Source organism: Hippoglossus stenolepis, chromosome 8 (genome assembly GCF_022539355.2).
Source record: "Hippoglossus stenolepis isolate QCI-W04-F060 chromosome 8, HSTE1.2, whole genome shotgun sequence".
Lineage (NCBI taxonomy): Eukaryota > Metazoa > Chordata > Actinopteri > Pleuronectiformes > Pleuronectidae > Hippoglossus > Hippoglossus stenolepis.
The window spans coordinates 89,804-161,892 of NC_061490.1; the positions used below are offsets into that span (position 1 = coordinate 89,804).

At 40.8% G+C, this 72,089-nt stretch overlaps 2 protein-coding genes across 4 annotated transcripts in view; both read right to left on the bottom strand.

Annotated features, from left to right (window-relative positions):
• Nucleotides 1–17,811: 17,811 nt before the first annotated feature.
• ppp1r35 (protein phosphatase 1, regulatory subunit 35) lies at nt 17,812–43,880 on the bottom strand. 2 transcript variants are annotated; one of them, XM_035163754.2, is made up of 6 exons: nt 43,664–43,880; nt 42,707–42,830; nt 31,775–31,832; nt 21,556–21,671; nt 21,386–21,476; nt 17,812–18,237 (listed from the first exon to the last, which is right to left on the bottom strand). In XM_035163754.2, the coding sequence occupies exons 2-6, from the start codon at nt 42,752–42,754 to the stop codon at nt 17,939–17,941; spliced, it is 612 nt and encodes a 203-aa protein (XP_035019645.1). In that variant the 5' UTR covers nt 42,755–42,830; nt 43,664–43,880; the 3' UTR covers nt 17,812–17,938. The 2 variants fall into 2 exon arrangements, with proteins under 2 accessions (XP_035019645.1, XP_035019644.1); XM_035163753.2 differs by having other exon boundaries at nt 42,707–42,887; nt 43,664–43,873.
• Nucleotides 43,881–65,694: 21,814 nt separating this feature from the next.
• The window catches only part of kiaa1143 (KIAA1143 ortholog), a 19,858-nt gene continuing 13,463 nt past the window's right edge, over nt 65,695–72,089 (bottom strand). For both annotated transcript variants that reach the window (XM_035163804.2, XM_035163805.1), the window contains one exon: nt 65,695–67,409. In XM_035163804.2, the coding sequence (XP_035019695.1) occupies nt 67,204–67,409 (206 nt within the window). In that variant the 3' untranslated portion in view covers nt 65,695–67,203. The remainder of the gene's footprint in view (nt 67,410–72,089) is intronic.

Genomic DNA, 72,089 nt, shown 5'->3' on the forward strand with positions numbered 1-72,089 from the left:
GTCGGCATCTGATCATGAGGTGCTCCAGGTCCGGAGAACAGTCCGAAGAAATAATCTCCACATCTGAGCACCACAGATTGTTCACCATGCAGCAGACACCTCCTCCCTTGCTCTTCCCCGAGTTTGTTGTCCGGTCCTGGCGGTGAATGGAGACCCCCTCGGGAACAATGGCGGAGTCCGGGATCGAGGGGTCGAGCCAGGTCTCCGTGAAAACCATCACGTTACAAAACTTAATGTCCCGTTGAAAAGCCATCCAGCTCCGAAGTTCGTCCAGCTTGTTGTCCAGAGACTGAACATTAGCCAGAAGAATACTTGGTAGTGGAGGCCGGTTCTCACGTTTCCTCAGCCGGACTAGGACGCCGGCCCGCGACCCTCGTTTCCTTCGTCGCCTCCGTGCTCCAGGTACGACAGGTAAACAGCGCCATGGGTAATCTCCTTTGTTTGCTGGTGGCGGTGAAAAAGTGTTTTTCACAAATCAACCCGATGAGCAGAAGTTGTTCTCTATCATATAGTATGATAGGGCTCGCTTTGTCAGAGTGCACAATGCAAAATAAAGTAGAATAAATAACAAAAAAACAGATAAAAGAGAAAAAGGAGCAGAGCTGTCGTCTTCAGCACTGCAGCCAGGCTGACAGAGAGTCCCACCTCCACCGAACCCAGTATTCCTTGATCCCTGAATAGCAATATCCTTATGACCTTCTTTAATGATAAAATTCTAACTATTAGAAATCAAATCAAACATCTCCTGCCGTCAGTTGGCACTAATACCCCATCAAGAACAGAAATCTCAGAAACAGCTGAGAATCTTACCAATTATTTAGACAGCTTCTCTCTGATCACTCTTGATCAGCTAACCAAAATAATCTCATTTTCTAAACCCACAACTTGTATCTTAGATCCCATTCCTACAAAATTACTTTAAGAAATTCTGCCCCTAATTAATAGTACTTTATTGAATACAATCAATCTATCTCATTATCATCAGGATATGTACCACAGTCATTTAAACTAGCTGTAATCAAACCCCTTCTCAAAAAACCCACCCTGGACCCTGAGGTTTTAGCCAACTACAGACCTAATGTCTCTAAAAGCAGAGTAGGAGCCAGAGCCTTAACGCTATCAAGCTCCTCTCCTGTGGAATCATCTCCCAGTTTCAGTTTGGGAGGCAGACACCCTCTCTACATTTAAGAATAGGCTTAAAACCTTTCTTTAGGATAAAGCTTATAGTTAGAGCTGGTCCAGGCTTGTCTTGGACCTGCTCTTAGTTTTGTTGCTATAGGTGTAGAATGTCGGGGGACACATGACACATGGAGCCTCTCTTTCCTCTTCTCCCTCCTTATCACATAAAGGAAATTAATGTCTCATCAGTACATGTTACTGACTTAACTTCTTCCCCGGAGTCCCTATGCCTTATCGTTTGCAGATCCAGGGCCGCAGCTGCGGCCACATCGTGGATTATGATGGTGGACTGCGAATCAGAGATCGTGGTCTTTATGGCGGATCCTGTATCGTGCTGGCTGATCATGATATTAATGGTGGATCCTGTATTGTGCTGGCTGATTGTAATCATATTGGTGCATCCTGTATCGTGTTGGCATCTGATCGTGATAGTGGTGATAGACCATGATCCTTTTGGCAGCTGACCCTGTGGATCCTGAAAGTGTATCATGACGATGGATTGTGGACTATGGTGGTAGAAGAGGAGAAGAATTGGGTAGAGATGTGCTGTAAGCTGTGAGCTGCTGCCAAGAAGCTAAATAAAAGGTTAAACAGTTCGTCGTCTCCTGTGCCTGACTCATCAACATTACAAATTGGCGACGAGGATGAGCGATTCAGTACCGAGTCCATCACCTTTCCTTCCTCATGTTGGTGAGCCGCCTATGCCGTTTGGAACGTGGCGAAAGGTTTCGACAACTACATGCTGGTGATATACACTATGGGAGATGCATGACCAGATGCAAGAAAGGCGCCACATTGCTTGGGCTCGGAGGGACAATGGCTAATCTACACTCTACCGGAGCAGGGAACAACTTATGAGGACACCATGGCTGTGCTTGTAAATCACTTTGTCCCAAAAGTGTGTGTTAGCATGCAAACACACATTCAGACGACGTCTGCAGAGAGCTGATGAGACTGTAACACAGTATGCGGCGGGTTTGTGAGCTTTGGCTCCGCCGTGTGGTTTTGGACAGATGGAAAGTGAGATGATCAGCTCATTGCTATGGCTTATCTCAGTGCTGTAAAGGACAAGCTACTATTAGAAGAGGATCTCACGCTGGACAAAGCCCTGACCATTGCATGCCAAGTGGAGGCCACGCAGTTTTCTTTCACCAGCGCGGTCCCGATGGCGCCAGTACAGACTGTTGGTGCTGCAAACAGACAATTTGGGGTGAAAAGAGGAGCACAACCAGCAAAAACATCACCATCTTACCGTCGCAAACAGGCAAGTGGTAATCAGAACCAACGTAAATGCTTCAGATGTGGCAGTAACAAGCACTTGGCTATTGATAAAAACTGTCCAGCTGCAACAGTGAACTGCAATAACTGTGGAAAAAAGGGATATTTCGCAAAGATGTGCAAATCATCAGTGAGTGAAGTGAGAGAAGTTGAAGTCCCAGAGCTAGCTGTGCTTTGTGTGGATGATATCAAGTCTGCGGCTGCAACTCTTCATAAAATAACCTGTAATGTCAACATTCAAGTGCCACAAGGAAATTCTCAAGTCCTTGAGCTCATTGTAGACACTGGAGCTGCTGTGTCTATTCTACCAGAGACAATTTACAACCAGCATTTTGCGGGTAATCCACTCACTGCACCTAAAGTGAAACTAGTCACGTATGCAAAAGGTGACTTACCAGTCTTGGTTGCCTATCAGCAGCAGAGGCTATTGCAAATCTAGCCGTCTTCTACATAGTGAAAGCTGGATCAACACTACTGGGCCTGGACCTGATTAAAGCACTCAAGATCAGTGTCGTCGATGGAAAAGCGAGCTACACCAAGGATGATGCAAACACACTTGCTCCCAACACACAAACATCCACGGTGCTCAACATTGATTCTGCTTAAGATCACCACCTTGGATGTGTTTAAGGGTTAATTCATGAAGTGCAAGTTACCGCCACAGTGAAAGCACTATGCCAAAAGTTGAGACATCTACCACTAAGTATACGCAGGGAGGTGTCAGCTGAGCTCAACCGCTTACTCAAAGCAGGCATCATAGAACCAGTGGATGCATCTGAATGGGTGAGTCCCCTTGTGGTGGCACGAAAACGCAAAGAGGCATTAGGCTTTGTGTTGACCTTCGTGAACCTAATAAAAGTGTGATCATGGACTGCTATCCACTCCCTCATATGGAGGACTTGTTCGCTGAACTGTCAGGTGCTACACACTTCAGCCAGATTGACTTAAACTCAGGCTACCACCAACTACCTCTTCACCCTAAGAGCTGCAGTTTGACTGCTGTCATAACTCACGATGGACTCTTTTGTTTCACACAAGTTCCTTTAGGCCTGGCTTCAGCAACATCTGCGTTTACAGAAAATGATGCAGACAATCCTGAAAGATTAACCTGAGACTTGGTCACAGAGATAGCCGAGATTTCCCCTTTACTGACTTCACTGCCGCTCGCAGATTTCAAAGCTGAATGTGAGGACTGCTCACATTCATTCAGGGTGGCCAAAGGTGAAAAAGTCACTTCCCGCAGAGATACAGCCATACTTCCTGGTACGTTATGAGCTTGCTGTTGAGGCACCGCTGGTCTTCCGTGGAAACCGCCTGGTTGTTCCCAAGTCTGTACGAGAGAGATCAATACACCTGGCTCACGAAGGACAGCGCCTCAGAGAGCTGTACTGGTGGCCACACATGGATGATCTTGTCCACACAGTTCTGTCTTCATGCGCAACCTGTCAAGCATGTGACAAGACAGGAAAAACATATGCTGCCCCACTGCAACCTGTTGAGTTTCCTGGGGGTCCATTTCAACATGTGGTTCTCGACATTGTAGGTTCGTTTGAACGTGGAGCCTATGACTGCAGATTTGCCATTACCCTCACTGACTACTTCAGCAAGTGGCCTGTGATCGCTTTCACTCCCACTGCGACTTCTGCCAAAGTCATGACATTTCTGCCTTCTGTCTTTGCACATGAAGGTAACCCATGTCTCATCACAACGGATAATGGGCCACAGTTTACATCTTCTGTCGCTGGTTTTCTGAGAGAAAGAGGCATCAAGCACATCAGAACGAGCGTGTACTACCATCTGGCCAACGGGTGTGTTGAACACTTTAACAGGGTGCTCAAAGACAGTATTCAAACAGCACAAGCAAAACAACAGCCCTGGAAGCCTGTGGTCACTGAGATGCTTCACAGTTATCGTGCATGCCACAACTGGTGAGGCCACATTCCTGCTTCTGAGGGGGAGACCAAGGCGGACAAAACTCAATGTACTGCCACCTCCCGAGGAAAAAAGACAGTATGATAATGTCAGACCAAGAGTTGTCTTTCAGCAAGCCAAGAGTAAACAATACACAGATGCAAAAAGAGGAGCTCGTCCTCCCAAAGTCGCTGTTGGTTCCGCAGTTAGAGTGCACAAGCCCTTCCATGTGGGAAAAGGAGAAATACTGTTCAGTGGTCCTTTGACTGTGCAACAACAGACCGGCATGAGCTCTTTCAGCCTCAGTGATGGAAAAAGATGGAATGCAGCAAGACTATCTCTCTACCCAGAGGGATCTCAGGAAGCACCGCGGGCTGACAAAGACGAGGAAAGGTGCAGCCAAACAGAGATTAAAACTGTGCTTCACAGAGAGAGACAACCACCAGCTTGGACTAAAGACTATGTGATGAAGTAGATCTGCGTCCAAGAGAAGAAGTGTAATGGTTGTATCCTTAAGAACAAATGAACAGTATTAATGTGAATTTGAGTTAGTGACGTAATCGGATTGTCAATTATTACAGTATTCCCTGCATCGTTTTTGTTTTGTAGAGAAACTCAGGTAAAAGTATTGATGCACTTACTAGGTAAGACTAAAAGTAATCAGGTTGAATCTTTTAAGTTGAAATCGCAGGATGATATATTTTCTATTTTGTCATACTACTGACATTGTCTTTATTCTGCCTAAAAGAGAACTTCATAATAGCACTGCCTATGGGCCTGGTTAAGTGCAATAATCACCATACCTAAATGTTACATGCAGAGTAAATGGTTCCAGTTACATAAAAAAATGTGAGTTATGTGGTAATAAGATACCTACATACTTGATCTTTGAGAAACAAGTTACCTGGTAATGTTATGTTTCCCTGTACTTTTTATGCTAATTTAGTTCGACTTTGTACAAGTAATTTCCTTGGGTAACATGGGAGATGGGAGACACATTTATGCTGTGTTGCTGTTGCAGTAGTTACTCCTCCCCACCACTAGGAGGCAAAGGGAGACAGTGAACAGGTAGAAGAGGAGAAGAAGTGGGTAGATGTACCCTGCGAGCTGTTGCTAAGAAGCTAAATAAAAGGTTAAACAGTTCATCAACATAACAATATAAAAATAAAATTTGATTTGATTTGATTTGATAATGTACTGCCATATCTACATCTCTTTTCCTTGTTGTTCCTTTTCCGTACTTATCAGCCAGTTCGTTTCCTTCCACCACGATGTGTACAGGAATCCAAACTTCATTTCAATACCTATTCTCTTTATTACTAATACAGTGCTATCTCTAAAATGATGTCCTGTCTTGTGTCTGAGTGACTATTTTTGATGCTTTCAAGGGCACTGCTGGAATCTATCATTACTTTTATATCATTACTTTACTTGTTTTTTCTTTCTCAATCTCAATTTACAGCTAACAGAATGATGAATGCTATTCCAACTTTATTGTTCTGTGTTTTTGATGCATCAGTATATATTTTGGTGCATTCTGGATACCTTCCTTCTAAGTACCTACCTACTTGGTTTTGGCCTATTCCTTCTCCTTTATCCTTATTTGTTAATAAGTGTAAATCAACTTCTCCTTGTTTCAAAGTCCAAGGTGGGATTGCAGAAAGTGTCACTTTGGGGCTTAATTTCTTGTCCACTATTCCCATGTCCTGCACCCTCTTCTCAATTGCCCTGACATAATTCCAGTATGCTCTTAGCTGGATGAGTACTGTTATGTCCCCTCAAGTTTACCCAGTATGTTATTGTAAGTTGTGATCTTTTCATTACAAGAGGCATTTCTCCCATTTCCACATGTAAGGCTGACACTGGAGTGGTCTTCATGACCCCACAACATATCCTTAGAGACCAATGCTAAATAGTGTCCGACTTTTTTAACAAGGTCTTAGCTGCTGACTCATATTAGACACATCCATAATCAAGAGCTGATCTAACCAGTGCAATATAAATACTTTCAAAGCATTCCTATTTGCTCCCCACTCTCTCCCCCTCAGACACCTGATAATGTTTAGGATCTTTTTACATTACTTACATTTGTCTTCTATGTTCTATGTAAGCCTCTTAACAAACCACACACCAAGATACTTGAATCACTTCACTCTTTCTAATTTTTCTCCGTACAACTTAAGAGTGATTTGACTATCGATTTTCTTATTCGTAAAAAAACGACTTGTGTTTTACCCACTGAAGATCTAAAACCCCATTCCTGTGCCCACACTTCTACCTTCTCAATAGCTTGTTGCATCTTTTAAAAAATAAAATCAACATTTTGTCCCCTTTTCCAGTAACCCTAACCCTAATGGAAATAGTGCCACCCCAAATAGACCTGTATACCTTACATGCAGTAAGATCTTTTCCTACTCTAACTGAAACCATCCTCCAAACTCTTAATAGGGGTGTAGTTCGATCTAATGAGTCACAGTATTATTGGCAATACTCCCTTTTAATCTTCTTTATTTTTCTTTTACAATCAATCAAATTTTGAAAACAGTATTTTTTCAAGACCTTTAAAGTCTTATTTTTATTCTGTTTTGCTTTGGCGCATTCTTGAGTCCACGATAGAACAATTATTTTCCTTGTTTTGCCACTGGTTTTGGGCAGTGGTGGGAAGTAACGAAGTACAAATACTTTGTTACTGTACTCAAGTAGATTTTTCACATATCTGTACTTTACTTTACTATTTATTTTCCTGACGACTTTTTACTTTTACTCGATACATTTGAACACAAATTTCTGTACTTTCTACTTCTTATATTATGAAAACTGGCTCGTTACTTGAGCAGCGGAGGTTGGTGCAACGCGCACCTTTACGCACGGCGCACCTCTCTCTCGCTCACTCGCGTGCCCCCTGCCTCGGGAGATGCGCAGGCCGGAGGTTGGTCGGGCTGCCTTGGTCGACCGGGGTCGAGCAGGCTGTACCGGTAATGATCCCTCCGCAGGTTCACCTTCACCTTTGTTACAACTTCCTCTAGTCCAGTTTGATCGTCTTTTCGGCGCTCCGCCAGGGCCGTGACCAACTCTGGCAGGGCCGATCCGAGGACCTCACTAAACCATCCAATGGGTAGTAGCGATGTGTGTACAAAGGGCAGGGACTTAATCAACGCGAGCACATTCCCCATCCATTTATTCCCTTTAGAATTATCCAGGTGCTCATGCAGGAGCTCGGTTCAGTTCAGTCTGTATTATTCTGTCTGAAATTTGGCATGCAGCAGAACTAGACTCTGTCCAGTGATTTTTTCTTCTCTGTACTAGCACTGTCCAGGTTGTTACAAAAGAGGAAAACTATCATATTTTGTGTGCCTAGGACTTGTTTCCTTTTGCTGAGTTATCATAAGGGGCATTGTGTGTCATTCCTGCTACTGATTAGAAAGTGAAAGGTCCATGTTTAGTGATATTTACAGAATTTTGTAGTGGTTATACTGTGGTCTATTAGTGTTCTTAGGCAGACACAAGAGGCACTTGTTTATTCTGTTGTGTTGGTTCTCTGTTATGTATATTTTTGTCAGTTGAAATAAATCCTGAAGAGAACAATTTGGGGTTGTTTTGTGTCTGTATAGACCTACTATAAAAAGCATTTTGCATCTTTAATTTTGGTACTTGTACTTTTACTTTTGATACTTAAGTACTTTTCAACACCAGATACTTTTGATACTTTTTGATACTTTGCCCGCGATTCTGCTTTCTCTGCTTGTTGTTGTACCCGTTGAATGTCGGGGTTCGGGGGTAAATGATGGTCTTCATAGCCCCCCCCCCACCCCTCTCTTTCTCTCTCTGTCTGTCTGCTTGTGTGCTTGTAGTGGATGGGCAGAGGGGGACATTTAATTATGTGATTGGGAAAATTAAAACTCCAGGACAACAGAAGGGGAATGCAAAGTACGGGATGCATATTTGATAATTTATATCATATAAAATATGTAATTTATATCGTTTAAAATCATGGGGGGAGAGGGGGGAGGGGGGAGGGGGGAGCTGGCTCACTAGCATTTAAAGGAACAGGCACTCAAAACAGGTCACTCTGTGGAGGGCTGTTTTAGACAGGGTAAAAAGGGTGCTGTTTTAAATGATCCTTGTGGTATTTTGACCAAAGTATGTTGCAGACATTTCATTAAGACCCCAAGGAACCATATCAACTTGTGGTAAAATGGGCATACGATGTCCCCTTTAAGACTTTGACTCAACTCATTTTCTTACGGGTGACTTTTACTTTTACCGGAGTAACTTTCAGGTAAGATATCTGTACTTTTACTCAAGTATGACTTTCAAGTACTTTATACACCACTGGTTTGGGGTATATAGTCTTTTTCTGTATCTATTATGATTTGACTAGTTTCAGGATTTATTTCCCCTTATCAACATCTATCAGTTTTCCCTCACTTATTATTTTGAATTTGACCCAATCTGCCTCCTCAAATTTCCATGTCCCTCCTCTTATATCTTGTTCAATTTGGCTTTCTATTCCTGTGTCAACTAATATTGGGTAGTGGTCGCTCCTTACAGTGTCTTCTTGTAAAACCTTCCAATCATTTACCCACCCAAAGCTTTGAGACCAATGTGAGATCGATTACAGATTCTGTACCCTTCACCAGATTCACCCTTGTCCCTGACCCATCATTTAGACACACCAACCCCTTCTCATCCATTATATCCTTTATGATTTCTCCATCTGAGTCATCCTGACAGTGTACTGAAGGCTCCACATAGGATTACATTCCTTCACCAGTGTTCCTCTTGTGCCTCTAACTTTCCTTTCTCTAATTGTTTTCATGGATTATAGAAATTAATTATTTAATATTTATATTATTTATATTTATATTATATTCATTTAGTAATGATTTGTTCATGATCCTTTCGTTTGTAAATGACGCAAATACATAGTAAAAATAGTACTTATCAATCATCTCGAAATGTATAATTAATGTTTTGTAAATGATTAGTTCATCATTATCTAAAGACTTGAAGATGACTTAATTTGATGCCCAGATTTGGACAGAAATCTCGAAATATCTTTCGGTTTCGGGTCAGGCCAAATAATTACTCATCAGCTAACTTGAAATCTGCATGTAGTAAAACAATTTACCAATAAACAATGCCTTTTGATGGTAATTTACAAGGTGCTTATGCATTTGTAACTAGGGTTAACAGACTAGCTTTGAGTGTAACTACCCCACCTAGTCCCGATGGGTCAGGCCAGGTTCAGAATGAAAGAAAAAAATGCCTGTCGTATTGGTTAGTACTTTCTAAAGATGCTGGAAGGTGCTGGTCTAGGTCTTGTGTAAATAAGGCCATGAATTCTGCCAAGTGCAGCTTTTCTGCTGTTGCCTGACAGAGACTCTGCTGTGAGTGACAGCCACGCCACAGGAGAAACAGACGCATCCATATGTTTGGCTAAAACAGTGAATAATCTCTTTAACTTTAACACTTTTTTAACTACTCAGTTATATACAGACTGCAGTAAAATACCTGAAAACAGTGGATAAAGGCTATGTTGAGATTATACTTTAAGCGTGACACCATTAAATGGTCAATGGTGTCAATTAATATCAATATTAATTATATTAATATTAAATAATAACCTGGATTACATTTAAGTTACATCGGGGCGCCACCCTTCAACGGTAGGGAAAAGATAGCCAATTGATTGATTAAGTCTCATGAAAGTACTAACTACAAATTTGGAACTAATAATTCAATTAATAACTTTAACCAAAATGACCACGTCAGTAGTTAGCAAAGTTGAAGGATATGGAGTTCTTGGCAGTGTAGAGGTTGGTAAAATTCACACTTATGCAATATTAATAAAGACAACATGTGTGTTACAGAAAAGCATTTATTATGAAAATAATAAAAGTAAAACACTATATACAGATGTGCATATGTGTATGTGAGTTTGCGTGTGTCTGTGTGTGAGTGTGTGAATGTGTGATTGTATTTTCAAAATGGCGGCTGGCCACTATGAAGACAAAAACACCCCCTGAAGTGGTGGGGCCATGTGGCTGAGATCACATGTATGTGTTAAGTTTGGGAGATGAGTGTGTGAGATGTTGGTGCCAGGTCAGAGAAAGTAGTGAGTTGCATGGAAAGAAAGACCCTGAATCTGTGAATAGCATAACATAACTAACATTAGCTTTCAATTAATTATTACCAAATATCACAACAACACAAATCAAACTTAGAAACATCACACGAAATAGAATTTAACAGTCCTTTGCTTAGCTAAGTTTAACTTGTAACTGGTTGTGTCCTTTTTGATGTGCTGTTTGAAGTCCAGTGAAGTGGTCTTGCTGGTTTGTGGCTCCTGTTGTTGTGGTTCTGCTGGCAGGACGTCACGTCAAAGCAGCTCGTGCGAACCCCACTCATTGCGAACAGTGAGTTGCGGGGTGGGCGGAGGGGGGGCAACCCCCGACCGAAATCCACTTGCCTTTAGGAAGAGATAATGTAGTGATCACGATTCCAAACTCTCTTTCTACTTACTCCTGTAAGAGAAAAACTGTATGGAAAGAAACAGCGTGAGATAAACAACGCTTACCTGAAGCTGCAAGCAAGAGTAGTTAGTACCAGGTGCAACAAATTAAGCTGCCTGAAACAAAGAGCAGAGTTTAACACATGCAGTGTAACCCTCTGCCTCGCTATTAGAAAAGGGGGAAACCACATACAATCCTCAGGGACACAAGGCGCCTGCACAAAAGTGTCGGATTGATAAAAGTGGAGTCCCAAAATATACATCACTTAACTGCCGGTCTCGGATGAGGCGACTGAAGTAAAGAGGAGGTGGCGTGCTCACCGGGGAGCTTTATGGCCGGCGAGCCCAGCCCCCGAAGGTCAGTCACATGACTTTGTTGATATATGGTCTCGAGGATAGGGAGATGAGGGCATCATTCAAGGTAAAGACCGTGGTGATGGTCATCGTTCGGTTCCATAGATCCATAGTTATAGTCATGACTTACGTTATTAATGATGATGTCGGATCATGACTCCGGATCCTTCCATCACTTTAACCCTGATGTCCTGTCTGTGCGTCACGTTACGTCTCGAGTTGTGGAGCAAGTTTAAACATGTGTCGAATCAAACAAACACAAAGTAAACATGAGTCCTGTATGTGTCCTAATAACTTGTGATCAGTGCCGGTGTTTATTGTTAAAGTGTAAAGTGAGCGCAGGTCAGAGGGGGCTGAGGAGGAAACATACCCCGACAAAGTCTCTGACACAGGACGACCTTTAATGTGCGTCTGTCCTGATCCTGGAGCAGCGGTGTTATAATTATTCAGCGGAGTCCACGTCCGCGGGATGCATCTAGGAGAAATGTCCACAGCTCTAGTGCTCAGCTCTGCGCAGGACACAGCATTCAGCGCCTCAGTTATTACAGCCCAGGCTTCTTTCTTTTTAAACATCGTCACTCCGGAGGACACGCTACAGAAAAGTGGGTTTTGGTGTCTTCCAGCTCCCACGCCTTCAATTTCTGCTGTTGTGAGATTCTTGTGTTTTTTCCCTTTTGGGGGCATTTCTTATTACTTCAACTGTTCAGCACACCGCTCTCTTCATGACAAACGGATGTCCTTATATGGAGAAATAGAGGTGTGGCAGTATGCTAATTGCAGAGAGCGGACACGCGCCTGTCAATTTAGAATGATTCTGATTCACAAACATACACATGGTGGTGAGAACTAAATCGGCTGGTGCGCACGTATCATGAATCCTGCGGCGATTTTGCGCACAGACTTATTTTCTGCGGAGAGTAAGAACATTTCTGTGCAAATGTTAGTAAATGAGGCCCCTTGTCCTTCGACCTTTGGCTACCAAAATCAAGTGGGTTTATCCTTGAGTCCAATTGAATGTTTGTGCTAAATGTGAAAGGATTCCTTGATAACCTTCCGGAGATATCACATTCACAAGGCAGATATGTGCTCTGTAAGGTCACCGTGAGCTTTACCTTTGACCACCAAAATCAAATCAGTTCATCCTTGAGTACATGTGAATATTTGTACCAAATTTTAGGAAATTCTCGAGATTTCATGTTCACAGGAATGGGACGGACATACGTACGGACAACTCAATCGGTAACATAAAAAACATAAAACATAAAAAAGGGAGGAGGGAGGATGGTGGTAGTAGGGATTTCCTAGCCCCCTGAAGGGCAAGGCAACTTTGTTTTTTTCTCTCTCTTCTCCTCAGTTTTAATTTCTTTTCTATTTTTATTTCTGATTCTAACCACTCCCCCTTATTGCTCCCCAACACACTCAAACCCACACACACACACACACAGGATTATCTGACACACAAACACACTGCCATGCAATCTCTCTATAATAGTGCCTACTCCCTAGTTTCTCCCCAGTATTATTTACACATTGTCTGTAATCAGTTTTGTATATGCTCCCTCCTCGTCTCAATCCTGAATGTCTAATCATGTCTTGTTCAGTAATATCTAACTTGTTCTCCTGTTTTGTTTTGTCTTGCTTTACAACAATAAAAAAAGAAGGCTGTTTCCACAACATCTTTAAATCTGCGACACGTTAGCGAGAGAGTCAATATAGCTTGGTCCCCATCCTGTATCGACCATTCCAGTAATACTTTGTGCAGAACCTCATTTGGAAGCTCTAAGATGCCCAAATATGATTTCTCGATTGGCAGAAGGCTAACTAAAACACTGTAATTATTAAGCAGAGTTTTTATTTTAATTCAAAGATTTTACTGTAAATAATAACATAAGCCGCTATTAGTTTTGTCTCTTTACAAATTTAGTAGCCCCCCCCAACAATCCCTGAGCATTGATTTATTTTCCTGATTTGATATAAATTATGTTATATTATGCCTGTAAAAACATGATTTTTGATGACTTGTTCACAAATGCTCTATTTCTGTAAACATGCCTACTTGGATCTTAAAGATGGGCATTTCTAGGACCACTTTCTCAGTCTGCAGCGTTGGCTATTAAAAAGTATAAATCTGCCTATAACACTGATGACTTAACTGGACTGAAGACAGTTATATTGTAAGTGCCCCTCATATTTGACCAGACAGTGAAATCTTAAAATTCTGATAACTGGACAATATATGGGCTATGGTGTCCTCCAGGTCATGTCACTGTAATTGTGGCAATACACTCTCAGGGGTCACATCATGACATTCCAACAACATTTTTTGATAAAATGAAAATGGAAATTTCCATCTTGGGGAATGTTTTGACAGCTACCCAGTGTATACTATGGTAGTAGTGTAGTTTGTAAAATAGAATATTTTATATTAAATGATTTTGTTTGTTTTTTTCAAATAAAGTACTCCAAATAAATTTTTAGCAGATTTGTTGTAACTAAGTAGTAGTGTAGTGTTGTAGTTACCATCCCAGACCTCCTTCATGATGTTGTCATGTAGTTTCTTTTCCACATTTCGTTTCTGTACCTCACTCCAGTCAGTGGAGACAGAGCCTCCTCTGCTGCTAGAGACCATTTCATATCCAGGTATGATATGTGTTGTGGGTTGGACAGATCTCAGTGAAGCACAGAATGGACACATTATTAACACAGCCACAGCTAACAGAAGGCTAACCACAACGGACAGAGCTTCTTCTCTGTCACTTGTATCTGAAAGGAATTTTAGAGTCTCTTTTTGTCTGAACAGAATGTTGTAGTTTAACTAATGTTAACTGTGACCACAAACACGTGGACACAAGACAATGTTCATGACAGGTAATAACTCTGGTCATAGGTGACTCCATCAATAACTTGCTGCTGTCCCTGGTGCGACTGTCCATGATATTGAGGTTAAGGCCATTGAGATCCTGGCCAACGAACCGGACATTTGTACGGTCATTGTTCATGTGTGAGATTTTGAAAAGTGACTTTCTGCATCTATTGAGCTCACTAAAACGATTCAGCCGTCCCCTGTCTCTTCACCCTTGGCTCTCAATAGCCCGTGCTGATCACAGTGTCTCCTTCATCGACAACTTCAACCTCTTTTGGGAATGCAGGGAATTGTTCAGAGACTATGGTATTCATCCTAACTGGTTGGGGGCAAAACTATTGTCAGCAAATATTTCTTTCTCTGTCTTCCACCCAGTTGCCCCGTTAACAGGTAGCCACAACCGCAACACGTTGTCCACTCCCTCTGACCAGTCCCACCACTATTGGCCTTCCTCTGGGTCCTAGCACAAGCATGGTTGTTTCCCCATGCCTCTGTTCTGTCGTGGCAATTTCTGCAATCCCACCTTAACAACGAGGAACGAGACACAATTCTCTTACAGTATTGTCACACTTTAATGCTCAGAGCATGGTGCATACGACAAAGGTTAGTTTGTAATATGCACACCGATGGGAAGCAGTTCTTTGTCTTTATACATTTGGCTCATCCCTCCCACTCTGGTTGGGGTTGTTACAAAGTCAAAGGTCAGGATCTTCTGATGACATGAAAACAACAATGCCTTAGTTAAAGCAATCAGGCCAAGATTCATTCAGTTGTACAGGATACAGCATGATCAAGGTTACATTGTATGAGATTCAATCATGATCAATCAAAGGGGAAATTAACATGATCATATTGTGGTCAAAATGTTACATTTCCCTTACAGTTCCGTTGCTTATAATGAGCCAGGACCCAACATTTCCAATTATAGTCTATTTTCTGCCCATACCATTCCCATTATTTTTAAATCCGACCATCCTCATAGGCACAGAAGTCGGCCTCAATGTGTCTCTGCAGTAAATTTGACTATTAGCATTAATTCCTCTGAGTGATTTCATTTTTGCAACAAGTCTCTACGCAGCAAACCTCAAAATGATGACCAAAGGTATTGCTTATTCCGGCTTTGTAGGCATAGGATGGCCCCTCACATAAAAAAATGCTGCCCATAAGGTTAGTGAATGGGTAAAAGACATAACTGTACTGTAAAGTGCTTTGAGTGGTCATCAAGACTAGAAAAGCGCTATATAAATACTGACAAATTACCATAAAGTCCTAAAATGTACATCTTTGCATGTTGGCAATTTTATGTCATTTTAAGTACTTTCATTCACTATTTCCCACCTGCTGTCTTTTCGCCTTACTATATCTCCCTCCCAAATCTGAAGGTGTTTTCGTGACTGAATTTGCTCACCTTCTTTCCATCACAACACTAATTATGATAAAGTTGTACATCGACAACCAGAATGACAATTTTGCCTCTGACTTTCTTGATCTTATTCATAATATTGACTGTACTCAGCATGTCTCTGGTCCAACTCATCAACACGGTCATACTCTTGATCTAATTACTACTTATGGCTTTAACTCAGTAAATCTCCAGACTATAAGCATGCATATGTTTGGACTGTCGTGAGTTGTGTCGCTTTCAGGGATCTAACTAGACCGGCTGCCCTCAGAGATGAGGCTTTCCCGCTGGTGACGGCACGTTCATTAATCTGCTGCCTGTGGCAATCACAGACCTCTTTGACTATGTTCCACGAGCATGTTAGCAAGAGCGTGTTATTTTTCTAAGTCCTCATCTCTAGTGCCGGAGTTTGGCATCTCCAGCTCGAATCACGTATCCGTTGGAGTCTGTGGCAGACTGTCGGAGTCTTCCGAGACAGCTGTATTTATACTGTTCTGCGCTGAAACCGGAACAGCCTGTGTTAAAACCGGAACATTTTTCCTCTAAGAGGCTCCTCCCACAGGGGTACGTTAGGGGAACTCCAGTTAGAGAACTGGTTAGATCTGGCTCTCAGTCACAGAGCATATGACCTATGTACACACTTCTTTTTAAACTCTAGATGCACTTTACTCACAATGAGCCCCCACCCTTTCCTATGCTGCTGCAGCTGAGAGGTAACAGTTTTTTCATGGGCCTTAAGTATAACTGTGAGGGACTTTATCAGTAAAGACTCTTTGACACCCTTCTTACAACATAAACATTTGTAAATAATAATACAAATTTGCAATACAACTATAAAAATAAATAAATAACAATAAAAACAATTATGATCAAATAAATGAGATGGTGAAACATATTCAAAATAAAACAAATGATTAAGTGATTAAATGAATGATTAATAAATGAGCTAATACTTCATCTAGATAAAGAATAAATATATCCTTCTCCTGTGACAAACTTTCTCTGTCATGATTAATTAATTAATTAATTAATTAATACCACTGGTGTCTTAACTTAAGGATGGAAACCTTCATCAATTCCAGGATTTTCAAACAAACACATGATTATGCACTCTAATATTATCTTAACACAAGAATAAAAATAACTAAAAACACACTTTCAGTCTTAATCATATTTGGATACTTATATATGATAATAATATAAGAAAGCGCAATATAAGAAGTTGATTGCAAATTAATGCATTTCATCCTTCTTTGGTCAGACAATTTCTTGTCAGTGCTGCTTTGGAGATTTTCCTCCTTTAGTTTTTGGTCTTTCTATCTTTGTTTTCTATTCATATGAATGAAGACGTAATCGCCTGTCATACGATAAATTCTATTCATATGAGCGAAGACGTAACCGCCTCTCATACAATAAATAGGTTACGGTCCTGAGACCAACCCACTATATTTAATAAAAGTAAAGTGACAAAGCAAATGAAATAGTTGCATATAATCCTATTCTTCCAACAGGACCTCAATCACACAGGGATGCGGTAAATAAGTCCTTAGTGTCCCAGGGTCTACAGTGCAGTCATGAGGCCAGAAACCTGAATGAAGTCTTTGATTCAGACCTGAATTCCTCAAAACATTTTAGCAATATCATCAAATCAGCTATTGGTCGCCTCAAGTGTATTGACAAAATTAGATCATTTATCACATTCAGTGATGCACAAACTGTTATTCATGCTTTTGCATCACCCCCATTCTCGCCTCATTGCACTGGCTACCTGTCACGCTCAGAATAGACAATTTTATTGATAGTTTTTAAATCTCTTACCGGCATTGCTCCCTCTTATATCACTGACCTTCTAATCCCGTTCATACCTGCTTGTGATCTCAGATCTGCACATCAACTGTTCCTTTCGGTTCCCAGGGTAAGGCGTGAAAGTGAGGGCAGTAGAGCGTTTTAAGTAAGGGCTCCACGACTATGGAATAACATTCCACTCAGAATCAGACAAGCGACCTCATTGTCCTCTTTTAAATCTTATTTAAAGACAAATTTTTATCATGTGACTTTTAACTAGATTTCTTATGTCTTTATGTATGTCATTTTTCTGTTTCTATGTTTGTTAAGCATGTTGTAAACTTGTTTTTGAAAAGTGCTATATAGATAAAGTTTTATTATTATTATTATTATGGTCTGATTGTCAGTAGTTATTCCTCTGTCCACTTCAACTGAGTTACACTTTCATATTTTGGTCCACATCTACACAAAAACCTTTTCATTGCATGACCTGTAGCACAGCACATCGAAGAATGAAGGTGTGAGTGATGGTAAAAAGTTTTATTGCACAGAACTTAACTCAAATCAAACAGATTTAAGTAATTTTAATACTCATTAGAAAATCACAACAGTAAGAACTTCACTATCCCCAGCTGATCAGAGCTCTCCTTAGTCAGGGCATGGCTTCCCATTGTCTCTGTCTTCTGCAGAGGTCAAAGGGTGAGTGGATGGATCTTGATGATAGGTTGGGCTTCAATTTTACATTGTCCTCCTCTGGTGGGAAGGGCTTCTGTCTGAGCAAGTCAGAGGACATGAAGAGGAAGCGGGAGGGACCATCTGCTGCTGTGTTGTCATGGCAGAGGGGACGGGTGGCCAGCCTGTCCTGAAGCACCAGGCTGATCAGCTGATCCTTCTGAACGTTGACACTAACCAGAGAGGTGAAGAGAGGCTGAGATCGAGAGACATTTACCACTAGAGAGAGGGAAAGAGAGACAGAGAGATTAGAAACTTAAATGCAGAATGTACATGGACTCAGGAAATCCCAGAGTGAATACAAAGAAGTTGTAAAGCTATAATTTTGATTAGTGTTCAAAATTATATCTGATGAGGAACTGTCAGAAGAGTCAAAGCAGAAATCTCACCCTGTCCTCAAATAAGATATTATTTTTTAATGAATTTTAGATTGTGTTCATCACCAAATTGTGTCATAGACAGAAATTGCTATTATTTTTCTTTTTTCAGTGCTGCTGAAGTTCATTGTGTGCCATAGCCAGTTGTTGTCCTTGTTTACCATTTGCCTGGTCTGTTGTGGAGAAACCTAAAGAAACATGGAAAAGCAGGAACTTAAATAAAAATTAATTAAGTAAGAGGATGTTTGTGAATTCTATTGTTTGAAAATTAGTTTTTCTTTTTTACATTTTATACTTAAAGGGCCCATATTTTACACCTTTCTGGGATTTAATTTGAGGTATTGGTACGCCTAAGATGATATATCAGTGGTTTAAAGTCGAAAAAACTGCTGCAATGTGTATTTCCATGTCCTCTCTTCTGCCTCTCTCTGGAGCTGCAGACAGAACAGGCTGTTTTTGCCTGCCACTTGAGCCCCTCCTCTGATTGGCTGACTGCACTTTGAGTGACACGCGACCAGACCTATCACCGGTCTAGTTCTGGCGCATTCTCTCTGGTAAACACAGCGGAAAGTCACGTTTTTCTGTTTGGATACAGCTATAGAAGACCAGCCACATATTTACAGTCGGTTACAACAGGATGTTTCTGAACGGTAAGTTACACTGTCCTCATGTCTGTTTTAGCAGGACAGTCGGCCAGGGGCGGCTCCTGGCATAGGCGACATAGGCGGTTGCCTAAGGCAGCGAAGCGCCGGGAAGCGCCGGGAAACACCGCGGCCAGGTCGTGATCTGCGGCCGGCTCGCGATCTGCAGCAATGGTTTCGGGGTCTGTTCTATTTTGTCTGCTCGCCGCGAGCGAATCGGGCCAGAGAACACACTGAAAATCGTTATTAAATGATATAAGTGATATATTATATAAATTATCAAATATACACTACCGTTCAAAAGTTTGGGGTCACTTATTTTTCAAAGAAAAGCACTGTTTTTTTCAATGAAGATAACATTAATCAGAAATACACTCTATACATTGTTAATGTGGTAAATGACTATTCTAGGTGGAAACGTCTGGTTTTTAATGAAATATCTCCATAGGTGTATAGAGGCCCATTTCCAGCAACTATCACTCCAGTGTTCTAATGGTACATTGTGTTTGCTAATCGCCTTAGAAGACTAATGGATGATTAGAAAACCCTTGAAAACCCTTGTGCAATGATGTTAGCAAAGCTGAAAACTGTTTTGCTGGTGAGAGAAGCTATAAAACTGGCCTTCCTTTGAGCTAGTTGAGTATCTGGAGCATCACATTTGTGTGTTCGATTATACTCTCAAAATGGCCAGAAAAAGAGAACTTTCATGTGAAACTCGCCAGTCTATTCTTGTTCTTAGAAATGAAGGCTATTCCATGCGAGAAATTGCGAAGAAACTGAAAATTTCCTACAACGGTGTGTACTACTCCCTTCAGAGAACAGCACAAACGGGCTCTAACCAGAGTAGAAAGAGAAGTGGGAGGCCCCGGTGCACAACTCAGCAAGAAGACAAGTATATTAGAGTCTCTAGTTTGAGAAATAGACGCCTCACAGGTCCTCAACTGGCAGCTTCTTTAAATGGTACCCGCAAACGCCAGTGTCAACGTCTACAGTGAAGAGGCGACTCCGGGATGCTGGCCTTCTAGGCAGAGTGGCAAAGAAAAAGCCATATCTGAGACTGGCCAATAAAAAGAAAAGATTGATATGGGCAAAAGAACACAGACATTGGACAGAGGAAGATTGGAGAAAAGTGTTATGGACAGACAAATCAAAGTTTGAGGTGTTTGGATCACACAGAAGAACATTTGTGAGACGCAGAACAGGTGAAAAGATGCTGGAAGAGTGCCTGACGCCATCTGTCAAGCATGGTGGAGGTAATGTGATGGTCTGGGGCTGCTTTGGTGCTGGTAAAGTGGGAGATTTGTACAAGGTAAAAGGGATTTTAAATAAGGAAGGATATCACTCCATTTTGCAACGCCATGCCATACCCTGTGGACAGCGCTTGATTGGAGCCAATTTCCTCCTACAACAGGACAATGACCCAAAGCACACCTCCAAATTATGCAAGAACTATTTAGGGAAGAAGCAGGCAGCTGGTATGCTGTCTGTAATGGAGTGGCCAGCGCAGTCACCAGATCTCAACCCCATTGAGCTGTTGTGGGAGCAGCTTGACCGTATGGTATGCAAGAAGTGCCCATCAAGCCAATCCAACTTGTGGGAGGTGCTTCAGGAAGCGTGGGGTGAAATTTCTACAGATTACCTCAACAAATTAACAGCTAGAATGCCAAAGGTCTGCAATGCTGTAATTGCTGCAAATGGAGCATTCTTTGACGAAAGCAAAGTTTGAAGAACAAAATTAATATTTCAAATAAAAATCATTATTTCTAACCTTGTCAATGTCTTGACTATATTTTCTATTCATTTTGCAACTCATTTGATAAAAAAAAGTGTGAGTTTTCAGGTTTGGTGAAAAGCGATTGCGGATTTCGCACTTCGTCGGGTAGCAGTCTTTGAATTTCTGGTGGTTGGTGTTGTGGTCCCGCTCCAGATTTCCTCTTTTAGACAGTGCTTGTGTTTGATGGCACAACATACATATGCACTTGTCTTTCACCAAGGTAAAAATAAATTCCTCTTCTTATTCTGAATGGGAATTGTATGTTTTCACCTTCTTTCATGGAGCCTCAGCCATGCTAGCTAACTGTTAGCTACCTATCACCGGTGAGTGCCATATATTGCGATAGTTAACATACCGGCACTCATCTCTTATCTCATTGGTCAAGGCAGCACCTGTTACTCTGAAAAAATATACAGCAGCAGGAGCCGGGGCATAAAATAATCATTCATTAATCGTAATCGAGGTAAAAGTTTGAAATAATCATGATATTGATCTGAAGTCACATTGCCCAGCCCTACAAGAAGACATGAAATAAGGCAAATGAGAAGCATCCTGTGTGTGGTCATGTGTATTACCTTTAGTAGCTCTTGCGTTGATCAAGTTCTTAGTCCTCTCTGACTTATACAGAGTCTCTTGGATGGCGTTCTGGAAATTAAACTCCACAGCCTGCAGGTCAAGAAACATGTTACTATAGTAACAACATGTTAATGATCTCAGTGATGATTTAGTGATAAACAGTGTTGACCTGCAGTGACTGAAACTCTGCTTTCAGAGCCAGAGTCGTGTTTAACTCCACCATCTCCAGACAGTCAAGATCTTGATTTGATGTTTCAGCGGGAGGCTCCGCTGACTGCCAAAGGGCTTTATACCAAGCAGAAGAGAGGAAGAAAAACTTTTATTCATTGTTCAATTATTCAATGACCACATAAACAATCTGTCTGATGCGGAGGAAAAAATACAAATAAATAGAATACATTCTCCAGGAGAAGACAAAAAGCCCAACTTAATAGAAAAATCTTTACCTTACTTCCATATAGAGGACCATTTTTTCTGACTTCAGAGGATGAATAATTTTAACCATGAAATTATCTAAATTATGATTAATATGAGCTTAAGATAGTCTGTCTGTCATTATTTAAGGATATATATTGGAAAATCTGCTTTTTCGAACATACTTTTGTATGTTCAAATGGTAACCTGGAGATAACAATTAATAATCCCACCAAATTCCCATCAACAAACTGGAAAAGCTGGAAAGATCAGTGCACATGTGAAACTGTGGCTTGGACGTCCGAAGTGCCTGAGTCCTGACGGGCTGTATGGAAGCGGCAAATTGGAATTACCTTTTGCAAGTATTGTGGAAGAATTTTAATGCACCAAAGCTTTTAATGAGCCGCAGCGTGCCCCTGGTGGCAACTGGCAGGAAGTAGATTCCTTCTGAAACTGTTCAGAGAGTCAAGTCTGCTTTTCACTTCAGGATGTGGTCTACTAAGTCCAAAATGGCAGAGCTGGTCTTAGGCTTGTCCCAAAAACTCCACAATGGCACAAGGCAACAGCTGTGCTGAAGGAGGTGGTGGAGGAGGTGAGAAGACAGAAGGAGGTAAAGCGACACACCAAGGCTGTCTTAATGGCCTAGCAGGACCAGTTGATTAACTGGGAGAGCCTGGAGAAGAGAATGGAGATGGAGGGATCTCGGATTTGCTTTATCATCAGAGCCACTTGTCAACAGGATGCACTATGAGCCAAGCCCAAGCGCATTACACTTGGAGGCACAACCATGTTCTAAGACAGTTGGCAGCAATATTGGAACAGAGACAAACCACCACAAATTCTTTCCCAAAAACATCGTCAGGGAATATAATAATATATGCACTTCACACAATTTGTACCAGAGCATCACATTATATCAAAGGATGCTAGCATTCTGAAGTCTGCTAGAGATGGGAAGATTGAGGTGGACTTGGAAATAAGCTTGTGTTCCCTCAAGACATTATGGTTACAACACTCTGACCAGACATGGTTGTATGGTCCACAACAGCCAAGCTGGCATATATTGTGGAATTGACAGTAACATGGTAAGATTGTCTCGAGGTAGCCTATGAGAGAAAAAAAATCCAAGTATTCAGAATGAGCAACTAAAGCTGCACAGAATGGCTGGAACACCCATATTTTCCCTGTAGAAGTGGAATGCAGGGGACTTGTGGCTACATCAATAATCAGCCTACTGAAATGGGTGTGAGGGCCCCTCACACCCACCTCGCCCCCTCCATCAAGCAATCAGATCCTTGTGAAACCAGAAAAAAGCAGCAATTGGCTTTGGATCAGATGGAACCACAACAACTGGGCTGCAAGATGAATACAGGAGGGTACCCAACTGACGGGTGTGTACCTGGGATGCCAGGTATCCCTGTTGAGCCCTCCTGAGATGTTGTGGGCTCATCAACGAAACATCTATGAAGCAGGGTGCCCACCTGATGACCCAAATGATGTACCTGCCCTTCCATTTTCACCTCTCCATTCCAGCTGCCAACATCAAGAGTTCCGAATTACCACAGGGATTGAAAAATCAAGTCCTATCAGCCATACTTACTTGATATGAGAAAAGAGCATTTACTTTTATTACAGTACTTGTTTAAAAAAAGTACCGCCTCCAGTTCAAAATGAAAACAGATTATTGCATTATACATTTTTGGATTTAACAGATTTATCCTTCAGAGCTTTGCTTGGGGACATTTTTTCTAAGTAGAATTTTAATCGAATACCTCAAGTATAGCACAACTACTCTGCTAAAAAATTAAGGGAACTTAATCGTCACAGTATAACACCAAGTCAGTTAAACTTCAGGGACCTCATATTTTCATTTAGGAAGCACAAGTGATTGTGAATCAATTTCACCTGCTTTGGTGCAAATGAAAGTGACAATGTAGAGGCAAAAGCAAGACAACCCCTAAAAAGGGAATGTTTGGCATGTGGTGGCCACAGACAATAGCTATCTCCTTATCCTTTCTGACTGATTCTTCTCTAGTTTTGTGTTCTGTTAGTGTCCTTGTCACTACCGGTAGCACGAGGCGATACCTGCAGCCCAATCAGGTTGCACAGGTAGTCCGGCACTCCAGGATGAAATACTCAGAGCAAATGTGAGATCTGGGTTTCTCCTGGTGCAGGACACATGTGGCCAGAGTGTGTAGGCAGTTCCTGGATGATGAAGGCATTGATGCCAATTGGCATTGATGCCAGATTATGAGTTGCCGTTAGGAATTTCATGCAAATTAGACCACATTGTGATTTTAATTTTTAATTTTGTTTTCTGTGTGGTTTTGAATCCAGTCCTCAATCGGCTGATGATTTTGGTTTCCATTGAACGTTGTTTCATCATTTTGTTCTCAACAATTTATACAATGTGCATCAGTAAAGATTTTCAACTTGAACAATTCAATAATTGATTTAAGAGTTCCCTTTATTTTTTTGAGCAGTGTAGTTGAAGCATATAGCTAATGGATGTACTGCTACTCATATAAATGTGTGCTCTGTGTCTAATTATTCTTATGTAGTTCTACTTTTATTTATTTTCATTTTAAGTTACTTCTTATTCTACTATTATTTCACCTATGCTCATTTTCATATCATGTACATTATCACTATTTCATCTGAACCATTTCATTACTTTTACTGGTGTATAGATAGTAATGTGACTAGTAGTGGCTACTACTATTTTGTGGCTCATTGTCTTGTGGTTTAGGTTATGCCTTGCTGCAATACTCTTGAATTAGAAGTCCAAACATCCACAATTGACTACATCGAAAGGGAAGCTGTTGTACAAACTAGTCTTTCCAAAAGCCAAAAATGGAGGTCACACCATGAAACCAGTAAAGGAGGGGCAAACGTAGAATATTTATTTCAAACAATAATACAAAAAAAGAAAGCAAAGGACTAAATAAATTTTTTTTTTAAATTTCACAGGCTTTGTCCTCAACCGGACAGCATGTGTGCTTGATGAGGTTTTCCACATGACAGAGCTAACATGGAGCAAGCCATTGCTTGGCATCAAGCAGCAACATAGTGTGAAACAGTGAAAACTAAACTTGTCTGCTACATTCAGTTTTCACATCGTATATCTTAAGCAGAGCTTATTGAATCCGTCATTCATGTGTTAAATACGTGAACATGCAAAATTACGTTTTTTTGTTGCATCGAAATAAATAATAGGAAGTGTAACTTTACTAAAAGACAGAGAGAATCTGAGGCTGATGTTCACCTATTTCCTAAGCTGAAGTGATTATGATCTGATGAACTTTGAAGTAATAAACTTTTATTTTTAGCATGTAAAGGTCTGTAGAGGAGTTAAACCGACACAAGTATGACTTTACATATTTACACTTAGGTCCGGAAATATTTGGACAGTGACGCACATTTCATAATTTTGGCCCTGTATGATACCACAATGGATTTGAAATGCAATAATCAAGATGCTATTGAAGTGCAGACTTTCAGTTTTAATTTGATGATATTTATATCAAAATTGGAGAAAGGGTTTAGGAATTGCAACAATTTTCATACATAGTCCCCTCCTTTCAAGGGACCTAAAGTAATTGACTCAAAAGCTGTTTCATGAGCAGGTGTGGGCTATTCCCTTGTTATTGCATCATCAATTAAGCAGGTAAAAGGTCTGGAGTTGATTTTAGGTGTGGCATTTTCATTTGGAAGCTGTTGCTGCGAATCCACAACATGCGGTCAAAGGAGCTCTCAATGCAATTGAAACAGGCCATCCTTAGGCTGCGAAAAAAGAAAAAAATTAGGGATGCACCGATATGGAAATTCTTGGCCGATACCGATATTTAAAACAACAATCTAGCCGATACCGATATTTGTTTATTAATTGAATAATATGAAAAACAGAAAAAGTGACAAGTGTAACTTTAGATGCCATGGATGGACATAGACACCTATTCAGCCAAACATTTAACAGTATCACCAGGCCTACTCAAGACATCATCTCAACTGTAAACAGATGCTTGCAATGCAGCCTTACAAAACACTAGCATAAACCCTTAGGGAATGCCATATAAATTCAAGTCAAGATGCAGTGCTACTACTAGCCTGCTGTGCAACACAACACAATAGGAGGCTCTGATTACAACAAATAAAACAAAAATATTTTTCGATGAAAACTGCCTGCCATACAACTACCTACTCAATGACAAAAATGTTACTTTCTGTACTTACAGTAACAGAGTAGACCAATACAAATATTATATTTGTTAAATTAAATAACAGCCCAATAAAAATATTTTGTTAAACAAATTAAATTAAATAATTTAAAAGTGACTAGAAAAGCAACATAAAATTAAATAAGTATAAAAAATAAAATAAATACAAAGTCAAATAGGGCTATCTTTCACAGTTTCACCTCTTGTATTTTTCATACACAATACACCTTCTTGTGTATCCATTGCAGTAGGCTGGCGGAGTTGAACATGGGCCTCAGTCTTTAACAAAACTAAATAGACACAAAAAAAAGCCTTCCCTTATAGTGGGCCTCTACTTCCTAGTAAGATGCATGTTTTTCTTTACAAAGACGAGCATCTCTGCCTTGTCAGGGGCCAGTCTATTTCTCTTCTCATCCAAAATGTGAGCCACAGTGCTGAAGAGTCCGCTCACTGTCCACGCTTGTGCATGGGGCACACAGGTATTCGCGGGCGAAATTAAAACTCCAGGACAACAGAAGGGGAATACAAAGTATGGGATGCATATTTGATCATTTATATCATATAAAATATGTAATTTATATAGTTTTAAATCATTTTTCAGTCTGTTTCCTGGCGTGATACGCTCGCTCGCACGCCGAAACCATCGGTGAAGGGCGCTGGCGTGGCGTGGCGCATCGCAGCCCATGTGACCGCACAAAGGTTTAACAGGGGGGTGGATGGGAGGTGCCTGGCTTTCCTTGGCGCTGCGCTGCGCGGCGCTTCAGTGCCCGGTGTAAACCCGACGTCAGTGTACCATAATCTGGATGCCAGATTGGCAGGCTGCAGAAAACATACCAATGAACATCGGCCAATGTTATCGTGAAAGTCGTTTATTACCGATACGCCGATGGCAGTAAACGAGGCGAATATCGGCCGCTACTGATATACGGCCGATACATCGGTGCACCACTAAAAAAAATCCATCAGAAAGATAGCAGAAACATTCGGAGTGGCCAAATCAACAGTTTGGTACATTCTGAGAAAAAAGGAACGCACTCGTCAGCTCAGCAACACAAAAGGCCTGGATGTCCACGGAAGACAACAGCGGTTTATGATCACAGGATCCTTTCCATGGTAAAGAAGAACCCCTTCACAACATCTAGTGAAGTGAAGAAGACTCTCTATGAAGTAGGCGTATCATTATCCAAGTGTACCATAAAGAGAAGACTTCACGAGAGCAAATACAGAGGGTTCACCACAAGGTGCAAACCATTCACAAGCCTCTAGAATAGAAAGGCCAGATTAGAGTTTGACAAAACACATCTAAAAAAGCCAGCCCAGTTCTGGAACAGCATTCTTTGGAAAGATCAAACTCAGATCAACCTGTACAAGAATGATGGGAAGAGAAAAGTATAGAGGCTCGGAACGGCTCATGATCCGAAACACACCACATCATCTGTAAAACATGGTGGTGGCAAACAACAACTGAAGACAGCTGCAGTCAAGGCCTGGCAAAGCATCACAAAGGAGGAAACCCAGCGTTTGGTGATGTCCATGGGTTCCAGACTTCAGGCAGTCATCGCTTGCAAAGGATTCTCAACAAAGTATTAAGAATGAGGATTTTATTTATGATATATTCATTTGTCCAATTACTTTAGGTCCCTTGAAAGGAGGGGACTATGTATGAAAATTGTTGCAATTCCTAAACCCTTCCTCCCATTTTGTTGTAAATACCCTCAAATTAAAGCTGAAAGTCTGCACTTCAATAGCATCTTGATTATTTGATTTCAAATATATTGTGGTAGCATACAGGGCCAAAATTTTGAAAATTGTGTCGCTGTCCAAATATTTCCGGACCTAATTGTATGTTTGTGTTGAGTTTTCCTCTAGATTACTCAGACAGCCTGCATCCATGGAAATCCAACTTGAGGAGTCATCACTTCAACACTGACTCCAGGTACAGACCTGTTTTCATAACTTACCAACAATCAAAGCAAAGTATTGCACATAATACATAATGCATTTCATTATACAATGTATATGCAATAATTTTAATGTGGAAGAACTCCATAGTGCACATCCATTGTCTTGATAGGACACTTTTTAATCCAAAACCATATTCAAATACATTGTTGGACACAAACTTTGTTTATAAGTAACAGCCAGTTACTCTGCAATAGTGCCATACTTTTATGTTTCCTGTCATTTTATTAGGTACGGAAGGGCCTGAAGGACACAGCTGTGCTGACCGTGTTCTGTCTTTTATGGCAACAAAGAAAAATAAAACACCGTTATTTTTATAGTGTATCAAATCAGAAAGTAAAATATGAACATTGTTGTGATAACAGTGTTTTGGCTAAAGACATTATATAATTTTTTACCAACATAATGAATATAATCGATGAGCAATGACTGCCAACTGTAAGCAGTTGCAGGTCATCTTTAGTAGAGGGAGAAAAACATGAAGTGTTGTGCAATGGAAGCTGGTGCAGGATGTCCTCATGTTGACCAGCCTGAAGCTGCAGATCTCCACCATGTTGCTGCTGCCACAGGCAATGCTGAGGACATCAGGTGCTGCAGTGCTTCATCTAATGAAAAGACAGCTCACTATAAAAGGATGTTTTATGCTTAAATCACTATTTCACATCTGTAGGATAACATGGAACAAAGGAGCAACACCTCAGAATAAAGAGTCTTTAAATCCTTTTTTGGCAGGAAATATTAGCTGTTAAATCAAGCAGCCAAGACTGGTACTTGCATTTTTTTCTGTGCTCAGCAGGTGGAAGCACTACAGATGACCTCAGCAGGAACTGATGTACTGAAAGAAATAAACATATTGTACATATATATAAAATGTCATTCTACCTCATCTGTAATATTCAAAGTGATCATCTCTCACAGTGTTGTAGATAACAGTCTATATCAAGTCCTTCGATTTCTCTCAGTGTGAAAACAGATAAAGTGTAAAGAGTCATATATTAAAGAGTCATATATTACACATCGGCACTGAGTCTAATTCACTGTGAGTGGTTATAGTAATGATTGTTATACAAGCCTGTCTCAAAACATTTGTGAAAAATATAGTTACTATCACATGCAACTTACACATGTAGCTTATTAATATTAACTTATTAAAATTACAATCAAGTGACAACCAAACTCACGACTTTTTACTATAGTGATGTGAAAACTTAGACTGAGGTAGTTAACTTGATTCAAGTTTATTAGACGTTTTGAAAAATGGTAAATTACCACAATTACATATTAAGAAATACTTGACGCATGTAAGCAAATTTAGTTTGATTATGAGAATAGATAAAGCAATATATATTTTGTTGTTGTATAGTTTCAGGGTAACTTACCTCTAGTTAAGTTCGATGGGACGGTCGAGACCATCTTTATATACAGTCTATGCTTGGAATACATCGTATCTCAGTCAAAGGGGGTGTGAACATACTGCCCAGCAGTGTCTGGACACTTTCTTTTATGCGCAGCACCCCACGGTGTGGCTGAGGGGTAGAGAGGTCGTCCTCCAACCTGAAGGTCGGCAGTTCGATCCCCAGTCTTCCCCATCTGCATGCCGAAGTGTCCTTGGGCAAGATGCTGAACCCCGAATTGCCCCTCATAGAACAAGAAAGTGCTGCTAATAGATGCACTGTATGAATGTGTGTGTGAATGGGTGAATGTAAAAACTGTACTGTAAAGAGCTTTGAGTGGTCATCAAGACTAGAAAAGCGCTATATAAATACAAAACCATTTACCATTTACATGAAGGGATGACAACACAAACGTTTCTTCCAAGGAAACCCTAGCACCAGCTCACATACTGTACCATCTGAAGGCATAGTACCAGCATTGTCTACAGCAGTGGTGTCAAACTCAATCACAGAGAGGGACAACATTTTAAACTGGGACTACGTCGAGGGTCTACAACAGGGTCAACATGATAGACAGGATATTGGATAAAGTGCAAAAAGAAAACATATTTTCGTAGGCTTCATTCTTCTTTTATGTTCATGTGCCATCGCCAGATGTTTGGCATCTTTTCTTGGCTGCCAGTTCATTAATGTTTGGGGTTAGGTTCTGTGCTGTGGAAACCCTCAAGATGGAGTGAAGGTGTGCATCAGTGAGACGACTCCTATGTGGGTTTTTGTTAATCTTTATCACTGAGAAGAGCGTGTGGGTGAACTTGACAGGGCAGGCACTGGGATCTCTGGAACACTGGAAAAATAATTTAATATCATCAAATACTCTGCGAATGAGTGGAGTGGAGAGGAGTGCTTGTTCAATCAGTGTGTGTCTAGTCGGGCATTGCGCACCGTGGCATGGCCTATGGAGCTTTTTATCGCGGGCCGGATATAATTGTACCATGGGCCGGAAGATGAGTTTGACATGTCTGGTCTACAGGGAGCAGATAGATGAGCAAAGCACATATTGTTTATTTTAGTATTTATGTGGGTCATGTTTGTATGCTACTAAAGAACAATAAACTGGTGAATTTGATTTGCACAGATATATACACAAGTTTAGTTTTGTCTAAAGCACTAATGGCAACAAGATAAAGGCCAGCTTTAACAATACTATCAAGTAAAATTACACGGCTTCTAAAACGAGGGACAGAAACAAAAACAACAATATCTAACATCCATGCACATAAACAAAGTGCCTTTTAAAGCCAGCGCAAACGTTTCTGAGAACTGTGTCATTGGCTGGCAGCTATGGCAGCTTGTACTGACAGCATGCAAAAAAACAAACATGCATGCTAAAATAATCTTGAAAGTAATGCTACACAAACAATGTGTAATGTGTGAGCGGGCCCGAGCACTTGCGAACTCAGGACCTGATGCGGCCGCGGGAGAGAGCAGTCGGGGACCGGGCGAAAAGCTTCACTTCTTGTGTCTGTCACGCAACGCCGTACCACGCCCACTAATCACATATTGCAGTCCACACCATTAACTGCAGACCACACGTGAAAATTTTATGTAAATCTAATTTAAGTTGTAAAACAAGGTTTACTTCCTGTTGCCAGTAGGTGGCGCTATCACTATATACATACTAATAGATCTGTTCAGATTGGGGCTCTGATGAAGCATGAGCGATTTGGGGCCAATTGGACGATGTACAGTGAGTTACAACAACTTAATTTTTACAGTAATCAGTAGGTGGCGCTATGACCCTGACTCGCTATTGACATATGGAGCTGTTTAGGCCTGGACTCTGATCATGTGACAGAATTTTGGGGCTGATAAGACAATGCACAGTGGAGTTAAAAAAAAGTCCTGTTTCCCAGTGAATCAGTGGCCAACATCCTGTTGCATTTTACATAATGTTCCTTGAGACTTTTTTGTTCGTAGGTCATGATATACGTGTGTACCGATTTTGTGAAGATCGGTGAAAGCAAACTCAGGGGCTTGCCACGCCCATTTCAAATTACTCCAGAATATGTACATTTTCCCCACTTTTGAATTTTCTGCAAACTTTCATGAGTTTTTGAGCGCAGTGCATAAAATATGATGTTTTCCCTCACTTCTTCAGTCTGACTGGATAGGCTCGTGTTTATTGTGTTGTTTTCTGATAGAACCAAATAAACTCAACTTGCAATGTACTTTGGATGACTCCAGTGGCTTTTCTATGAGTGCTTTTTTTGACTCGAGTAAGCTCTGAAAGAGCAGTACTTGTACACAATGTTGGAGCAGGGTCCAGGCTTTTTTCTGGCCCAGCCCAGGTCAATTTTACCTCTAACATTACCATGGTAACATCCTCTCCTCCACAACTGACCTCTGATGGGCTGCTTCTGTGGGGCATCTCTGACGACCACTGGCTCTCCAAAACACACCTTAAGAACAAAAGAAGAGACACGCATCAGGACTGCAGGATGATATAATTTCTCACTCACACACAGACATTCACCGTTTTGAAAGAGGGGGTAAAAAATGTATGAATCCAATAATGTGACGAAGATCAATTGGATCCCATTTTCATTTAGTGTGCCTTAGCATTTGAGAGAAATTGTAATGATGAGAAATAATAATTAGCCCTTAATAGAATTTTTTTATATTTTATCCTGATTGTTGCTGCTGAAATTATTGTAAGAATTCAGTAAATACTTAACACGGTAGCATCATACATGTACAATGCCAAAGTGCTTTACAGAAAATATCTTAATTCATAATTAATGAGTAACGGCAAATATCAAATGGAGTGCATGTGTAGGCTATAATTTAAGTATCCGAAATGTTTTCACTTATTTTTTGTGTCATTGCATCTCAATCATATTTCAAATTATAATTTGTAAGCACATGTGAGAGAAACACTTTTTTAATTTACTCACGAGGCAATGCATTGTCAACAAGCCTTTGGTGCCACAGTGTAACATTTCACTCTTAAAATTTCTTGGAACGATTAAATTTGCACTCTTCCTCTGAGAAATACAGTGCATGGCCCATTATGCAACAACTCCTAGCGTGGGCTGGGTTAGGGTTAGGCAAAAAGCTGCAGTTCACTGGGTGGCCACTTGAGGCTGGCTCCAAGAAGGAGTCAATTCCCATTGACTCCCATGTTAAAAAGCCCGACTTTAGAGCAGAATTAAACCTGTTCAGCCTGGTTCAAAAAACGGTTTTAGTCTCAATCACTAAGTTCTTCCTTCATGACAACTCTGAGGGGGGTGCATTTTTTTCTAACTCACTCGTTTAAATTATATAGAGGTTTGAAATTATGAATAATTATCACTTGATGGACAGGTGACGTCACAGTTAGCTCGCGACTCCAGCTCCTAGCCTGTTGCCTGCTCGGCTTCACCTGAGCTAACAGGCTAACCCCCCTCACTGAACAAGACCTGAGTCTGTGGAGAAGTTTCACTCACATATCGGATGAATAATACGGTTTGATGTTCGGCTTGTTCTCTTGACGGAGAAGTTAAAGACGTCTGCGCTCCAGTTTCTGTGGTAAGTAAAGTTTAGTATTTTATTTATGTGTTAATAGTGATGAGCAGGTATCGGTGTCTCTGTACCTGCCTTGTTAGCTTAGCTCCGCTAGCCTGCAGGCAAGATACCAGCAATAATGGTGATGCTAACGGGACCATACGGGAGTTATTGAACCCACACCGACATGAACCGGTCCACACAGCAGAGAGAAGTGTTAGAGTTCATGAGGATGAATCTTTTAAACTGAAGGCGACTGTGTGTGTTTGGAGAATAAGCTCCACCACGTTAAATATCTAATGTTATGTATAGTTGTTTCACTCGCCAACCCATTTGACTTGACTACGTTATTGTTAGTAACCTTAGTATTAATGTCATTAGATTATTGTTCAAGAAAAAACAGTGCAGCTGCTGCAGTGGGAAACTCGTTGAGCTGAACTTTGTGTATTTGTGTTGAATGTAACTCTAGGTGAGTCAGACAGCCTGCACCTGTGGATGTCCAACATGAGACAACTGGAATCCAACCAGACTGAACACAGAGTCATCACTTCAACACTGACTCCAGGTACAGACCTGTTTTCATAACTTACAATCAAAGCAAAGTATTGCACATAATACATAATGCATTAAATTATATACGCAATACTATTAATGTGGAAGAACTCCATACTGTACATTCATTGTCTTGGTAGTGCACTGTTTAATCCAAAACCATATTCAAATACATAGTTGACTACCCACAGAAAATAAGGATACAAACTTTTTTCATAAGTAACACTTCCTCTACAATAATGCCATACTTTTATGTTTCCTGTCATTTTATTAGGGACGGACGAGCCTTAAGGACACAGCTGTGCTGATCGTGTTCTGTCTCTTATGGCAAAGAAGAAAAATAAAACACTGGGTTTATATATAAAGTGTATCAAATCAGAAAGTAAAGAATGAACATGGTTGTGATAACCGTGTTCATTGTTTTTAACAACCATAATGAATATAGAAATTGACTCAATATTATCCATGACACTTAGCAATGACTGCCAACTCTAAACATTTGCAGGCCATCTTTAGTTAAGGGAGGTAAACATGAAGTGTTGTGCAGATGAAGCTGGTGCAGGTCGTCCTCATGTTGACCAGCCTGAAGCTGCCGATCTCCACCATGTTGCTGCTGCCACAGTGGATGCTGAGGACATCAGGTGCTGCAGTGCTTCATCTAATGAAAAGAAGAAACTCACTACAAAAGGATGTTTTATGTTGTGTATGTTCCAGCCAAGACTGGTTCTTACAGTTTATTCTGTGTTCAGCAGGTGGAAGCACCACAGATTTCAGACAGAACTGATGTACTGGGCTCTGGGTTTGTACCCTCATGGTTGAATTCACATATTGTAAGTCGCTTTGGATAAAAGCGTCAGCTAAATGAAATAAAACATTGTACAAATAGATAAAATGTCTTTCTACCTCATCTGTAATATTCAAGGTGATAATCTCCCACAGAGCTGTTGATAACAGCCCACATCAAGTCCCTCCATTTCTCTGTGTGAAAACATAATTATATAATAAATATGAGAACTGTTTACAACAGTGGTGTGTGGAGATTATAAATCATATCTAAACTGTCTAATTCACTGTAAATTCCATAACAGGCTAAATAAACGAGGTGGTAATAGTAATGGTTGTTATACCAGCCTGTATCAGAACATTTGTGAAACATATAGTTACTATCACATGCAACTTACACATGTAGCGTATTGATATTAACTTATTAAAATTACAGTCAAGTGACAACCAAACACACGACTCTGTAGTAGTGTAGTTAACTTGCTTCAATCTGTTCATTAGACGTGTTAAATAAACGGTAACTTACAACAATTACATATTAAAAACAACTTGAGGCATGTAAGCATATGATTATGATAATAGATAAAGCAATAGGTTTTGTTCTTGTATAGTTTCAAGGTTACTTACCTCTAGTGAGTTCGTTGTAAAGACCGCGACCATCCGGAAGCAACAACACCTCAGCGCTAGACAGTTAGCATATGCGGGTAGCATGTAGCCTAGCTTCCTAGCCTGAGCTAACCAGGTAACGTTGATCTCTGCGGGCGTGTCTCAGCTGTCAGTCTTCACTCACGCTCCTCTTCTTTGCCCATTTATTGGTTAGCCAGGAACTAGGAGGAGTCAGCACCGGCAAGTATTCAGGGATCAGGGATTTGTGTCTGTCCACGTTCTGTTAGATCTTAGTGCAGCATTCGAAACTATTGACCATGACATTTTATTACAGAGACTAGAACAGTTAATTAGCATTAAAGGAACCGCCCTAAACTGGTTTAAATCCTATTTTTCAGATCGATTCTAATTCATGCAAATTAATGATGAGTCAAAGTTAACCACGGTGTTCCACAGGGCTCTGGTTTTTGACTCTGCCTGGATTACGGACTTTGGATTTTGTGCTTTTTCCCTGAATGGACTTGGTTGGTTTCTCTGACTGCCTTCCCGTGTATGATCTCTGGATTGTTAGAGTCCCAGTTTTGTACAGAAGTGTCACACAGACACCATCTGTATGTTTAAGAGTAGCCTTAAAACCTTCCTTTACGATAAAGCTTATAGTTAGAGCCGGTCCAGGCTTGTCTTGGACCTGCTCTTAGTTATGCTGCTATAGGTCTAGAAGGTCGGGGGACACATGACACACGGAGCTTCTCTTCCCAGCTTCTCCCTCTTCTCTGAACAGGGGTCAGCAACCTAAGGCACGTGTGCCAATGATGGCACGCTGCGCCATAGTCATTGGCACACTTATTAAAGAAATGTTCAAAGGTTTTGCCGTCACGCAGCCTGTATTATTTAGATTGATTGATGTTAACACCTCCCAGCCACTAGGTGCCAGTAATGCGCCATAGGCTGGATGCCAATCACCATTAAATAATAAGAAGAAGAAGAAGAAGCCTCCCAGCCGGCGCTACTTGCATATTCCCACATGAATCTCCGTGAAGTGCAGCCGTTCAGGTGTATTGATGATGGCAACCCCGCTGTCTAAAAAACCGAAGGCACAGGCATTTCAGCCCTCATGGGCAGAAGACTATGGCTTTGTTTTTCATAAGGGCCGTGCTTTGTGCACGTTATGTTTTGAAAATGTGTGCCGAACGTCCAGTGTTAGGCGCCACTTTGAGACAAGACACGAAAGAAGTTTCAAGGATCAGGCAGACAAGGGAGAATCGATCAAACGTGCCGTGTCCAGGTATGGAAATCAAGCCAACTCTCTCAAAGTCTTTGAAGCAAGCTTTTGCAATTCTGAATATGAGTGTGGTTGGTGGGGTTAATGACAAACTTATTATTGCAATCATAATGAGATAAACATGTTTCTTTAAAGTGTTGTTCTATATATAGCCATTATGGATGGAATAAAATGACATGTCTGTTGGAAATATTAATGTGGTTCAATAATAAAACTTAATATAAAAAAATGTTGATATGGCACACTAATTAACAAGAAAATTTTACATTGGCACTTATTGTCAAAAAGGTTGCCGACCCCTGGTCTAGAATGTCGGGGGACACATGACACACGGAGCTTCTCTTCCCAGCTTCTCCTTCCTCTTCTCCCTCCTTATCACATCAAAGAAATTAATATCTCATCAATACATGTTACTGACTTGACTTCTTCCCTGGAGTCCCTTTGCCTTATCGTACGCCGATCCAGGGCCGCGGCTGCGGCCACATCGTGGATTATGATGGTGGATCGTGTATGGCGGATTTAGTATCGTGCTGTCTGATCGTGATAATAATGGCAGATCCTGTATGTGATGATCGTGTTGGCATCTGATAGTGGTGGTGGACCACGATCGAGGTGGCAGCTGATGGCAGATCCTGATGGCGGCAGTGGACAATGACTGTGGACTATAGTGGCATCCGATCGTGATGGTGGATCATGATCGTGGTGGCTGCTGACCATGGACTATGATTACAACAAGACTGCTTGATATACAATATTTCTCCTCAGATACTCAACCATTACTGACAATAATCCATCAATTCATTTACCTTCCATTATGCTACAAAGTGTTTATTCTAATCAATGCTGCAAATACCCTTATCCTTCTGATCTGCATCATGGCCTGCTAGCAAAGGCAACACTAGCTAGAAGCCCCGCTTCGACCCCGGTTATCGTAGTGACACTGGTTGTGAAATATGCCTGACTTCATCGCGGCGTAGCTTCCAAAGCAGAGGACCTACCTCGTTCCATATGCAGCCAGCAGAACACACACACACACACACACACACACACACACACACACACACACACACACACACACACACACACACACACACACACACACACACACACACACACACACACACACACACACACACAATATATATATATCCAATATATATATCCAAAATTTCTAGCAATTTTGTTGCTAGAAATTGTTGGAAGTGACCTATCAATTATAGGCCAATAAACAATTTAACAAAAGCCCAAACTGTTACATTTCAATATGAACAGTCTCATATACTTTATTATAAACTATATCTCAACTGGTATAGTTAAAGATTATATTTATGAAAATAAATGAGGATGAAAGGGTGTCAATTTCATGGTCTTTTCATACATTTGGTCAATGCATTAGTAAATTAAAGTATTTTGTCTATTAAAGCCGTTTTGTATTTAGATAAATTGAGTTTTTACTAATCAATTCAATTTTATTTGTTGAGCGCCAAATTATAATATACATTATCTCAAGGCACATAGAAGTTCAAGACCTTCAAAATAAAAATGTCCTTGAATTATCACTTAAAATGCTACTAAGTGACGATTGAGATACCTCAGCAAAATTCAGTCTGGAAACGGAAGGCTGTTTACAACGGACAAATTAATATCATCAGGGGTTATTTGATGATGTCATCTAAGGAATTCCTGTGTGTGGGAATGGAGATGCCTTTGTGTAATGTCATTTCCATTTTATCCAAGATGGTTTTATATTGCACAGTCAATATTGGTGTGTGCAGAGCTCGTTACATGCTTATGTGGATTTGTTCTCTTCTCTCACCTTCTCCAGCACCTGGAGCTGCTGCGTGTTGCCTCCATGAGGGCTTAGCCAGATTGAGGAAAGCAGACAGTTATATAGGATGTGCACAGATTTTGTCATCTGTCCATGAGATTGTCACCACTGCTGTTATTTCACACCCTAAAACCTCTTAACTGTTGCATATGTTACCATGCCTTGCCTTTATTGTGCAATTTTGAATGCTGGTGCCAATAAGCTGAGCTCACACTGGCCTCTCTCATAGTGATGCTATTAAGAGTGCATCCTTGGAATTACGACTCAATAGTTAATTTGTTTAAAATGGTTAGTAGTTTTCTTATTTGGTTCTACCTTTTGCCAATTAGTTTTGAGGAGAATAGTGCAACCCCGAAAACTGATTCTTCCAAAGGGTGTGTTATTAGTTTAGATGTATTTTTTGGTTGAATCCTTGATGTAACGATTCTTACATCAAAGATTGATAATTCAGTCTTGTGCCTATGCCTATCCAGTGAAGTTTGTGGTACAATACATAACTGGGCCATGTGCTTTTATTCCAGATTTTTATAATGTACTGGAAAGCCTTTCTTAATTGTAAAATGTCAACTGAAATTCATGTTCCTAAAAGTTGCAAGTTGTTGAATTTTAAACATTTAAAACAGTTTCATGTTTGTCAGATAAAGATACAAATCCATGCAGTTTATACAGTTCATTTCACAGTTCATTTCACAGTTCATTACTTAAAGTTCTGTAAGTAATGTTGGGTTTACTGTACAATGGAAAACCTTGTGCACTTTGTAGTTTGGGTAATGTGTTTAATTTTGCCATTGCCCATGTTTCTTGGCATTTTCTGGTCTTGGTGACGTATACCTTGTCTTTTGAATTGCTGATGGAACTAATTTTGAGGTTTTTACTATTGGCCATGTTTGTATTTAAATGGATCTGGCAATAAAGTTCGCAGCACTGTGCTTGTATGTGTTGCTTTGTGATCTATTACAGGAGATGGAATAACCAATTTGAAATGCATTGGTTTTATGTATAATACTTTGTTTATGTAGAAATTACCCTTAACTTTATATGTAATAACTAGAAGTTTACATTTACAACAAAATTTTATCAAATCTGACTTAAGTTATTTAATGTATTTACACTGATTGAACATGATAGAAAAACATTGCGTAAATGTATCTCTTTACATCACATATGTAATAAAATTACATGGCAAATTTACATGTAATTGAATTACATAAAGTCAATGTTTTAGGAGTAATTCTTTTTTGAGTGTGTGTGTGGGGGGGACAGAGGGTGAGTGGGGACGCTGTATTTTTTGTTGACCGCTAAACTTCGCTACGCAACCTTACGCTATGCTATTTTCTGTTTGATTGCTTTGATCTATGAATTTGTGCATGTTTAAATAAGTTGATCATCTTTTTCTTTAAAAAAAAGTTGAAATGCATTTGGATTGCAGTGATTTTTGGATCAGCGCGTAATTCAAATTATTAGGCCCTACCTCAGTGACACTTTTTTTTTTCTTGAAGTCACTACATTTTTGTCAACAAAAAACAGCCATCAAAGAAGCATCAGACAGCGCAACGGATAAAGGATCAATTGAATGTAGATGATCAGACAGTAAGCAAACATCGGGGTTAAATCACAGAGGTAAGGGCTGGCTGTCAAACCCTTCAGATACGGTGTTAAAGCAAATCACAATAAGGTAACCTTACAGATGGATGTGCGCAAATAAAGCCCTATATGGAAGGAATGCAGGCCGCATATTGATTGCCGTTTGTTCATTGGGGACAAGTGCTGGATTGATTAAGGATTGAATCACTCTGCACATTAATCGCTTAATCAAGGTGAAATGTGAATCATCACTCTGTCTCTGAGTTTGCTGCTGATCTGCTGCTCTGTGGGAATAACGTTTGCTGGATGTTTCTCTGTCTGTGGATTTGTTTTGATGCACAAGGTTTTGGAAAAAAAAATCAAACCGGAAATAAATGAATGAAGGAAAATGAGTCAAATAAATACTGGTGTTGCAAGGCCTGAAATGGAGTGAGGGAAAGGAGATATTAAACTCCCGGATAAGGCCTGTGAAATTAAAATAGAAAAGCTTCACCATGATTCATCAAATCATGGTGAATAAAATAAAAGCACTCATACCAGATATGAAAACTCTGATGAAAAGGAAAATGTCTCACATGTGCAATCCCACTTTGAGAATATAACTACATTTTATGAAAATGCCACCAAGTTGCATCACATGTTGATTCTTTCACTCCCTGAGGAGGAGAAAAGGAGACACAAATCAATGGTTTTCCAGCATTGCAAAATACAGTGATGCATTTCACATGGATGTCAAACTCTGAGGAGCTGCAACATAGAAGCCCTTGGACAATCCAATTCTGCTGCAATAAATGAAGGAATGCTTTTCTGTCATACAATGGATGAACCTCAATTTCCAACACAGGATGCATCCATAATCATGCCAGCTAATGAGCAGGATGACAAAACCAAGCAACAGTATGTCAAATGTGGGAAGCAGACTAATGACAACACACAACTATGCCACTGGAGGAAAGTCTGCTGTTTCCACCACTTCTTCTGCATGTCTTAAAGCAGAAGCTGACTAAGCAGCTTTAATGGCGAGATAGAAATTATTTTTCTAATCCCAGAGCGTCCTAAATTGAAAGAAATTCATATCAAAGTGTTCAAATGCAATGAACTCATACCTGGTAAAAGGAAAATCAAAAGCACAAACTCTCAATCCAAATGTTGATTCAATTATTCCACATCTCACAAAACCTAAAGGAAACTAAACATGACTATTTGGTGTTGGGCCATGGTTCTTTGTGAAACCACACTTCGGCCTACATGTTCAGTCAAGGCCTGAAGCCGCATGTTCCTCCAAGACTCAGTCTCCCAGGGGCCATCAAAAACCAGAGCAAGGAACTCAGTCTCCCAGGGGGCATCAGAGGTGTAAAACCCCCCCCAGGGACACAGGTTTCAACTCCCATTGGTCACTCTGGACCCCATGACCTGTGAGGTCACCGGGCCAATATAAAGTCAGGTTCTCCCCCTCTTCTGTCCTCTTTCTACACTCCCTCCAAGGAGAGAAGGCGGTCGAGCCTCTTCATCCTCTTCCTACGATCCTTCCACAGGAGGGAAGGCTGTCGAGCCTCTTCTCCAGCTCACATCTTCATCTTCCCATCCAACTCTTTGAGAGGAGCACCAAGGTGCAGCTTCCAGCTCATCTTACCAAGGAAACCTCTTCGCACTCCAAGCTCTGCCAACCCTTCAAGCAGCGACTCAATGTCCTGCTGTAAGAACTTCAAACAGCAACTGAACTCAACAGAACCACTAAGGCGGGAGCCACAACCAGCCAGAAGACTTCACAGGACTTCGAACTGCACAGCAACTTCCTTTTTCCCCTTTCCAAAGGACGGGTAACACAACTGGGCTTAATAATTATACTAGGCTAAGCAAGACTGTTTATTCGATTCTGTATGATGTTTATAAGTTTGATTTGTGTTGTGATATTGTGGTAACAAGTTGTTGAGAAAGTTAATGCTAGTTATGCTCTTCAGTCCTTCCTTGCATACATCTAGCAACTTCCTCTAATTTGGCACACACACAGACACACGCATAACTCTTCACCTCATTATCTCTACAGGTCGTAAACATTCCAATAGGTGGGGGAAGGGTGTTATCTCTTTGGCCAGCCACCATTTTGAAAGCACGCTGACTCACACAGACACACACACACATACCTATCTTTGTTTAGCAATTAGACCGTTAGTAATTTGTGTTTTTATACTTTATTATATTCATAATAAATGTTTTTCTTTCACAAATGTTTTTTCATTAATGTTGCATAAGTGAATTTTGCCAACCTCTACACTGTCAAGAACTCTATATCTTTCAACTTAGCTAACTATCTATATGGTAATTTTGGTTATAGTTATTAATTTAATTGTTAATCAGAGTTCCAAATTTGTAGTTAGAACCTTTATGAGACTTAATCAATAAATTGGCTATCTTTTCCCTTCCTTTGAAGGGTGGTGCCCCGAGGTAACTTTAATCAATTAAAGTTATAATTTAATATTAATAATAAAATATTAATATTTAATATTTTTATCTTGATAACCAAATTTATTGAATGCCGAAAGGCACACCATTTTATGGTATCACGTTTGATGCATTATGGCACAACATATACAAATGTTTACACACAAACACTTGTAGATATGCTCAGAACCCCAACTGTAAGCTCTGCAATCCTTGTGGAAAGTAAGACAAGCGTCAGTACATGGCTTATGTATAAGTCAACAATATGAGAACAAAGAAAGTTTGAGTAAGAAAGTTCCTGTTGTAGAATTTCAGGCATATGGGAGTGTTTACCACGAAGATTCCCTATCTCATGATGATGACTGATTGATCAGCTGATTTAGATTTAGAGCTGTGATCATGGAGCTTTGTGCTGAACTGAGACCAGGTCTGAGACCGTGTTGGGGTGCTGTAAACATGATCAAGTGATCTCCGCAGTGGAGTTAATACGTTACTTGCTGTCTCTGCCTGCTGCAGCCAGCTGCTCCACCTCTCGCCTGAATAATGCGAAGGATTTGTTACTGTTGTAAACGTGTCTGTGCAGAGAACCTCCCGCTGCGTTGTGCATGTGTGAAAAGCAAACTGCGTGTAAACTCCATAGCCAATTCTCCAGAGTATACCTGCAGATCATGTCTGAAAAGAGCAATATAAGGACTAAAGGATAAAATTGTCACCTGTTCCTTCTTCTTTCCTCTGGTCAGTCCTGGGGGGCTGGGCTTCATCTCTGAGTGGCCAGTGTTGGGGGTGGGGCTGAGTGTGACAGACAGGTCGAGTTCTGCACAGCCACTTAGAGAAGAGCTGGACATCAGAAGGGGTGCAGGATGTGGAGGAGATGGGAGAAAGGAGGTCCTCATTCTGATAAGAACACCATAAATAGTAACCTGTATAATTATTCAGTTTAGTGCTCCTTTAAAGAAAATGTTTGAGCCTCTGCTGTAAACATCATTACTCTCACGGCCTAGTAAATAACTAATAGAAACAACGATTTTCAGTCACTCTAGGATCACCGCACACAAGACATAGGGAAATAAAGAGATTACATATACAAAATGATGTACTCATTTGTTCTTAAAGAAAACAGCTTCCCCACTGACTTAAACAGCGAACTATCTGCTTTAACCGTAGGGAGTCAACTTGTTACATGACCTTACCCCGCTTGAGAGTTAATGTGGGTTGATAATTCGGGCAGGTAGTCCGATTTATCAACTGCGGTCAAGCCAGCCGCCTCGTTTGCGGTAATCGTAGTGAAGCGGCTCTGGGGTTTAGAGGATCAGTTTTTTTCCCCGCAAAACTTTATCCAAAGAGGTCAGTTTATTCAACATATGCGATAGCGTACATGCCCCTGGCCGCGTTTCTGTTAAACTGCGTTAAATATACGTAACAATATATAAACAAAAATTCACCATGAATAAATTCCCTCCCTGAGAACAAGAACGAGCCTTTTCTGCTATCTTTGATAGGGGATTAGGGATTCAAATAATAGTATTCGTGGCAGTAGTCTAACCAGTACTTAATCCAACAATATAAATCCCATGAAGAATTTATGGCACAATGATTTTAATCCCTTATAACAGAGATAAAAGAAAAGGCTCGTTCATGTTCTCTAGTTAGCGTGTCTTTATCTGAGTCACCTGGTGCAGCCCGGTCAACGACCCTCAGCAGCGAGAGATCACGAGAGATTGATCACAGACGGTATGCGAGGGACCCACCCTCTCTTTTTATCTCTCTCTAGACGATGAAAAACGTTTTAATTATTCCAGTGTTTCGCGAATGCAACTTCTCTCGAGTTTTTCTTCTTCTTCTTCTTCTTCTTCTTCTTCTTGTGATATTTAATGGCGGTTGACAAACAACGTTTTGGTGCATTACCGCCACCGCCTGGAAAGAAGTGTGGGTCAGACAGGATGGTTGCCTAAAATCTATTGTAGAATCCTGTGGTTTTTGGACGTCTTGGTCGCCCTGTATCATGTATCACATGAATCCCTGAGCAACATTTCTCTAAAACCTAATGTTAAACTGTTTATTTGGATATAGTTTTTAAATGTTTGTCTCTCAATGGTATTTTGGACAGAATAAAAATATATGCTCCACTGTTTGTGCGTTCCTGATTTTATGCTCTAAACATAGTGCAGAGTCTTTCATGTTGAATCCTTTCCTAAATCCACTCTCACAACATTTTTACTCCCTTTCATTTGTAGATAGTAAAATAATCTTTTATTAATCTTTTTCTCCATCATCTTTCCTATATAGACATTAGAGCTATTGGCTTATAAATCTCTGCCAAACTAGGATATCTCCTCGTTTACATATTGGAACAATAATTATTTTTTTTCACTTGGCCGACAAGGATCCATATCCGCATACCTGATTATAAAGTTATAACAATACTATATATCTATCTAGCTATCTTAATCTTTCCCTGGAGTTGTTTTTCCAGCTTTCTTCAACACCTTATTCAGTTCTGACATTGTGAACATCATATTAAATTAGTTTTGATACTCCCTTTCATCCCATAGTGCTTCAATATTATTTGATAATTTCTTCTATTCCTCTTTTCTCATGATTACTTAAATCAGACATATATGTACTTTCACAAAGGTCTGAGCTAATAATTCTGCTTTCTTCTAGTTATCTATTATCTTACTTTCTCATATCAGAGGACATTTAGGCTTAAAACAGGGTGTAAATGACGTCGTTTCGAGTTGAATATGAACGTCGGGGCTTCCGGACACCACATGAGCAGTATGGAGGCATGTTATGGTTTTTCATTTTTTTTTTTTTAATTACGTCTGAAGAAGGACTTGGCATTGACTTGAATTGTATTGGATTCTGCTCTAACAAAGTTTACCCCCTGAGACTCCAGAAGTGTTATGCGGACTAACACTTCACCAACCCCTGATCGGCATAGGGGTGAGTAGATAATGAGTGAATTTTCATTTTTGGATCAACTTCTTTCAACATTGGATTGAATGCGAGTTATTAAATATTATTTATTGCTGTCTTTTTCTCTTTTCTGATATAGTGTCACGCTTGTGAGAAAAATAACTTTATGGATGTGTATGTAAATGACAACAACTGTTCACTAACGATTGGTATTTTTCCTTCCCATTCAATAGATGCAATTATTCTCTTTTAAAGAAGCCCTCCCTAGACTATGGAAGCCCATTTCCGCCACTGATGAAGAAATAAAAAATCCTGTATCTCATAATTATGACTTAGTATCTCATTATTATGACTTACTATCTCATTATGACTTCGTATCTCATAATTATGACTTCGTATCTCATTATTATGAGATAGTATCTCATAATTATGACTTAGTATATCATAATTATGACTTAGTATCTGAACCCTTTCTTAACTCTATCAACCAGCTGGCACTTCAGACATGGCCCATGTCCTGGGCCATGTCGGTGATGCGCCGGGCAATAGTCCCATTAGACAGCAGCACTAATTCCAGCTCACGGGCAAATTTATCCCCATGCATGGCCCGATTTATAGCTACAGAAGCGGGTTTAATTAATGTTTCGCCGATTGTGTGTGGCTTTTTTGCCTTTGCAATTAAATATGCCACCTCATATGATGCCCTTTGAGCTTCGGCTGGGATTGTCTGTTTGTTTAGTAAGGACTTTCTTTTGGCCTTGCAACTCTCGCTCCTTCCGCTAATCAGTGTCGTAATAACCTCATGGGTTAACAAAGAAAAAGGAAAAAACTGATGGTTTTATTCTAATTTCCACTCATATTTATATATATATTTATACAATAATGGGTTAAATATTCCATTTTAAATTATTTTAAAATTGTATTTGTTTTTTGGACGGCATCTCGCGACCCCCCCCTCTGTGTCTCGCGACCCCCCGGGGGGCCCGAGACCCCCACTTTGGGAACCACTGATCTAGACACACGAAACTTTCTCATAAACAGGACCTCAATCGGTCACATTGTGGCACTGTGATCAGGCCTAAAAAATAAACATTTGAAAGGCCACGCCCCTAACACATTAAGTCTGATTTCAAGTTTGATTTAAAATTTGACACACAAGTCTAGCTCAATGTGCTCTACAAAAAAGCTCTTGGATTAATTGAAAAACAGTAACGTGATACTTTTGGGTTTTTCAGCCAATCAACACTAAATTTGGTACACAGCATTGTGACACTGAGATACACATTTCTATTATAAATAAGCACGACTGGTCAAAAAACGTGACCGTCATTTACCAAAAAACTTTCGCCAAGGGCGGGGCTTATCAGGAAATTAGCCATAACTTAATTTGTCCAATTATCATCAAACCTGAAATATATGTTTATATTGTGTCCTGAAACAGCATTTACATTTACCTCTGAATCGAATTTTACAAAATTTGGTACGAATGCTCTAGGGGCAACTAGGAACCAAAATCTAAAGTGCTGAATTGAAAGTGAGCGTGCCGTATCAAATATTTGCCTACTTTGTGTGATTTCTTCGACACATTTTGGGCTAGAAACATACACATTTTCTAATCCATTGGGAATGATGCACAAGTAATGTCCAAGAAGTATGATCGGCCACATGGTGGCGCTCTTACATTTGATAGGTGCTACCAAACACACCTTTTAAAGGACCCTTCTCTTAAATATTATGCTATACAAATATAATTGAATTGAATTGAATCAAAGAGATTGGGATACCCATGTTCCCCTAGTGCTGATGGCGTATCCGTCTGCCCAAGACTCCATATCATGATCTCCTACCCTACTCATGCTAGGTAGGGAAATCCCGACTGCGGCTGAGTTAATGATGGGCAAGCCCCCTGACACCCCCTGGATACTCCTGGGCCTGAATATGCCAGGAAACTCCAGGACCGCTTGGAGTCCGCTCACAGGTTTGCCAGGGGCCAGCTGCAGAGTGCAGGGGCGAGGCAGAAGACGAACTACAACGCACATGCCAGATGGCATTTCGAAGCCGACGAGTTGGTCAGTGGAAGAAGGGCCGGTGGCCAAAACTGGACAGCAAATGGATGACACTGCCCACTACGCCAATGTTTGGGGTGAAGGGCAGCGTCACCTCTATGTTCTGATGACTGTGAACAATCTACCATGTGTTATTGTTTCAGGGAATACAACCAGGTTTAACAGATTTAAGAACAGATGTTGTTATGCCACAGAACCGTAATATCAGTTACCCAGACTCATTAAACCAGTGGATGAAACCAAAATTAATGAAATGAACGGGCACCCGCCATGACAAAGCCCGTCAGGATGACAAGTCACCAAACTATACTTTTTTTACTCTAACCACACTTCTAAAAATCATCGGACTCACCAACGGCCGACACAACATTCACACTTGACTCCGAACCAAAAATTAAGTTGCAAAACTGAGTTTTACATTACCTGTGGATTGAAGAAGGGAGAAGACCAGATTTTAGCATCTTGCTCAGGCTGAACTCATTTATTATGAGCTGCGCATGCGCTTAGCCTGTGACTATGGTCTCCCTTATGGACCCACAGCAGTACAAATAGCACCATCTACTGACGCAGAGTATAATCTTGATCAGCTCAGTTGCTTTATCAAAAAATAGGGGGGTGTCTGTTAAAATGCAAACTACATACATAGCATTTCCAACCTATTACATTAACTTGTGACAGTCACAATTTAACAGTAAACTCGGAATTAGCCTCCATACTTCACACATTTGGACACCGCTGCGCCCGTGGGCTTACCACACGTACGACATCATGAAAAACTGCAATATCCTGCGCACAGACAAAGCAAAAGCCACAAATATTGCGTGCTTACTATCAGTGCGCGTTTGTGTGCTCGTTGATATCCTGGTTGGTGTAAATCAAGAATACATACGAGTATTGAGATGCTTGTAAGAGCTTTTCGTCTGAAAAAAAACCAAGTGCCATGGGTTGCTGGTTTGGTGTAAGGCATTTTATTTAGTGTGCAGACACAACACAAATGCACACCTGCACACTCATCTTCACAAACTTCAAACTGCCATGGCACTACAAAGGTCACTGTAGAGACTACCCATTTATGTCCAGATTATATTCTCTCTGATCACCCTTGATCAGCTGACCAAAATAATCTCATGTTCTAAACCAACAACTTGTATCTTAGATCCCATTCCTACAAAATGACTTAAAGAAATTCTGCCCCTACTTGATAGTACGTTACTGAACACAATCAATCTGTCATTATCATCAGGATATGTACCACAGTCTTTTAAACTAGCTGTAATCAAACCCCTTCTCAAAAAACACACCCTAGACCTGGAGGTTTTAGCCAACTACAGACCGATATCTAACCTCCCCTTCCTGTCTAAAATCCTTGAAAAAGTCTTAGCCAATCAGCTGTGCGAGTTTGTCCAGGAAAGTAATGTATATGAAGACTTTCAGTCAGGGTTTAGAGCTAATCACAGCACGGAGACAGCCTTGGCAAAAGTCACTAATGACCTTCTAATAGCTTCAGATCAGGGATTTGTGTCTGTCCTCGTTCTGTTAGATCTTAGTGCAGCATTCGACACAATTGACCATCAAATTTTATTACAGAGACTAGAGCAGTTAATTAGTGTAACCAATTGGGTTTAGGCAGATTTCGGACTACTAGGTTCGTTTGGAGCCCAATGTGTGAATGTCAAGACACAGGAGACACTGGTAGGTTTTAAATAGAATTTGTATTTGCACTTAAACAAAAAACAGTAATACAAACTTTCAACAAAAGTAAATATTTCTCAGTTCATTTCTATTTTCAGTTCAGTCATAATTTCAGTTCAGTCATATTTCAGTTCATGCATATATTTTCAGTTCATTCACATTATTTCAGTTCATGCACATATTTTCAGTTCATGCATATATTTTCAGTTCATGCACATATTTTCAGTTCATGCATATATTTTCAGTTCATGCACATAATTTTAGTTCATTAATATAATTTATGTTGATCCAAGGATATTCCACGTTGGAATGTTAAAAAGGGAAAAACCAAAAAAGGGGGTTAGGGTGAGTTTGTTCCTACCACTCATAGTGGCAAGGAGGTTGGGTCCATATTAGTCCATTTTTGGGTAGCTCACCATCACTGTCAGAGTTTGGGTCCCGCAACATCTGACTAAAGGTGGGGAAAAACCTTACCTACAAAAGGTCATGAGGAAAACAAATAATTCAAATTTGTTCAGTTCAAATTATACAAAATCTCATAAAGAAAAGTCAAGATTATAGCTACAACATACAAACCTTTGGCTAAGGCTAAAATGTTAATTTATTAAATAAATTAACCATTAAAAAAGAACAAAACATTCAATCGAAATGCAAACAAATATGTCCAGGGCTATTAGGGACAAACCTTACAGGCTAAGTGCATGTAAACATACACACCAACATCATCACAAAACAAGTGATTTACTCATGGGGTTTTGTATTGCCGTTAGCATGACGCTAACGGAGACAACACTCACAGATTAAACTTAAACCACGCTATGCTAGCGGGAATCATCCACAATGCAAACACAGTACAACTCACCGCTGATCTGTCACGAGTTTACCGGAGATTTTCCATGCCGATGTTTGCTGCCGAACGCTGTTCCACACTGCTCACAATAATAGACGGGAAAGAGGAAGTGACCCTCCTGACCCGGATATTTATAGTTGCGCATCGGAAATTATTTTATTATTTTTAGATCACTTTTAAATCATCTGAAACCTGGGTTACATTAGCATTAAAGGAACCGCCCTGAACTGGTTTAAATCATATTTTTCAGATCGATTCCAATTCGTGCAAATTAATGATGAGTCATCTGTGCGCACCAAAGTTAACCACGGTGTTCCACAGGGCTCTGTGCTCGGCCCAATTTGATTCTCATTATATATGCTTCCACTAGGAAACATTATCAGGACACACTCGGTAAATTTCCATTGCTATGTGGATGACACCCAGTTATACTTGTCAATAAAACCTGAACAATGTAATCAATTAACTAAACTCCAAGCATGTCTCAAGGACATAAAAACCTGGATGACCCGCAATTTTCTCTTGTTAAACTCAGATAAAACAGAGGTTATGATACTTGGCCCTAAACACCTTAGAGATACATTATCTAATGATATAGCTGCGCTAGACGACATTGCCCTTGCTTCCAATGAAACAGTCAGGAACTTGGGAGTGATCTTCGATCCTGATTTGTCCTTTAATTCCCACTTAAAACAAATTTCTAGGACCGCCTTTTTCCACTTGCGTAAGATCTAAAAAATCAGACATGTCCTTACTCAAAAAGATGCAGAAAAACTAGTCCACGCCTTTGTTACATCAAGACTGGATTATTGTAATTCCTTATTATCAGGCTCCAGCAGTAAGTCGTTAAAGACTCTGCAGCTTGTCCAAAATGCTGCAGCACGTGTCCTGACAAGTACCAGGACAAGAGACCACATTTCTCCTGTATTAGCTTCACTACACTGGCTTCCGGTTAAATCTAGAATAGAATTTAAAATTCTCCTCCTCACCTTCAAGGCCCTTAATAATATGGCACCATTATACCTTAAAGAGCTGATAGTACCTTATCAACCCACTAGAGCACTGCGCTCCTAGAATTCAGGCTTACTTGTCGTCCCTAAAGTCTCTAAAAGTAGAGTAGGAGCCAGAGCTTTCAGCTATCAAGCCCCTCTCCTGTGGAATCATCTCCCACTTTCAGTTCGAGAGGCAGACACCATCTGTACGTTTAAGAGTAGGCTTAAAACCTTCCTTTTTGATAAAGCTTACAGTTAGAGCCGGTCCAGGCTTGTCCTAGACCTGCTCTTAGTTATGCTGCTATAGGTCTAGAAGGTCGGGGGACACATGACACTCGGAGCTTCTCTTTCCAGCTTCTCCTTCCTCTTCTCAATCGTTATCACATCAAAGTAATTCATATCTCACCAATACATATTACTGACTTGACTTCTTCCCCGGAGTCCCTTTGCCTTATCGTCCGCAGATCCAGGGCCACAGCTGTGGCCACATCGTGGATTAGGATCTGTGGATCACGTATCAAAGATCGTAATGGTGGATCCTGTATAGCGGATTCTGTATCGTGCTGGCTGATCGTGATAATAATGGCGGATCCTTTATCGTGTTGGCATCTGATAATGGTGGTGGACCACGATCGAGGTGGCAGCTGATGATGGATCCTAATGGCGGCAGTGGACAATGACTGTGGACTATAGTGGCATCCGATCTTGATGGTGGATCTTGATCGTGGTGGCAGCTGACCATAGACTATGATTGCAGCAGGACTGCCTGATATATAGTATTTCTCCTCAGATACTCGACCATTACTGACAATAATCCGTCAATTCATTGACCTTCAGTTACGCTTCAAAATGTTTACCCGTATCAATGCTGCTAAAACCTTTATCTTGATGATGTTCTCCTTTACACTTGACATCTATTGCACTTCTGTCCGTCCTGGGAGAGGGATCCTCACATGTGGCTCTCTCTGAGGTTTCTACTTCTTTTTACCCTGTTAAAAGGGTTTTTAAGTAGTTTTTCCTTACTCTTGTTGAGGGTTAAGGGCAGAGGGTGTCGCACCCTGTTAAAGCCCTATGAGACAAATTGTGATTTGTGAATATGGGCTATACAAATAAAATTTGATTGATTGATTGATTGATAGTGGGTTGATAAGGTACTATCAGCTCTTTGAGGTATAATGGTGCCATATTATTAAGGGCCTTGAAGGTGAGGAGGATAATTTTAAATTCTATTCTAGATTTAACCGGAAGCCAGTGTAGCGAAGCTAATACAGGAGAAATGTGGTCTCTTTTCCTGGTTCTTGTCAGGACACGTGCTGCAGCATTTTGGACAAGCTGCAGAGTCTTTAACTGCTGGAGCTTGATAATAAGGAATTACAATAATCAAGTCTGGATGTAACAAAGACATGGACTAGTTTTTCTGCGTCTTTTTGAGAAATGTCTGATTTTTTAGATATTACGCAAGTGGAAAAAGGCGGTCCTAGAAATTTGTTTTAAGTGTGAATTAAAGGACAAATCAGGATCGAAGATCACTCCCAAGTTCCTGACTGTTTCATTGGAAGCAAGGGCAATGTCGTCTAGTGCAGCTATATCATTAGATAATGTATCTCTAAGGTGTTTAGGGACAAGTATTAGAACCTCTGTTTTATCTAAGTTTAATAAGAGAAAATTGCGGGTCATCCAGGTTTTTATGTCCTTGAGACATGCTTGTTTTTGAGAAGGGGTTTGATTACAGCTATTTTAAAGGACTGTGGTACATATCCTGATGATAATGACAGATTGATTGTGTTCAGTAACGTACTATCAATTAGGGGCAGAATTTCTTTAAGTAATTTTGTAGGAATGGGATCTAAGATACAAGTTGTTGGTTCACAACATGAGATTATTTTGGTCAGCTGATCAAGGGTGATCAGAGTGAAGCTGTCGAAATAATTGGTAGGATTCTCAGCCGTTTCTGAGATTTCTGTTCTTGGTAGGGTATTAATGCCAACTGACGGCAGGAGATGGTTGATTTTATTTCTAATAGTTAGAATTTTATCATTAAAGAAGGTCATAAAGATATTGCTATTTAGGGATCGAGGAATACTGGGTTCGATGGAGGTGTGACTCTCTGTCAGCCTGGCTACAGTGCTGAAGAGAAACCTGGGGTTGTTTTTATACTCTTCTATTAGTGTGGAGTAGTAGGCAGCTCTTGCTTTGTGGAGGGCCTTCTTATATGCTTTAACACTATTCTTCCAGTCTAGGAGATTTTCAACACGGTTGCTGGAGCGCCACTTCCTTTCTAGTTTTCTTGACGCTTGTTTTAATTCATGTGTCTTTGAATTATATCACGGAGCTAATTTACTGTGTTTTACACGTTTCTTTTTTAGAGGCGCTATTGAGTCTAATGTTAATTGTAATGACTTTACAGAGCTATCGACAAGATGGTCAATCTCAGTGGAGCTAGGATTTTTAAAGAATTTGTTAGTTATATCGACGGATAATACGGGTTTAAATGTAATTGTAATTATTTCCTTAAATTTAGCTACAGCACTATCAGGTAGACATCTAGAAAATGAGTTTTTTATTAGTGGCATATATTCTGATAATGAAAAATCAAAGGTTATTAAATTATGGTCTGATAGAATTGAATTACGCGGAAGTACTATTAGATGTTCAATTTTGACACCGTATGATAATATAAGGTCAAGTGTGTGGTTACAACAATGAGTAGGTTGGTGTACACACTGACTGAAACCAATTGAGTCTAGTACTGAAATAAATGCTACGCTAAGGCTATCATTATTATTGTCAACATGAATATTAAATTCACCAACAATAATAACTTTATCTGTTTTTAGGACTAGGTTTGATAAAAACTCAGGGAATTCAGTTCAAAATACAGAATAAGCCCCAGGAGCACGGTAAACTACAGCAAATATGATTGGCTGTTGGTGTTTCTTGGATGGGTGTGGAAGACTAAGAACAAGACTTTCAAATGAGTTGTAGCTTAGTTTAGGTTTAGGATTAATTGATAGACTGGAGTTAAAAATAGCAGCAACTCCACCTCCTCGGCCAAAGTCTTGGGGAACGTGTGTATTTACATGACTGGGGTGAGTAGATTCATTTAGACTGACATATTCATCAGGATGCAGCCAGGTCTCAGTGAGGGACAATAAATCTATTTTTTGATCTGAGACTAGTTCATTAACTAAAATAGCCTTTGATGATAATGATCTTATGTTTAAAAGACCACATTTAAAAGTTTTTGTTTCTTGAGCTGTTGCAGAGGTTGTGTTAATTTGTATTACATTTTTGTTCAGAATTCTCCCTCTGTTATTGTTTGATTTACATAATCAATCAATCAATCAATCAAATTTTATTTGTATAGCCCATATTCACAAATCACAATTTGTCTCATAGGGCTTTAACAAGATGTGACATCCTCTGCCCTTAACCCTCAACAAGAGTAAGGAAAAACTACTTAAAAACCCTTTTAACAGGGTAAAAAGAACGTAGAAACCTCAGAGAGAGCCACATGTGAGGATCCCTCTCCCAGGACGGACAGAAGTGCAATGGATGTCAAGTGTAAAGGAGAACATCAAGATAAAGGTTTTAGCAGCATTGATTAGGGTAAACATTTTGAAGTATAACTGAAGGTCAGTGAATTGGTGGATTAATGTCATTAATGGTCAAGTGTCTGAGGAGAAATACTATGTATCGAGCAGTCCTGCTGCAATCATAGTCCATGGTCAGCAGCCAGCAAGATCATGATCCACCATCAAGATCGGATGCCACTATAGTCCACAGTCATTGTCCACTGCCGCCATTAGGATCCATCATCAGCTGCCACCTCGGTCGTGGTCCACCACCAGTATCTGATGCCAACACGATAAAGGATCTGCCTTTATTATCACGATCAGCCAGCACGATGCAGAATCCGCCATACTGGATCCACCATTACGACCTCTGATACGTGATCCACAGATCCTAATCCATGATGTGGCCACAGCCGCGGCCCTGGATCTGAGGACGATAAGGCAAAGGGACTCCGGGGAAGAAGTCAAGTCAGTAACATGTATTGATGGGATATGAATTACTTAATAATAATTAAGACTTGATTGAGTTTATATCACAGTACAATACAGTAGAAACTACAACGTTACTCAGTAAAGTGCATAGCTCTGCCGAGGCCCCCTTATGAAACCACATGTTTAGATCCCTACCAAATTGCACAATAATTTAATGGGACAGTGGACAGACACAGTCTCTATGGGGTTGTGGTTGTGTGAATGATCTAGAGGGAGCGCAGAGAAGTGTTTAGCACTGCAGCTCTGCTTCCTGGTCCCATTGTCATTTTATAGACTGAGTAATATTCCTAGATAAGAGAGATGCCCCATCCCAAGTGGGATGAACGACGTCTCTCCTAACAAGACCAGGTTTCCTCCAAAAAGTTTGCCAATTATCTCCAAAGCCCACACCATTTACAGGACACCACCTCGACAGCCAGCGGTTAAAAGACAACATGCTGAAACCTGATGGTGCACAAGTGTTCCATGGTCTCTCTCTCCACTCTCCCCCTCCCCCTTATCACATCTCTCCCCTCTTTTTTTTCTCTCCACAGTCGCCAAAGTGCTTGCTCATTGTGGGAACTGTTGGGTTTTTCTATAAATTTTAAGGTCTTGAAAATGAAAATGTATATTATGATTTAATATTTTATGAACATCAGCTATTCATATTAATGTTGGGGTGCTGCTGCTTAGGAATTTGTCCAATTGTCAGGACACTCCCGACGGAAAAGAGCATTTGCAGAGAGATAGGCGCTGTGATGATGAAAATGCATCAGTCCCCAGTGCCACTGTGACGGCTCTTGGCCTCTGACCTACTATTTTGTTTGGGAAGCATTCTACAAATTTAATTTTGGGCTCATTGATTTGAGGTAACCAAAAGGTGTTTGGTGTGGCATCTTATTGTTGTGTGGTGGAGAAAGTGGTTAAAGCAACTGTTTTTTTTTGGAGAGTTGCTCTTCAATGCTACTGGGCTTCAGTGAGTAAATACCCACCACAAGTGCCTGTCCGAAGACTAGGAATGAGTTTAGGATGGGGAGACACCAGTTCATTTTGACCACTTGTTACATTATGCAAATGTAATTAAATTAAATATACCTCAATTTAGTTTTTCTAGATTTTATTATGTGTTATGGATAACATTGTGGAGGACTTAATTTAGTCCCCCTACAGTGAGTATTTTGAACACTTCACCAATAAGAAATTTATTAAGATCGCTCTGCATTACTCCAATGATTTAGAGCCCAAAAGAACTAAGGAAAACCTGAAGAGTATTATCAAGGCTAATTTACGAGAATGTGGTATGCTGTTGGCTGGAGGTGAGAGGGATGTTAGGTATTCCTGTGACTGGGTTAACATTTGAACAACAGAGAGAATTGTAGCTTTTGAAATTGGATTATGAAAAATGCAGAAAGGAACAAATGAAATTGGACTTGAAACTACAAAACCTGTCATTAATCGAGGAAGGTAAAATGTTTGCATCTTCTGTAAATGATGAATCCACTGGTTCACATTTTGATGTGACGAGAAAATTGAGACTTCTCCCAAAGTTTAATGGAAATGATAGACATGTTTTTATGTCTGTTTGAATGTGTTGCTGATGCAAGATGCTGGCCTGATGAGGAGCGAACTTTAATGTTCTAGTGTGTCCTTCAAGGTAAAGCACAAGAAGCCTGCTCTGCTGTCTTCAGAGGACTGTAACGATTACAATATGGGAAAAGCAGCTGTTTCAAAGGCATATGAGTTAGTTCCTGAAGCCTGTCGCCAACGCTTTAGGGCCTGGCAAAAGAGCGGTAAAGAAACACGTGGAAAGAAAAATGCCCCAGGGGAAGTCAGATGGTTTAGCTGCCACTATTCACAATCCAACTTTTAATGACAAAGAGAAACTGGTGGCTTCATTTCAAATGCAAGTTAAGCCAATAGAAACCTCTAAGATTGACTTGGGTTATGCTCCATATGTATGTGATGGTTTTGTAACTAGGAGTGACAAAAAAGTTCCAGTCAAAATTTTGAGGGACTTGGGAGCTTTTCATACTTTTGTGAGGGAGTCTATTCTGCCTTTTTCCCCAAGTTAAGACACAGGGAGTTGTGTTCAAGTAAGAGGGATGGGGCTGTATTTTTGTTCCTGTGCGTAACATGTTCTTGTCCTATGATTTCGGACAGCAGGAGGCAGAGGTTGGTGTTCATCCTGAACTGTTAGTTAAAGGAGTTAACATCATTCTGGGAAATTACTTGGCAAGGGGTTGGGTGTGGCCACATTACATAAGGTTGGATTATGTACAGATATCTGAGGTGTCAATACAACCAAATAAGACGGGTGCTTTAGCATTTTTTCTGGCCATGTTTAAAAAGTTTTGCATACATAAAAAAATGTCACACTTGACCGGTTACAAGCAAACCTAATCAAACAATAAAATTTGAGTGAAGCTGCTCAGAAAAATCCAGCTCTATTTGCAAATTACTCCAGGTCAGTGCTTGAGGAAGAGCAAATGTCTAGTGAAGGTGTCTTACAACGATGACAAAAAAATTCTGAAAATCTAGCAAAATTAAGTACAGTACTCTGACATTTGGATGAAAATAAATGTAAACAGCTGGCTGATCTTATTCAAAGTTACCAAGGTCTGTTCTCTAACTCACGTACTCACCAATTTAATAGAGCATGATGTTGACATTGGGGATGCTAAGCGGTTCTATCATGTTTCTCCAAAAAAGAGATAAATTCTAGAATCAGAGGTATCCTACATGTTAGAAAACGGTATTGCTGAACCTTCTTTGTCTAGCTGGACTTCTCCCTGTCTCTTGCTTTGACGTTTATGTCAGATCAGGTGCTTCCCCAGTGGCTCATCAGATTCATTCTGACTGGAAAGCAGCTTTTGTAGCATTGATTAAAATGTTAAAGGGGACATAGCATGCAAATTCCACTTTGTTAGTGCTTCTACAGGTTAATGTGGGTATCTGGCATGTCTACCAACCCAAAAACTCTGGGGGAAAAACACTCGCGCGTTTTGTTATAGTTCCTCTAAGTCAGAAACGTCATGCTTGAGCGACTCGATTGCGCTTCCTGGGTATTGTGTCGTAACAATACACTGGAAGTCTCCTACATGGTCTTGGCCCACCCCCGTCCCGTCCCGTCCCGTCCCCCCCCACTCGCTACTTCCGGGTTTACACCGGAGGCTGCGAGGCAGCGCAGCGCCATTCCCAAGCACGCAGCCGGGCTGTTCACACGGGACGAGCATTTCTCCGCTGGTCAGCCCGCGATTCACTCACATGTGGCATTTGTCTGGATCGTTGGGACCGGGAGGCTGCAGCAGCTGCTCGGGAGCGACCGCTCGCTCTCCCGTGCGTGAGCTGGAATTTGTGTCAGCGCCACACAGCCAACAGTGTGGAGGACTTCCGCAGTGTTCAGCGCTACTGTAACCCCGAACTCCGACATTCAACGGGTACAACAACAAGCGGAGAAAGCAGAATCGCGGGCTGACCTTATATGTACAGTCTATGGGGCTGACCAGCGCGAGAAATGCTCGTCCCGTGAACAGCCAGGCGGCTGCGCGCTTGAGAACGGCGCTGCGCTGCTCGCAGCGGTCTTCCACACTGCCAGCTGTGTGGAAGACTTCCGCAGTGTTCAGCTCTACTGTATGCCGGGTTACAGTAGTTCCGCCGGGTTACAGTAGTTCCGCCGGTTACAGTAGTTACGCCGGTACACCGGACGCGGAAGTGCCGCTGCGAGGCAGCGCAGCGCCGTGCTCAAGCCGCCAAGCCGCCTGGCTGTTCACACGGACGAGCATTTCTCCGCTGGTCAGCCCCATAGACTGTACATATAAGGTCAGCCCGCGATTCTGCTTTCTCCGCTTGTTGTTGTACCCATTGAATGTCGGGGTTCGGGGGTAAATGATGGTCTTCATAGCCCCCACCTCTCTTTCTCTCTCTGTCTGTCTGCTTGTGTGCTTGTAGTGGATGGGCAGAGGGGACATTTAATTATGTGATTGGGAAAATTAAAACTCCAGGACAACAAGGGGAATACAAAGTATGGGATGCATATTTGATAATTTATATCATATAAAATATGTAATTTATATCGTTTAAAATCATGGGGGGAGAGGGGGGAGGGGGGAGCTGGCTCATTAGCATTTAAAGGAACAGGCAGTCAAAACAGGTCGCTCTGTGGAGGGCTGTTTTATACAGGGTAAAAAGGGTGCTGTTTTAAATGATCCTTGTGGTATTTTGACCAAAGTATGTTACAGACATTTCATTAAGACCCCAAGGAACCATATCAACTTGTGGTAAAATGGGCATGCTATGTCCCCTTTAATGTAGTTGTCATTGTTTTGGAGGGTATAATTTACATCTTTCAGTCATCTTGTCATTACCTCGTCTATGAACACAGCACTTATCTTATGGAAATCATTTTTGAGTTGTCTCTGCACCATTCGCCTGATTTCTACCAATGTGGGACAATATTCTGTCAAACTGTTGAATCTCAGTTTCCACTTTTGTACATTTTGGGGGGGATCACAGACATGCCCCATGGCTTCAATTATATCTTGATCTGACCGTGCTCTGAATACCAGCATCCTTGAGCACCAGCTACTACTACCATAGGGAAAGTACCGGTTACCTGTTTACCAGTCATCATGCTTCTTCTGCATCTTACTGCTTGTGGTGGAATCAGGGTGTGGTCCTCCTACAGCACCTATCTCGTCCAGCTCATTATCACTTGCGTCTCCTTCCACTTGGCGAGATGGTTGTGGAGGTGGGAGGACTGATGGCTGTCCTCCTTGATCTGGTGGAGGTTAATGTTGTTGTTGCACTGGTACTGGAGTGTAGGGAGGAGCAGGAGGAGCGGAGTCCAGGTCCAGATTCACCTTACATTTTCCTTCGTTCTTGTACTCAGAAAGACAGGGATACAGTGTATAACTACACTGTTGTGTTTGTACTTGTTGAGTGTCTTGTGTGTTTTGTGGTTGTTGTACTCTCATTCTGTGCCTTTCCCTTTTCTCTGCCTCCTGTACCAACATACTGTATGCTTTCCAATCTGCTTGAAATGGTTTACATTTATTAAGTTTTCTTTTGGACAGAGTTGCAATCCGCTGTTGTTCTTTTGTGTCCCTCTATTCCAATTTCTCTTTTAACTGCTCAAGTTGTCTTTTACTACAACTTCCTTTTTCTGGGAATCCCATTTTCACACACTCAGTAATTTGACAGCTGGATAGGTTTCATTTGTTTTAATAAATGTGGTAGAGTGACTTACGGTTTGCTTGAGAATGGAGTAGTGGTGTTTTTTCCAGCTCCCATCACGCAGTTTATGTCTTGACTAATTATGAAATCTATTTTTCTCAACTTTGTCAGAATAAGTAACAAACGGTACATGAACAAATTGTGCCCACGAGTATGGCATCTAGGACTGGTAAAACGGAAAAACTAGAAAACGATGCAATGCCGGCTAGCACTGCTAACATCAACAATGCTAACTGGGCTAGCATGCTACCGGATCTGCTAACCAAACCTGACTCACTGGCTGATATCAGTATCACAATATCAGTGCTAATTTAACCATTTAATTCTTTGCTACCCGAAGTGGACAAAATGGACAATTTTAATGGTAGTAGAAAGAGTGGACATGCTAACCCACTGATAATCAGTGGGGACAGGCTACAACATGTAAGGTACTTTTGTTTATGTTTAATAAATACATTGGGTAATCAGTACTGTTAGTGGATGTTGTGCTTCTCACGTAACCCACTCATTTTGAATAGTGAAATATGTTCATGACAGGCAAGTCTGGTATGGGTATGTAATGTTGTTGAATCACGTTAATAGTAGGGCTGTAGCGAGTTCACTGCTTGTTTGTAACTAGTTGACTATCGTTAACTGTTTTATCACCCAAGAGGCGATCCGCGGTCTCTGTTGTCCGCTTTGCATATGCATCTTTTACGTTGTTGTACTGATTTCAGATTATTGATTTGTATCAAGCCGAGCCCCTGAACTAATGCTAAAGAGATGGCAGTTTTTTAAAGTTTAGTCTATTTTCTTATGTTTTGATGACTGTGTGATGGGAAGAGGGTTAAACGAAGGGAAGGAACCTCCGAAGAATTTTGAAAGATGCAGCATGGCACTTTTGTTTCACAGACACATCAGTTGCTGTGTTGGAAGTGGGGGGTAGGGGGCACTCGGGTGGGCTCTGTTTTGGTTATTGCTGCTGTCTCCTTTTTTTTCTTCTTTTAACTCAACAGATAGATATTAAATTGCACAATCACAAAGCTGACTCAGTGCCATATGTATGATAGATAAGAACATGTAATCCATGAATAACATTCGTTTTCATATCTTGGATCGTTAAAGGGGCAAATCGGGCAACTAAGATAAATAAGATTATGTCACACCTTCAGGATCTGAGAGGAGACAGTGTTTTTGCAGGAGACATATCTCCACAGTTATGAGATTTTGCGTATTAAAAGGGGCAGATTTAATCATTAATATCACTCAAAGTTTAGTGCTAGAGCCAGGGGTGCTGCAATTCTAATTCGTAGTAGCATTTCATTTGAACCAGAAAACACTATAACTGACTCCACTGGACAGTTTGTTATCGTATAAGGCAGGCTGTGCAATACTCAGGTTGTTTTGGCAAGCATCTATGCACCTAACTGGGATGACGAGCAATTTATCTCCAGGCTCTTTACCTCTATTCCCAATATTGAGACCTTCCACATAATCATTAGGGAGAATTCGCAGATTGCTTTTTAATATACTGTACATTCATGTGACTACTGTGAATATTGTAATCTCAGACAATGCCCCTACTTCGCTAGATTTACACTACCATTCAAAAGTCCGGGGTCACCCAGACAAGTTCGTGTTTTCCATGAAAACTCACACTTTTATTTATCAAATGAGTTGCAAAATGAATAGAAAATATAGTCAAGACATTGACAAGGTTAGAAATAATGATTTTTATTTGAAATATTAATTTTGTTCTTCAAACTTTGCTTTCGTCAAAGAATGCTCCATTTGCAGCAATTACAGCATTGCAGACCTTTGGCATTCTAGCTGTTAATTTGTTGAGGTAATCTGTAGAAATTTCACCCCACGCTTCCTGAAGCCCCTCCCACAAGTTGGATCGGCTTGATGGGCACTTCTTGCAGACCATACGGTCAAGCTGCTCCCACAACAGCTCAATGGGGTTGAGATCTGGTGACTGCGCTGGCCACTCCATTACAGACAGCATACCAGCTGCCTGCTTCTTCCCTAAATAGTTCTTGCATAATTTGGAGGTGTGCTTTGGGTCATTGTCCTGTTGTAGGAGGAAATTGGCTCCAATCAAGCGCTGTCCACAGGGTATGGCATGGCGTTGCAAAATGGAGTGATATCCTTCCTTATTTAAAATCCCTTTTACCTTGTACAAATCTCCCACTTTACCAGCACCAAAGCAGCCCCAGACCATCACATTACCTCCACCATGCTTGACAGATGGCGTCAGGCACTCTTCCAGCATCTTTTCACCTGTTCTGCGTCTCACAAATGTTCTTCTGTGTGATCCAAACACCTCAAACTTTGATTCGTCTGTCCATAACACTTTTTTCCAATCTTCCTCTGTCCAATGTCTGTGTTCTTTTGCCCATATCAATCTTTTCTTTTTATTGGCCAGTCTCAGATATGGCTTTTCTTTGCCACTCTGCCTAGAAGGCCAGCATCCCGAGTCGCCTCTTCACTGTAGACGTTGACACTGGCGTTTGCGGGTACCATTTAAAGAAGCTACCAGTTGAGGACCTGTGAGGCGTCTATTTCTCAAACTAGAGACTCTAATATACTTGTCTTCTTGCTGAGTTGTGCACCGGGGCCTCCCACTTCTCTTTCTACTCTGGTTAGAGCCCGTTTGTGCTGTTCTCTGAAGGGAGTAGTACACACCGTTGTAGGAAATTTTCAGTTTCTTCACAATTTCTCGCATGGAACAGCCTTCATTTCTAAGAACAAGAATAGACTGGCGAGTTTCACATGAAAGTTCTCTTTTTCTGGCCATTTTGAGAGTATAATCGAACCCACAAATGTGATGCTCCAGATACTCAACTAGCTCAAAGGAAGGCCAGTTTTATAGCTTCTCTCACCAGCAAAACAGTTTTCAGCTGTGCTAACATAATTGCACAAGGGTTTTCAAGGGTTTTCTAATCATCCATTAGTCTTCTAAGGCGATTAGCAAACACAATGTACCATTAGAACACTGGAGTGATAGTTGCTGGAAATGGGCCTCTATACACCTATGTAGATATTTCATTAAAAACCAGACGTTTCCACCTAGAATAGTCATTTACCACATTAACAATGTATAGAGTGTATTTCTGATTAATTTAATGTTATCTTCATTGAAAAAAAACAGTGCTTGAAAAATAAGGAAATTTCTAAGTGACCCCAAACTTTTGAACGGTAGTGTAAGTTTTCCTAATCACAACCCCACCTTTATACAAGAGATTTAAATCACATTTACAACGGCTCATTCGTATACTCCTTAAGATCAAATATAAAATATTTTTTTGAGATAAATGATACACCAGATGTGTCAAGAGGAACCTTATGGGAATCTTCTAAGGCATACTTAAGAGTACACATAATTTCCTACACAACTCACCTTAGAAAATTACCTACATCCAGACAACTAGAACTGTTAAATAAGATTATGAGTGCGATTACAGCTTTACAGAGTGGCAAATCACCTGGTCACCAATACATTTGCTCTACTTCACTTTCTAGTTCTGCATGATATGTAAAATGAGGCTTTGTTGCTTGGCTGTCTCCCTCCAACTCTGACTAATGCTACAGTTACTCTTCTCCTGAAAAACGACAAGGACCTTTTACTTTGCAGCTGCTTTAGAACCACATCACTACTAAATGAAGATCATAAAATCTTATCAAAGATTTTAGCCCTCTGCCTCCAGCATGTTTTACCAGGGATCATCTCGTCAGATTAAACAGGCTTCATGTTGGGGAGACAATCCTTCCACAACACCAGAAGACTTTTAAACATAGTAAGTGTACCTAGCTCCAGTACTCCAGAGTTGGTGGTGTTGCTGGATGCTGAGAAAGCTTTCGACAGGGTGGAGTGGGACATTCTTTTTGAAGTGATGGAAAGATTTGGTCTTGGTTCAGGTTTCATCTCATGGGTCAAGTTGTTATATTCATCTCCGTACTAACGAATAATATTGTCTCATCTTCTTTTCATCTACACCGCGGCACAAGACAAGGGTGCCCGCTATCCCATTTTCTGTTTGCTATTGCCATTGAACCACTGGCCATTTGGCTGCGATCTGAGGAGAAATTTGAGGGCATTTCTTGCATGGGAACAATACATAAGCTGTCACTGTATGCCGATGATTTACTCCTTTACGTAGAGGAATCCTTCTATGTCACTCCCAAACATTTTAAGATGATTCGGCCAACTATCAGGTTATAAACTTAACTTTGGGAAGAGTGAATTGTTTTTGGTTAATGGTCTGGCAGGGGGACTGCCACGCGATATGGCCCCTTTTAAGTGGTTGGATAAAGGCTTTAAATATTTAGGTAATTTTATTACAAAATCCCTAGCTGACAATTTAAAAAGTAATTTTGTCCCTCTACTCAAAAAAGTTGGAGGATTTTGCCAGAGGGTCTACCCTGCCACTGTCCTTGGTAGGCAGGGTAAATCTCATAAAAAGGTCTGTTTTGCCCAAGTTCCTTTTCCAACATATTTCTACAATTATTACAATAAGTTATTTGCCAAATAAGACAAATCAATAACAAATTCCCTCTGGGGTAGTAAACCGGTGCGCATGCAGAAAAAGTTCTTGCAGCTTCCTTAACATGTTGAGGGCATCGCCCTCCCCTATCTTTTACACTACTACTGGGCAGCTAATATTCAAAAACTCCCATACTGGATGGACGAATCTACTGCCGATCAGCCTAAATTTCAGCTACCAACATCCCACCTCTTTCATTGGTTTAAAATTAGACATTTGTTCAAAATCCGAATCTCCCCCCAAAAACATTAATTGACAATCTTTTCAAAGTGGATCCCAACCAGAGAGGCAATATTACCTATATTTGCGGCGCCATGGACTATAATTTCAGTCTTTCCCCCTCAAAGTAGGGAGGCATGGGAACAAGATCTGGGGCTAAACATAGAGGATGGCCAGTGGGGCAAGATTCTTGAGCTAGTCCACAACTCCTCCATCTGTGCCCAGCATGGGCTGATTCAATGCAAACCCAAACACAGACTGTATTGCACTAATCAGAGATTGTCTAAATGTCAAGGGGTTGGGGAAAAAAACTAAAAACGTGAGCATTGTTTTTCGATCTTTCTCTTGTTCTGTGGATACCTTGTAATATGCATGCTCAATAAAATATATTTCAAAATAAATCTGGCGGACTTGGGGGTCACACTGTCAGCGCTCGTCTTTTACTGAGGCCTTTATCCATCTCTAGCTCTCTGTCCTGTTTCTTTCATCGTGCGACGCTATGCCTGATAATGTTGCATACAACAGTACTAGACAACATGACAAAAACTACTGACTGTCACCAACTCTTCTTGGTTGTGATATATACAATCATTATTCCAAGACTCTTCGGAAAGTGGGCGTATAATGGATTTGTTCCAGTTTATTGTGTAATAAGAGATTTTAGAGAAGGTGTTAATGAGTGTAAAGGTTGATTTAAGTGAGGGTAAACGGTCTTGTAAATACAGTAAAATAGCATCTGCGTTAATACTGATTTTATGTTGAAGGTTTGTGGTGTGTATGTTGAAGGTTTGTGGTGTGTATACCTTTGATGCTGTTGCTATGGTGTTTGGCTGCAGCAGGTGGCTCTATGAAGAGAGCAAACAATAATGGAGAGAGTGGGCATCCTTGCCAGGTGCCCTGGGGAGGTGTGAAATCCTTTGTGGTGATTCCATTTGTGGTGACTGTGGCTTTGGGTGAGATGTATAGTGTCCTTATCTAGTAGATGAATGACTCCCCAAGCCAAATTTGTTGAGTGTATTAGCTTGATCAAATGCTTTTTTAGCGCCTAGTTATACAAAGATAGTTTTGACTTGAGTTTGTTGTGAAAGGTTGACGAGATTAAATAGCCTGCATATGTTATCTTAAACGTGTCTTTTTGGATGTATTAAAATGGAAATTGTTTACTGGTACAAATGTTTATGTTTCACATTTAAAACATTACAGCCACAAACATTCTCAATAACAAATTAAAATTTCAAAATGGCATTGGCAAGAATGCATCATTTCTACACAAAGTGTTGCAGCTCCTTTGTCAAAGCCAGGATATGGTAATGGTCTGTATTTATATAGCGCTTTTCTAGTCTTGAAGACCACTCAAAGCACTTTGCAGTACAGTTTATTGCCATACACCCATTCACACACACATTCATACAGTGCCACCCCATGTATTCATACATTCAATAGAACATTAAATGTATCAGAAACTTAACAATGAGCACTTCCCACATGGCACTTGTGAATAATATCACTATTCTGATGACACCATTCTTGACAACAAGTGAGAAGGATTCAGACACAAAGCAACAAAATTATCTCAATGTTTGAGAAGCAGGTTTTCCACCTTCAAATGGCAAGTGTCTGTTCAGTGTCTCCTGGATCTGTACAGCAGGTGATTATATGGCTCTGTCAGATCCACATGACAAGACGTCCTGTCACTTTACTCTTTCTCAAAGTGAAATGCACAAAAATGGATTCTACCAGAAAGTTGTTCAATATTATGCTAACATAAAATAGTGGATTTTTTTTTTCATTTCATTAAATATATTTAATTACCAGTTATCAACCAGGTTATCTACCTATATTACCTGGTTCCCTTTTATCAAATTATGTTGCATCATTTGAAAACAACTGGAGATGCATCATCAATCTTAATATACGGTCTATGGAGAGACCCTACCAGGTGATTAGAGCAGCTTCACTCTGCTGCTTTCCCAGCTGTTTTTGTTTAAAAGGCAAGCAATTTGTGGATGTCCAATGGTCCCTGATTGCACCAAGTTCAGTTGGAAAAATCTTGCACAAAACTATACTCTCACACATCAATAATATGACTGATTCAAAAGGTTCAAAGGGCATGAAATTCTTCCTTGTGTGAAATTGTTTACATTAAGTCATTTGTGTCTCTGAAAGTTGCTTTTAAAAATGATCAGAAAATGTTACATCAAACAGACAGACCAGACCAGTTGTTTTCACAGTGCTGAGAAAAAGATGCATACTTTGGATGAACTCCAGCCATCTGTCAACTCTGCTCTCAATTTTCACTTAAGTAGAGCCCAACCAGTTATCAGTTGACCAATAAAAATTGTGATGAGCCTTTCACATACTTATCATGATCAGTGTTTGTTTGCTGATTAATGTGGGAAAATTGTGGATTTATGATCACATTTTATAAGTAAAAAATGTTTATTGTCTTAATTACAGTTTAGCATATTTGATGGTAGTTTAGTTTTTCTATTATCAAATTTATGGTAAAAATGTATAATACGAAATCCATTTCTTTGTCATAAGGGTTGAAAAATGACATCTTAGGAATGACAGACAGACATCTGTTGATATACTGACATTGACCCCAAAAATCCTCATTGGTCAGCCTCTATACTTCCTTGACTAATCTGTTGCAATGACAAGTCTTTCAGTCCTCGTCTTTCTCCTCATCCCCTCCAAATGACAGAAGACTATTATTCTTTACTTTCTTTCCAGATTTCATCTCCTTCTTCTCCCCTTCATCACTCTTCTTCTTCTTGCTGGAGCTGGAAGTGAGCCCCTGGAATTTGTCTGAGGACGAGCGCTTGGCTGGTTTCTTGAAAAAGATTTTACCGCCAGGAGGAGGTCCATCGTCTGCAGAAAAGAAGGATGAGAGATTCATTAGGTTTGTGCAAAAACAAAGACACCCAGCCTCAGCACCACCTAGCCTGGGGCAGACACCCAGGCAGTCATGCACAGCTCCACTAAGTCCACTTACAGTGTTCATTTTGGGTCTCTTCAAACATGTTCTGGACTGTACAAAAGTTGTTTTAAACAATTTTGATCACCTCTGTCATAAGTCATTTACTTCTCCTATCTGTGTCTTTATCGTTCCTGCTGCGCACTGCCAAATGGAGTGCCCCACCATCACATACATTGTCCAAGTTTTCATATTTGTTGCGATGACAATGAATCAGTTTACAAATGATGAATGTGAGTGACATTGTAATGGAAAATTATATCAATATACTATACTATATATTATCTCTGTTCATGTAAACCATTTCTGCTTGTGTCTCTTTATTTTAGAAGCCTCACCAGGTCAAATTTCCACCACACGTTCACTACAGCGAGAGTGAATGTCACGTTCATTGTTTAAATCATCGTATTACGCCATCATGTGAAATACCAGGAGCAGGCGAAAATGTGCTCCCAGATAGCGTGCCCGCACCCACGCACGCACACCTCCTACACTCTGACCTGGTCTCACATTAACTAATAAACACTCATCAGTTATTAGGACCTGATCAGTACATGAAGTAACTTATTGTTCGCCAGAGTTTTTGAGGCTGCATTTAAACATCATTAAAAATGACTCGTCAACATTTTGTGCTCAGTACAACACAAGACGTGATGCACACAGTCAGGACTCAGTGTTAAAGTGAGCGGAGCGACACGCAGACATGATCCGACACCATCGATAAATAAAAACCATCCCAATAAAAAAATGGAACAAATCAACGTGAACTAGTTCATATTTTCATTTTCGCAGTAGACTGAAAAAGAGAGGAGCCCGGCGCTGAACCGCAGCCAGTATGGCCTGGGCGTGACAAAGAGAGCTGCCTGGAGATATGTCTGTAACTTACAGCCGAAAAGCTGCACTAGGCTGAATTCATGTCTGTATTTACACAAAACTTCAACATGCAACATCTTTCAGCAGGTTGTTTTTGTAACTAACTGTTGTTAATTACTGATTGGGTTTTTGTTTCACGACTTTGTATTCACTCCCTAACTGTTCCGTTTCTCCTTTTTGTTGTTTGGACAAAGGCCCAGTTAGGATAACCACATGTTTTAAGTGCTTTTTTGATATGCTAAACAATATAATTTGTAGACCCGGATGATGCAGGAGCAGAGGATGACGTACAAATGACCTGTCACTCCCAGTGGCCAGTGCCAGCCACACAGTCCAATTCCCAGCCTTCTTCCTGGGTTCTGGAGGTTGTACAAAAATCTGCTGGCTCTCCTAGATGCAGTTAAGGAAATTGCGAAAGCAACAGAATACATGTACCTCTTCGCTGATTAAGATGAGAAGTGTCTTTTGCTGTTGAGCTCTGCTGAGTTTCTATTGCTGGGCCATTACCACCTGGTGCCTGATTTGACTCCTTAGCAGGGGATGTGGTCAGCACAGCTGTAGCCAACCATAATTGACTCTGGTGTTTAAAAAACAGGATTTGTGTGAAACGTCAGCTTCAGCGTCAGTGAAGACTCGGAGGATAAAGACAAAGGAGTTTCTGGGGAGGCTAAGTATAACGCTGCTCTCCTTACTTTTATTTGAATATGTGTATAATTTCCGTCCCTGTTCGCATATCTTCTCGTAGATACTATAGGCCTCGCACTCGTTCACACCATTACCGTAACCTTTCCTCACTTATCTATCCCACCCGTTCCACACATACCCAACACCTTGGAACAGGTGGCCTCTGGAACTGCCAGTCAGCTACCTGCAAGACAGACTTCGTCTCTGGCTTTGCTACCAAGCAATCACTTGACTTCTTAGCTCTCACTGAAACCACATTTTACCCCATTGTCATTTGAATTTCATGCTGTGACAGTTAATCATCCAGTACAATTAACAATTGTTGTCCTCTACTGTCCACCACGTCCTTTGGGAGATTTCTTGGAGGAATTAGACGTCCTCCTATCGAACATCCCAGAAAATGTCCCTCCACTTGTCCTTCTGGGTGACTTCAACGTCCAGACAGAGAAGTCATCTGACCTACTACTTTTACTTTCTTCCTTTGCTCTCTCAATCAGTCCTGCCCCTCCTACTCACAAAGCTGGTAACCACCTTGACTATGTTTTCACCAGAAAATGCTCTACATCTAACCTCACTGTAACCCCACTTCACATCTCTGACCACTTCTTTATCTCTTACTCTCTCCAACTCTCACAATCTGACAACCCTACCACATCAACAGACTCAGTACCTGTCCGCCGTAACATTCGATCCCTCTCTCTGGCCTCCTGTTTTTTCAGCCCTCCCTTCATCTGACTCTTTCTCACTCATGCATCCTAACTCTGCCACAGACACTCCTTTCTACTCTGTCCGCCTACTTCAGGATAGGTGCGCAAGTCTCCCCAGGTCTGTGGTTGTCTGACTCGGTGCGCGATGACAGAGCCACTATGCAAGCATCAGAAAGGAAATGGTGAAAATCGAAACACCCTGACAACCTGCTCAATTTTCCATCTCTTCTCTCCTCTTTCGCTGTCTCTATTTCTGCAGCCAAAAGCTATTTTTACCAAACTAAAATTCAATCCTCATTTTCGAACCCCAAAAAACTGTTCTCCATCTTTTCCAACCTCCTTGACCCTAAACTGTAAGGACGGCATATGTATCTGCCAGAACCTGCCTACGTCATGCACTACGCAGCCTGTCCATTTGTTTAGACGTGACCTAGCATGCATGGCTAACATGGCTAAGATGACGATAAACGGTCAGAAGTGTGGCTTGATTCTAAAAAAGAGAACGACGACAAGGCAAAGTGCAATGCATGTGGGAAGCTCATCAAACATTTAAGGCAGCACGGCGTCGATCTGAAAGAGTGTGTCATCTTCAGCTAGCGCTAGTAGCACCTCACTAGCACTTCCAGTAGAGCTAGGGAGAGCAAGCTGACTAACATGACTTGTACGAATTATTTCGGTAGGTTTCCTATAAATAAGACATACAACAAGCAGCTGAGAACGTAATTATCCAAAAATGGTTCAACTGCTACTGATTTCGGCTGTGTTGTTATGAAATATACAAGAGATTAATATTCATCACAGATCTTAAAGATGACAAATATTTATGTAACATTAGTTTACAGGGACAATTAGAACATTTTCTTCTACTAATTATCCACAAATATGACTGTGTGTTGAGTGGTTAATTTAAACACCAGTATTTTCAAAGCAAAAAGATTCAACATTGCCTCTATCTCAGTTACTACTAATTTACACTGTTGGGTTAAAGACATTGAGCATGTCTGATAAGGCTCTGAGATGAGTTGTGTGGGTTTTCTTTTGTAATGTTGCATGTCTACCATAAGTCGTTACTCCTGCTGCCCCAGTGTAACATGAAGCACAGCTTCATGTTACATTTTTGAATCGAAATGGGGAATCGATAAGAAGCCGAATTGAAAAAATTTAAACGATACCCAACCCTAATGAAGAGCATTCTGATGTAGGAGTCTTTGATTTTCAGGTGGGAGAGGGCTACGTGAAGGGCTGCAGAGATAGTGTCCGAGCTAGGGCTGGGCGATGTGGCCTAAAACAAATATCGCAATATTTTTAGGCTATATCGCGATACACAATATATATCTCAATATTTTGAAATCTCCTCTAAATCACTGCACAAATGTTAAATTCAAAAAAGTCCACAGGAAGTGGCTAAGCTAGCAGATATAGTATTTCCGATGGTCCCTGAATGCACCTCGTCGGAAGATATCAGTCGATATTTAGGCCTAAAACATGGTGTAAATGACCTCGTTTCAAGTCCAATATAAATGTCGGTGCATGCCTTTGGATCATTGAGCAGCTGTGGACCATAGAGGAAACTGTGTTTTCACCGTTTGACTGGCTGCTTCACATGAACGCGGAATCTCACGCGCACTCGCACACACACGCACACAGTTCACGTTCATCATTTGTAAACTGGTTCGTTCGGTTCAGCGTTCACAAAGAATATGAACAAATTGTCAATAACTCGGTGGGGCTCTTCCCTTTCTTTCGCTCTAAGTCTCTTCCCTCCTCTCCTGGTACACAAATACACATGCGTGCAGGAGAGTTTTCTGGATGGCCGGGGGAGTGAGCTGTCTGCTGTGAGAGGGGCAGTAGAAGAGAGAAGCGAAACTCAAAGAGAATTTCATGCTGACGGCTTAAAACATTCACGTGACAATTTATACTCGATGGTCGCTATATAGTCATTTTATACATCGCACGTGGAACAAGCCGTGATACATCAAGTATATTCAATATATCACCCACCCCTAGTCCGAGGTACTTCTGTTTGGGCGGTAGGCGTACTGCAAGGGGTCAAGCGTCTCAGGTATTTATCTCCGAGTTCGGGGCAGAAACACTCTCTCAAAACACTTAGTGATGATTGGAGTTAGTGCAACTGCCCTGTTGTCATTCAGACAAGTCACTGGTCTCCTTTTGGGAACTGGGATGATGGTGGTGGTTTTGAAACAGGTGGAGAACATCAGCCAGGTTGTGTGGTCTGGGTGTGTGAGTGCCTCCCTTGTGAGTTGCTGCTGGAGGTATCGAAACAGGCGTAGAATTCGGGGAGCTGTTTAG

Coding starts and splice junctions, on each gene's coding strand:
- ppp1r35 (XM_035163753.2), bottom strand. CDS start 42,886: ATGAGGACCTCCTTTCTCCCATCTCCTCCACATCCTGCACCCCTTCTG. Junction 21,477..21,555: donor CAGAGTTTCAGTCACTGCAG/GTCAACACTGTT, acceptor CTTGACCTGCAG/GCTGTGGAGTTTAATTTCCA. Junction 18,238..21,385: donor CAACGCAAGAGCTACTAAAG/GTAATACACATG, acceptor CCCTCTCTCTAG/TGGTAAATGTCTCTCGATCT.